Below are 72,089 nucleotides of genomic sequence, written 5' to 3'. Positions count from 1 at the left end.
TATTTTATTATGAATCAAGAGGATTTGTACTCACAACTAATCCCAATCGCTAGACAAAACATATACATTATAGTAAGCACAAAACTACAGTTCCAAAGAGAAATCCTTAGCTTATTTGGACAACAAAGATTAAATATCTTTAACTCATCCATTAACCCTTTTATCCTACCCATGATACGTTATGATCGTAATCTCGATGTTTTCATTTTTGTTTTTTTTTTACTATCTTTCATGAGTTCTCTCCATCACGTGTGTGTTTGTAAGGAAAAGTGAGCGGCTTCCTTGGCTACATTTCTTCTTTAGCTCTAGAAGCTATGTTATCTACATCTTAGCTCCTTATCATAACCCTTGAGCTTCCTCACAAACTCTCACAGCAAGAGGCCCGGTGCCTTCATGGCAAGACCGCCAACTTCTTGACACCGTTAGCTTGTGGATGATAGGGAGATGACTTCTTGTGAATTACCATGAATTTGTCCAATAGGAATTCGATCATTTCATTGACGAAGTGAGTCCCTCTATCACTCACTATCTCTGTTGGTAAGACATACCTGGTGAAAATGTACTCATACAAAAACTGTGCTATTGTTTTTGCATCATTTTTGGTTGTTTCTTTCGCTTCAACCCACTTTGTTAGATAATCTATTGCCACAATAATGTATTGAGCGTGTGTTTTATATCCAGGAGGCGCACTTGGTTCTACAAAATCTATTCCCCATTTTGCAAACGCTCTTGTCCCCATCATTGTCCTCAAGGGCATGTCATCTCGTGCTCTAGGAATCTTTGTCCTCTGGCAATCATCACATTGTTTCACAAACTCTTCGGCGTCCATGAATAGTGTAGGCCACCATATGCCAGCAATAAGAATTGCTTTGGCCATTTTGTCAGCTGAGAAATGTCCTCCTACTTTTCCACCATGTGCTTGCTTTAAGATAGGAACGTATTCCTCTTCCGTCGCACACATTATCAATTGATTGTCTTTTCCCCTCTTGTAAAGATTGTCCTCAATCAATACATCGTTTTCTGCCTCTTTTGTGATCGTTTTGATACGTGATCTACTCATCCCTTCAGGAAGTATTCCAGTGGTGAGGTATTCTACAATGTAGTTACTCCATCGGGGTGCTACAGATCATTTAAAAAGTGTCGCGTGTTCTATCGGCTTCTGAAAAGTGCAGATAACACATGATTTGATATGCATATGAACACTTTGTTTCATTTTTGGCCAATATACACCCATTCTCATCAATCTTTGATACGTCTATGCATGCCCGTTGTGAATCCCCGTTGTTTGTACATGAGCTTGGTTTAGATACATGTTTTGTTCACTTGATTCAACACAAATCCTAAGGATTTGATCCAATCCCTGTTTATATAGCCTTCAAGCAAGCATTACCCATGATCTAGATGCTACAATGGTAGATGGTTGTCTTGTCAAATTCAATGACCCAATAGTCAACAAAGGAATTACATCCTCGCTCCATCTTGGAACCATTTCTATGTTGAAGAGATATGCTGACGGGAGCAAAGCGGACCCCGAACCCCGACGGCCTCTAAAATTCCGAGGACTAAATGGCGCGCCTCAAGCTTGTCACGGTAAAGCCAACACAGGGCACCACCTAGCTTGAGCATCTAGGACGCAAACCACAATGATATGAACACCGCAAGCTTACACACACACACACACACACACACACACACACACACACACACACACAGAGAGAGAGAGAGAGAGAGAGAGAGAGAGAGAGGGAGAGAGATTTGCAAATGATGAAAACCATCGGGGATGTGAGGGAGAATTATTTCTATAGTATTTGCAAATGGCATGCCATGGTGGTAGAGAGGTAGGGAGAGGAGGTGGTGCAAAATACTTGGTGCGTTCTCTAAAACAACTTGATGATTGTGAAGCTTGCTACCAAGAGCGTGTATACGTGTGTGCATCGACCATTGGAGTCGAGAGATGGATGTGGTTCCCTTCGCATGGTGAAATTCCCAAGGCAAACCAAACACACAAGCCCCCTCCCCGTGATAGTGATAGTGTCAACTCTTCCCACTACTCTCTACCAAACGCTGACTTCTCATGGACTACCCCCTCCCCCCCCCCCCGATAGTGACCTCTCAGTGCCAATTTATAGGTGTTGGCTGCTTGGATTATGGTAATCCCAGTGTGATTAGGGTAAGCTCCATCGGAGAGACAAAGCAATTGGTGGGCCCGGTGTGGTTGAGCCTTGCTTTGTTTTGGGAGGTTTATTAAAAGATGAGAATCTCTTGGTGGGCCTTTGTGACCATCACCTAGAGATTGGAAATTTGCAAAGTGGGGTTTTACAATGGCTCGAGTGAAAAATTGAAGAAATGATAAAAATACCCTAAAAATTACTGAAGATGGCATCGTGGATGCGTGTTGCCGGAGAATGGTGTGTTGCCGGTGCGTCGGTGTAGAGTGTACTTCTTTTCGGTATCGCCAAGGGCATGCCTTCGGCGCATTTCCTCTTTTTGTTGTTGGCGGCGCATGCTTTGGGTCCTTTTTCTTTTTCGTGGTCGTCGTAGTCGTGGAGTCCTTCGTTTTCTTTGTATTTGTAGTGCGTATATGTGTGTGTGTAGGTATGTGCATGTGGGCGGATGTGTGTGTGTATATATATATATATATATATATATATATATATATATATATATATATATATATATATATATATATATATATATATATAGTAAAGAATGAGGATGCAAGAGAGCTACACAAGACAAGCACAAAGCACACAGAGATGGAAAGCTTCTTCTTCTTCGTACAAAAAAGAGAGTACAAAATGACTAAGTGCTAAAACTGAAAAGTAGCACATATGTACATGCGGTCACTAAGTGTGAACTCGCTAGAAGCGTACTAGGCTGGCACTATAAGTGTAGTCCAGCTGTATAATCACTGGCACAGATCCTCCGTGTCAGTCACCTAACGCGCCAGTGAGTAAATGTCGTAAGCGGCCAAGACCCGTAGTGGATGCCAGCTCAAGATGTAGAGCTCGATATCTCAACACTCCCCCTCGAGCTCTGCATGTCGTAGAGTCCAAGGGTAGTCCGGAAACATCAAAGCTTCTCAGCTCTGAGGGCCTTGGTAAAGATATCCTCTATCTGCTCCTCTGTGCTGACGTAGACCAAGTCGATGTCACCTGCCAACACTCGCTCTTCAACGTAGTGGTAATGGACCTCTATGTGCTTGGTCTTGGCATGGAACACTGGGTTCCTAGCCAACTGCATGCTACTGAGGTTTTCACAATGGATGACAATCTGTTGGTCCACCTGCACTCCCAAGTCCTCAAGTAATGCGCGTAGCCATGCTACCTCGCACGCCGCAACTGCTGCACCTCTGTACTCAGCCTCTGTGCTCGATAAAGCAACCGTAGGCTTCTTTTTGCTGCTCCAAGTAACAGCAGCACTCCCAAAAGAGAACATGAAGCCACTCGTAGATCTCCTATCAACAATGCTACGTGCCCAATCTGAATCTATATACCCATACAATGCTAATGGCGCATCTGCTGCATAGAACAATGCGTAGTCAAGAGTCCCTTGCACATACCGAAGTGTGTCGTACTCCATCCAAATGTGGCTTCCTCGGAAGCTGCATGAACTGACTCTCCAAGCCTACTATGTAGCTCAAGTCTGGCCTCGGATAGTCAAGTAGATTAGACTACCCACAATCTTCCTGTACATCTTGACATCCTCAACAACATCACCCTTCTCTGCACTCAACTTTGCATTCACATCCAAGGGAATAGAAATTGGCTTACAATCAGCCATACCATACTTTGACAACATGTCCAAAGCATACTATCTCTGTGATAGCCATACACCCTCTGGATTCCTGATCACCTCAATGCCAAGAAAGTAGCGCAACTCGCCCAAATATTTCATTTCAAACTCCTGTTTGAGAAGACCCTTCACATGGTCAATCTCCATAGCATTGTCACCCACAATAATAAGGTCATCTACATATATGGTAATGACCACAATCCCCACATCACTCTCACGTACATAGAGTGAATGATCAGCATGAGATCTCCTAAAACCAATACTGACAAGATACGTGGCAATCATGTCATACCATGCTCTAGAGCCCTGCTTCAAACCATACAAAGCTTTGAGAAGCCTGCATACATAATTTGGGTAACCTGGATCGACATAACCAGGTGGCTGATCCATATACACTTCCTCTTGCAACTCGCCATTCAAGAAGGCATTCTTTACATCCATTTGCTGCATAATCCATCCTCTAGATGCAGCCACTGCTATGACAGCTCTCACAGTCGTCATCTTTGCCACTGGAGCAAAGGTCTCCTCATAGTCTATGCCATACTTCTGTGCATAACCCTTTGCGACCAGCCTTGCCTTGTGATGCTCAATGTTACCATCAGCCTTATGCTTGGTTTTATACACCCATTTACATCTAATGGCTTTCTTGCCACTTGGCAATGGCACCAACTCCCATGTGTCGTTTGCTTCCAATGTATCCATCTCTTCATTCATTGCATCATCCCAATGCATATTTCCAACTGCATTCTCAAAACATGTGGGCTCCACATCCTGTATCACCTTAGCCATGTAGGCTTGGTGATGAGCTAGATACCCATCATAAGTCAATTTCTGAACTGGATTTCTGACTCTGTTAGATCTGCGTGGTCCTGGGTCACTCCTTTGCCCTCTAACATCTTCTTGTACTTTCCTTACACCAGGTGTCCTGATAGCCGAAATTCCAAAGTCCTCATCAAGACTTTGTTCAGAACTATCTGAATCCATGTCTACAGGTGAAAAACCTGATGATGCATCAGCCATAAGGGGAGGTTCATCAAACTTTTCCTTTCCTTTTCGTGATACATTCCCTGTACCTGCTGGTGGAGTAACCTGCGTACGTAGTCTACCATTCCATGGCTTCTCAATAGAGCCACGAGAAGAGGACTCTTGTGGTCCACTCAAAACCTGTGACTGTGGCCTCACATTTTGTAGAACCACATTATCTTTTACATCAGCCCCAATAGTGCCATGTGCATTACTGTACCAGCTACTCATCTCATCAAAGACTACATCTCTGCTCACTCATAATTCTCGTGTAGTAGGATTGTAGCATCTGTACCCCTTTTGTTCAAGGGAATATCCCACAAGAATACATTTCTCTGCTATAGGATCCAATTTCCTACGCATCTCATCTGGTACATGCATGTGAGCTATGCAGCCAAACACTTTCAAGTGTGCCAAATCAGGCTTTGTACCTGTAAACTTTTACTCAGGTGTTACATCATGCACCACAGCTGTAGGTGTCCTGTTCATAATGTACACATCTGTATTTATAGCTTCAGCCCAGAAATGATGAGGCATGTTCTTCTCATTCATCAATGCACGTGCAACCTCTGCAATGTGCCTGTTTTTCCTTTCTGCGACCCCATTCTGCTGTGGAGTATATCTGCATGTAAACTGCCTACGTATACCATGCATTCGCAGAAAATATGAAAAATCATTGGAGAAGTACTCTCCCCCTCCATCTGACCTCAATGTCTTGATTTGCATATCTGTCTCCTTCTCAATCATGACTTTGAAGTCTTGAAAGTGACCAAACACTTCCCTTTTGTTACGCATGAAGTAGACCCATACTTTCCTTGTATGGTCATCAATGAAAGAGACATAATACCTACAACCATGTATACTTGCAGTATTGGTTGGACCCCAAACATCTGTGTACACCATGTCAAGTGGCTTTTTACATACATTGTGCTCATGTGGAAATGAGCCCTTTGACTGTTTTCCAAACTGGCATGCTGCACACACTTTATGCATACCATCCACCTTGAATTTGGGCAAACCTTTTACAATCTGTTTTGATTGCATGCTGCGCAATCTCTGCTCATTGACATGGCCAATGCATTTGTGCCAAATGTCAACATCAGCCACAACACCTGTGCCCTGTGCATCTTGACATCCTCAACAACATCACCCTTCAGCGTAAACATTCTGCCCACAAATTTGCCCTCTGTGATCACCTTACAGCCATTCTGGAAATCTTCTAAATAACAGCCATTTGGATTGAATCGAACCTGCAAACCCTGCTCAACCATTTGTCCAACAGAAACAAGATTCTTTGTAATTTTTGGGACATGAAGTACATCCGCTAAGTACTTTGATTTCCCACTCTTCGTATTTAGAGGTATGTCCCCTACATGAGCAATGGGGTGAGCTATGTCATCTCCTGTCTGCACATAGCCTGACACATCTGGTTTGCGCATATCTCTAAACCACTCTCCATGAGACTTCATGTGATTAGAGGCACCTGAATCCACATACCAAACATCATCTTGTGTGGAATTCTCTGTAGTCATTGTATTCATAACATGCTGCATAACAAACATGCACTCGCTTTTGCTGTCATCTGCATCTCTGCTAGTAGATGCATAGTTGCCATGTTCTCTCTTTCCACTTGCTTTTCCCTTTGGACAGTCACGTGACATGTGACCTCTTTCACCACAAGTCCAACATTCTCTGCTATCTGGAGTATGTTGCTGTCTGCTTGATCCTGCACCACGACCTTTTTGACTCCCCCTGCCTTGAGACTGGTTTCCCCTGCCACCTGTATTGTTTTGATTTGATTGACCTTCTTGAAATTGGCCCCTGCAACCCCTTGGGCCTCGACCATGACCTCTACCTCTACCTCTGTTGGAGTTAGAATAGAAGTCCTGTTTAGAATTATTTATTCCATGAGAAGAAGATGTGTCAAGGTTCTTCTCCTCAAGAATAAGCATAGAAATCAAATCTTGGAACACGGGGATGTCGTCTCTTGTATTCATGGAAGACCTGAAATGTACATACTCATCTCCTAGACCATCCAAGCATGCACGGACAATGTCATCGTCTTCCACTGAGACTTTAATAGATCCAAGAGCCTCAATGATACTCTTGATCTTCAAGGCATAATCATTGATTGAGAGGTTGTTCCTCTTAACCTAATTTAGCTCCGACTTTAGTTGAAGCTTCCTGGCCTTGGTGTTCACCTCGAACACTCTGCCTAAGTTTTTCCATGCAATGGCGGGGGTTTCAACATCCTGTAGATAGCCCATCCTGCCATGTGTGATGCTCATAGAAAGCCAATACATCACTTTGCTCTGGCCTTGTTGCCAGTCCCTCAAGGATTTTCTTTGTTTTGCTGTAGCATTTTCCTCGGGAATCTCTGGTTCCTTTTCATTGTCTCCTTCTACATAGTCCCAATAACCTTTTCCTTTTAGGAAATTAGTTATTCTGAACTTCCATGTAGGGTAGTTATTTTTCACAAGATTCTCAGTAACAATCTGACTGAAACCGTCAGAAATCTTGAAGCACTAAGACAAAATAGCTGCAATCTTCAAAAACCTGCAAATCTGCTGAACCTGCTATCGTGGTACCTGTAACTCTTTCTACACTCAACGAGTCTCCACAATCAAGCGTACATACAACCACTATACTTGTACAGTAAATCTCTGTGTACTTCACTTTGGAGACCTGTTCAGAAACTTGTACGAAAAACGAACAAAGGGATTGTGATGCTCTTGCTCTCTTAGCCTCTCTTGCCTACACCAGGCTCTGATACCATGTAAAGAATGAGGATGCAAGAGAGCTACACAAGACAAGAACAAAGCACACAGAGATGGAAAGCTTCTTCTTCTTCGTACAGAAAAGAGAGTACAAAATGACTAAGTGCTAAAACTGAAAAGTAGCACATATGTACATGCGGTCACTAAGTGTGAACTCGCTAGAAACGTACTAGGCTAGCACTATAAGTGTAGTCCAGCTGTAGAATCACTGGCAGAGATCCTTCGTGTCGGTCACCTAACGCGCCAGTGAGTAAATGTCGTAAGCGGCCAAGACCCATAGTGGATGCCAGCTCAAGATGTAGAGATCGACATCTCAACATATATGTATATGGGTGTGTGTGCGTGAGTGCATGTATGTGTATTTTTATGTGTGCGCAAGCGTGCGGTGGGAACAGGAGCTTATCTATATATGATATATATATGTTTTTTTTTTCTCTATGTGTTGGCGGCCAGCGGCAGCTATACGTGCTTGGGGGTGTGGGGGGGGATGGTGTGTGTGCGTGAGTGAATGTGTGTGTATCATGGGGTGTGTGTGTGTGGTGTGTGTATAGAGAGAGAGAGGAAAGCTCTACACTGCGCCTTCGGGTCGAGAGGGAGAGAGAGAGAGATATGGCGGGTGGGCTACTGCCGAAACAGAGTGCGAGAGAGGGAGAGGGGATTGGGGGTGTGTGTGTGTGAGGGAGAGGGTGTGTGGTGTGGGAGAGCATGGGCCCCGGCTGCTTACGCTGCACCTTCGGGCTGAGAAGAACAAGAGAGAGGGATTGCGGGCATGAGGTGGCGCTAGAGGGAGAGTGGGCTCCATCGGGTGAGTGCCCACCTTCGGGTTGAAATGGAAGAGAGAGAGAGAGAAGGGGATGAGGAAATGAGAGGGGAGAGAGAGGGGGAATCCATGGGGCGGGTGCCCACCCTCGGGGGGGAGGAGTGAGTGTGTGAGGGGGGGGGGGGGGGGGGGGGGGGGGGGGGGGGGGGGGGGGGTCCTATTCTCTATCTTGCATGGCATCTAAAGGATGAGAGGAGGGGGAGAAGTCAATGGTGTGGGGGGGGGAGAAAAAGGGTGGGGATAGCGGGCCAAGGGGGGGTAATGAGGCCGAGGGGAGGGTGAGGCGAGCGGGTGGGGAAGAGGGGGGGGGGGGGGTAATGAGAGGAGGGAAAAAATAGTGTGAGAGAGGTAGAGGGTGTGTGTAAGAATACGGGAGAGCGGGAGTTCAGGTGTGGCTCGACACGGAGGGAGGGGGAGAGGGGGAGAGGGGTGAGTGCTCGAGGCTTGCGCCTGGCCGAGGGTGGCCAGTAAGGGGGGGGGGGAGAGAGAGAGAGAGAGAGAGAGAGAGAGAGAGAGAGAGAGAGAGAGAGAGAGAGAGAGAGAGAGAGAGAGAGAGAGAGAGAGAGAGAGAGAGAGAGAGAGATGAGAGAGAGAGGTGAGGGAATGAGGGGGGGGGGGGGGGGGGGGGGGGGGGGGGGGGATAAACTCAGCGGAAAGAGAGAAGGGGTACCTTAAACCGAGGGCGACCGGCTAGGCTGGTGTATAGACAAGCGGGGGCCTGAGGTGATAAGGCCGGCCAATCAAAGGGGGGGGGGTGTGTGCCATGCCCGTAGAGGTGTAGTGGGGTTTACCATGCCGTGCCAAGCCTTCCAATAGTGTCGCCAAGGCTCCAGCAGAGGAAAAATATTTTTTTTTTCTTTTTTTTCTTTGATTTTCAAAAATCGGCCATTATTAGCCGTCTCCCTTTGACTAGAGGCATTCATGCTTCTAGCCCTTGTTCTGCTTCTTTGGCTGTGGAGTTAGAGGGTTCTCCCTCTTCTGGAATTTCTAGCATGAATTCTGGATCAAACCTGAGAAAATACCTCTTCAGTCTCCATCCATTGACCCGACTCTTGTGAATTCTCCCATTTGGTTCCATCAGCTTATAGCTGCCGTTGTCATAGCGTTTCTTGAAGATGAATGGCCCTTCCCATCTGGGTTGAAATTTCTTATCCTTCCTGGTGTCAAATCTATTGTCGTATCTCAGCACTAACATACCTTTTTCCAGTCCCTTTTCTTTAAGCCCTTGATTGAAAGTGAGCCAGCGTCATTCTACCTGCGCTGCGTAGTGATTGATTGATTCTTCCCTATCTAGTTGGAGTCTCTCCAGATCCAAGATGTGGTTTCGAAGATTTACAATCGGACGATGTATCTGGCTAGCCAAAACTCGTAAGCTGGCTATCTGTACCTCAATGGGTAGAATATCCTCCTTCCCATAAACTAGATGGAAAGGGGTGAAACCTATGGATGTTCGGAACGTTGTTCTGTAGGCCCAAAGAGCTGCCATGAGATGTTTATCCCAGTCCCCTGTATGATTGTTCACCTGCTTTTTGATGATTTTGCAAATCATTCCATTTACCTTCTCTACCAGACCATTGCATTGTGGATAGTATGGTGTGGAATGCCGGCATGTGATGCCTAACTTCTTCACCAGTTCTCTCACCCAATCCCCTCTGAACCCTGGTCCTCTATCTGATATTATCTCAAGAGGATTGCCAAAATGGCAAACGATATGCTCAAAAATGAACTTTGCCACCTCTTGGGCTGTAATGTGGGTGGTGGTTGTTGCTTCTGCCCATCAAGTCATGTAGTCTACACCCACTATGATGTACAGTTTACCTGATTGGGCCCTTGGTAAAGGACCAATTGCATCTATTCCCCATTTCTCAAATAGACAATATGAGATGATAGGATTTTGTGGCTCGTAAGTTAATGTTCGATCACTGGCCACTTGACAGGCCTTACATGTTTTACACCAATGGTGTACATCTCTGTTCAAACTAGGCCAAGAGTATCCTGCTTGTAGAATCTTCCTACTGGTGATGTCTAGAGAAAAATGACCGCCACAGATGCCATCATGGCAGCTTGATATTACCTCTGTGATCTCAGTGGAGGTTGGCACCCACCTGAGAATTTGATCCTTGCCCTTACAATACACGTTTACAAGGTGGTACCTAGTAGCCTTCCTTACCAGCCACTATTTTTGGCCTTTGGTGTATCCTTCCGGACATTCTCCTGTATCTAGAAAGCTGATGACATCAGGCATATCATCACTACCTTGGAAGAGGGGTAGCTTTAGTTTGATTGATCCTACGGGAACGTCTTGTATTCTCTCTTTGGCTAGAGCATCTGCCCATTGATTTTCTGCTCTTGGAACATGAAATAGTTTCACTGCTTCAAAATTCTTTAGAAGGTCCTTAACTTGGCGGAGTTGACCAAGTAAAACCTGATTCTTCCAATCCCAGGTGCCATTTATCTGCCTTATCAAAAGCAAAGCATTGCCAAACACATTTAGGCGCTGAATTCCTTGACAAATACATTGTTCCAACCCAAGAATTAGGGCTGCATATTCTGCTTCATTGTTGGAGTGGGAGTGTAATAACTGCCCGATGGAGAATACTCTTTCTTGCTGTTCATTGAAAATGACTATGCCTACTGCAGACTGATCCATTGTTCTCTTTTGTGCTCCGTCAAAGAAAAGAGAGTGAGCTCTTCCTAGCCTAGGACTTTCTACCATTGGTGTTCCTTCCTTTGCTTCCGTGTTGACCTTCAGCTTCTTCTCATAATGGCGATGAGTGAGAATTCCCGCTAAACTAGCCCTGGTGGAGTTTTCTACTTGCATGGTGTAGTCAAACTCTTGTAATCTAATCAACCACTTTGAGATCCTAGATGAGACATCCATGTGTCGAATTACATATCGAAAAACCTCTTCCATTGTCAGGATTACAAAGGGTCTAGTCAGGAGATAGGAGCGGAACTTTGTGGTAGCAAACATCAGTGCCAGAACAATATGTTCTACTTTCGTAAATCCCTTTTCTGACGGGGTCATGACCCGACTAGAGAAGTAAATAGGACGCATGAAAGAAGTTTGGCAGTCCTTTTGCATTAGCACATCTCCGAGTGTATCACTTCCTACACTAGGGTTTACATAAAATGGCTCGTCCCACTTAGGAGGTGAAATAGTGGGAAGCTTAGCTAGGATTTGCTTTACCTCAGTAAACTGCTGCTCATTCTCTTTACTCCATGAGAAGACATCCCTCTGGGTGAGTTGTTGTAGGAGAAGGACCACTTGAGATAGAAGGTGAATGAACCTGCTTAAGTATCTTACCTTTTGAAGGAAAGAAACCAATTGCTTGGTGGTGGTGGGTGACGATAAAGATACTAGGGCCTGAATCTTGCTAGGGTCAGCCTCGATCTCTATTGCTGAAATTACATGACCAAGGAGAGTGACTTTGATTTCACCGATGTGGCACTTATCCACGTTGAGCTAGCCACCCAAGGTTTGCAGCTTGGTTAAGCCATCATAGACTTCGCTTAAATGAAGGGCTCGTATGCAAAAATCATCTATGAAAACCCGTATTGATGTTCCAAAGTAGGATTGGAAAACAAAAGTCACATAGTATTGAAATGTGGCCGGGGTGTTAGTGAGGCCAAACAGCATCACTCTGTAGGCAAAACATCCCCAAGGTGTGATGAAGGTTGTCTTCTTCTGATCTTCCTCCGCAATGCTAATCTGGAAGTATCCTCAGTAGCCATCGCACACTGTGTACCGCTTGTGACCTGCCACTTCATTGAGTATTTCATCCTGGAATGGGAGGGGAAAGTGGTCCCTCTTCGTGGCTGCATTGAGAGGTTTATAATCCACACAGACTCTCCACTTACCTTTTTTTTTTTTTGTGACTACTACCGGGGAGACCCATCCTGAGTCTTCGACACGGTAGATGAAACCTACTTGTAGCAAACTTCTCACTTCTTTAAGCAGTGCCTCTTGTTGGATTACTCCAAGTCTTCTGAGCTTTTGTACTACGGGTTTACTGCCTTTCTTGAGCTTTATGTGGTGTTGCACTACTATAATTCCTATGATCTTATCATAGCCATCAATGATTAAAGTAGTGAAGTTACCTAGCATGGAGACTTACTCCTTCCTTTCTTCATTGGTTAATTCATTTCAGAGCATTTTTTGTAACTTACCTGCGTTCTCCAAGGACTGCATTCCTGATGATCCCTCTTGGTTTGTCAAGGGTGTTTCAGTTTGTGTCAATCTGTTTGGGTCTTTAAGAATGACCCCCATCACTTCGATGCTACTGTCACTTTCGTTGGTGGTGGTCGTCTCTTCTCCTGAGGTAGACGAGTAGTCGCTGATGGACTCATCTTCTGAAGCCTCCAAGATCATGTTGTGTTGCTTTCTAGTCCTCATGTCATAGAATATGGACTTCCCTTTAGCGTCCTTCATCTGAATCATTCCGGTGCTCCAGTCTTGTTTAGCTTTCATAGTCATAAGCCAAGGCCTCGCAAGAATGATGGGGTAGCCATCCCCTTTGTGTGGCATGACGAAGATGTCTTCCTCCACTTCTGTATTGAATGTTTTTACTTTGACCGCATTTACAATGCCTACGCATTTCACTCTTACATTGTTTGCCATCTTGGCTCGGCAGGGTGCCGGCCTACTCACCTCTAGACCTAGATGGTGCATCATCTTTTCACTCATGACGCATATTTGCGCGTCACCATCTATGTAGATGTTTGAGATTCATTCGCCCTTGATGTGGGCGTCCATGGTTGATAGGATGTCATCGAGATCCCTTCCAGAGATAGCCCCAACTATCCTGGGCCTTGATTTCCTGGTACTTGCCATTTTTTTCCATTGCCTCCTCATTCTGGGTGCAAGGTGGAGTAATTGGGGCAAAGTTATCTTCGAGCCCTGCATTAACACATCCTGAACTAAGTCATAGGGTTTTGCATACTCACCTAGTAAGAAGTCCACAATGTCTATCTTCCATCGTGGTTTAGCTGCTTGCTTGCTAGACTCGGCCTTCTCATTCATCTTCTCTTCTCTTTGAGATGCTTCCTCGTTCCTCGCACGCTTCACTCCCATAGCATCCACTTCTTCTACCTTCGCTTTTCCTTTGTGCTTCTCTTGAACTGATTCTTCTACCTTTGCCTTCCCTTTAGCCTCCAAGCTAATAACACTCACCGCTTGGTTCACAGCAGGTGGTGGGGGTAGTGGCGGAATGAGAGGTTGGGGTGGTGGTTGCTATTGTACAGGTGGTCAAAGGATTTTGACCGGTGGGATCGGTCTTGGTTGCCTGGGTGGTGGTGGTCTTGCTCTTGGCGGAGAGATCTGATTCTATCTCCCTCCTCTATTGAAATTCTGCCTCCTTGGGTGTGGGCAGTAGTACATTCCATGGCCATATTCCCCGTAGTTGTAACAGTGGTACTCTTGGTTTTGCCTTCGTTTCCCTCTTCCTTGTTCTGGATTCCTTCCAGGTGCATGCCCTTGCTGCACCAGATGCACATATAAACTCTCTAGTTGGGTGGTGATGCGACTCCGCAGGTCTTACTGCTCTTTTGATGCCTCCTGCGATTGGACTCTATGATTGGTTGTTGCAGTCACTGGGGTTGGTCGAGCGAGCTTGTTTCCTCTTACTCGTTTACTCTTGCTTGCATGCGCAGCTTCTTGTCTTTAAGGCGGGCTACTTCAACTGCCAACTCATATGTTGTAGGAAACCTTCCCTTCACCTTCTCTCTAAGCGGCGACCATAGACCAGCAATGAAACGGTCCTTATTTAGGAAATTAGGTGTTGCTTTGCCTTCCTCCAGTGAGGAAACCCATCTCTCCCATAAGTCCACAAATTTGGACTCGTAGGTGGCATACTCCAGTAGACCTCCCTGCTTTAATTCTATCAGTAGCTACCATAGCTTCTCCGAGGTTGTGCCTCCACCAAACCTCTTTACAAAAGCATCCCTTAACACATCCCATCCATTCTTGTTAGCCTGGGGCAATGCATTATACCAGGAATTGGCCTTTACTTTCATCAGTAGAGGAAAAATCTAAGTCGTGAAGCGTCGTCATCTTTGTTAGAGACGACATAAGCAATGTCGAAATCATCCAAAAAGTCGGTGGTGAGATCCTCTCCCTTCTTTCCATTGAACATGGGGAAAAAAACACTTGCCATGGTAGTGACTCAGGAAATTACAAACCTTTTTTTTATCTTTTTTTTTTACATTAACAACAGTAGCAGCTCATAGCGGCTTTTACAAAGGTGGGTGGATAGGTTAAAACAAGATAAAGATAGAAACATTAAAGGAATGATGGTAATTCAATATGGGGAGAATGATAGGGTTCGGGGAATTGAGAATTTCTCCTAGTACCGCCGCACCGAATAGGTGTACGATCTTCTGTTGGTAGAAGACTTTCCTATCTACATAGATATTCACATGCATATGCTATAGGAATCTGAACGGGAATGCCATCGGCCCGTTTTCCATCATGCACAGAGGGTGGAATACTTACTTATACTCTTACCATGCCAATGTTGATGAGTCGGCACATCCATAAGAGGTCGTTGCCTTCCATGGGCTCTACCTTTCCTTTGTTGCTCAGCACGTACGGGGTGATGGCAAAGCGTCTGACCACTCCCATCCTCTTGGCTAAAAGCAATTGCACGTAATTTCCGTAGTCGGCGTGTTGCATGAATTCTACTCGATTCAGTTGCAACTCGTCCCCAGCCCACTGGGTTTCTCCCATGGTAGAGAGCTTCTTCAAGATAAGTTGTTCAAGGAGAGGAGGAAGATCCTCCACTTGCTTTCCAAAACAGCAAGAGCAATATCCGAATCACTCTCCTTTAGGGCATGGGAATCTTCTTACCACTTCTTCTTCGGGATTGTCCAAGTGGATTGGTAGCACTCGCATGCGTCATGCAAATCGGTAGGCGACATTCCATCGCTTAGCTTCGGATGACTTCCTCTTTGGCAAGCTAGGTACAACTCGGATTTTTGATCTTGAAGCATGAACTTCTCCTTCCAAGTCTTCTAAATAACGTTCAAGTAACCCAACGGTCCCCTAACTAGCCTAGAATTGCACTAATTTGCCATAATTGTGCGGCTTTCAAACCTATTTATCAATTTTCTAATTATGCGTTCGTATTTTCCTTACGTTACTATGCTTCGTAGTCCAACTCTCTAATATGCAAGATTACTCATGTATGCTCTCCGAATATGCTATTTATGGTTAAAATCTGAGTTCCCATATACCTTTTTAATGGAATTTTTAACCAAAATTCATCAGCATGCAATCATTTAGATATTTATTTTCCTGCTAGAGTTCAAAACTACACTTCAGAACTCACAAAACAAATCAATCACTTACTGGACTTCAAATTATTGAACATTGCAACTAGAATCATTGAACAGTTTTGCAAATTTTTCAATGAAAAACACCAAAATAATCTTGTAAAATGTAAATTTCTATTGAAATGCCAAAAACTGTCAATGATTCAATTCCCCTTTCCAAATGCCACTAACCATGCAAAAATATGCAGCATTTCATTTTTGAGTATGATTTCAATGCAGATACGTCTTCAAACAATCAGATTTGTGCTCAATTATGAAGCTAGCAATGCAAATAATGAAACTAGCAATACTTCTTTCTAGTTTTATGAATTTGTTTAGAAATCAAGAAAAAGACTAACCAGTGAATTTTAACTTTTGATTTTGGGTTTTTTGTTTTCCGTCGACGTCCGAATTCGAGCAGCGGCTCCTCTCACTTGAAAGTAAGTCACTCAGCAGCACGATTTTGAATTCGTTTACCAAATTCACTCTCTTTCTCTCACTCTCACTCTCACTCTCACTCAGCAAGGTATTTATTCTCTCTCTCCACTTAGAGCTACAAATAGGATTTTCTCTCTCTGACTCTCTTCACTCAGCACATACACACAGACTCAATCTCTAGAACTCCTCACCTCTCATGGCTCCCGTTGGCGACTCCTCTTGCTCTCAACTGCACTCGGCCTGGCCTGTAGCGCCTTCTCTATCTCTCTTACTAATTATGGATCACACACAGTCACAGTATATAGGGAAGCCTCCTCAACTCCCTCCTCCTCGGGCTCGCGACCTCACCAGGCAGCGCTTGCTTCAGGCAGCTCTCCGTACATTCTCCATGCAATCAACACACACACTCAAGAAATCACAAAACGGAATCTCTCTCTCTGTCTTTCTTTAGCGCTACCCATTTCTCTCTCTAATTTCTTTCTGTGTATTGCTATATTATGCAAGCAAGGATAACACACACACACACACAGAGACCTTCTCAAGCCGTTCAAAACACACAGCCAATCAACCAAAATCTCTCTCTCTCCTACTTTCTCTCTCTAAGCAACCAACGCTATACTCTCTCGCTCTAATCTCTGTCTGAAGCTCTCCCTTCAGGCTCCTTCTCTGGCCAGAACCGCTACCCAACCAACTCCTCTTACTTCTGGCGACTCTCCACTCCTCCAAGCGACCCCACCTACCAACTGCATCGTTGTTTTTTCAGATCAGCAAAAAACGTTTTTCAAATTCATCATTTTTTTTAATGACTTCTTACCTTAAAAGCCTATTCTCACCTTTGCTCTCGAACTCCTGTCCAGCAACCTTGACTCGGCTTCCTTCTTGACTCAGCCCCTCTTGGCGGTCCCCAAACTTTCTCGCTTCCCATGTTGCTCACAATTCTTGGCTATTTCCTAAACTACTGCACTCAGCCCCTCTCGACTTCTTCTCATCTTGAGTTCAACTCTCGTCCGCTAGATCTTTAAGGTCTCTTGGGATAGTTTCCTAGGACGTTAAAACTCTTTTCTTCTCTCACCTCGATTCACTGCAGAGCAGGGCTCACCTTTCCTCTAATTTTCAACCCACTCGGCAAAGAAACTTAAAACCCTTCTTCACGGCTCGTCTTTCTCTCTCATTATCTGCCCAAAACAAAGCTGGCTTCTTTCACTTTCTCTCTCCTTAAACTTCATATTCAGTAACCTTGCGGCCCACAGTCCTCTCTGTCAATATGGCGCTCACGCTTGGCACTTTAATTATAAGCTTCCCGCAAAACAATGACCAAGCATTCAAATTTCAATGACATCTATATGCAACAGTCATAAAATCATACTAAACAAGCATTATGATGCAGTGATTTACATGCATATGCTCCTAATATGCCCATGCAGGTTCCCAAATTAATGTCAAAAGTTTACAATTTTGGTGTAGATTGATGGGTCTACAAAGCACTTGCTTGGCCAGATGCTTCTCCCTTCGGGGTCATGTGTTTCCAAACTAGCTTAACTCCTCCTTACCTTTGGCTCTTTAGGCCACTTTGGAGTTATAACTTTGACTGCAGTTTCTTTAGGGAAAAGAGGCCTCACCGTTTTATTCCCTTCTTTGATGTGAATGACTTCTTCGCGATGAATGTCGATGTAGACGATTTTAGCCCTTTCGATGCCTTCATTGCTAGAACTCATTGACAGTGTGTCTTGGTTGACAACAGTGATGGCACTTCACCGACCTCCCACATGATGTCTCAACTTATGGTTAGAACGATCAAGACGAGATGGAGAATTTACCTCCTGAATACTGACGACGCTGCAGCCTGGCAGTAGCAATTCAATGAAGGTGGCTAGTGCCTCCTTTGTTTCCTCTTATTCCGTCCTCCAATTAGAAAACTCCTTCAGCCATTCCTCCATGATTGATAGTGGGCGTCACTTTCAACATTGTAAACTGAAGGGTCTTAGAAAGCCCTCCTCCATGGGGGCACCAAATGACGGGAGCAAAGCGGACCCCAAACCCCGACGGCCTCTAAAACGCCAGGGACCAAATGGCGCGCCTCGAGCCTGTCACAATAAAGCAAACAGGGGGCACCACCTAGGTTTGAGTGGCTAGGACGCAAACCACGATGATATGAACATCGCAAACTTACACACGGAGAGAGAGAGAGAGAGAGAGAGAGAGAGAGAGAGAGAGAGAGAGAGAGAGAGAGAGAGAGAGAGAGAGAGAGAGAGAGAGATTTGCAAATGATGAAAATCCTCGGGGGTGTGAGAGAGAATTATTTCTGCAGTATTTACAAATGGTACGCCGTGGTGGTAGAGAGGTAGGGAGAGGAGGTGGTGCAAACTACTTGGTGCGTTCTCTAAGACAACTTGATGATTGTGAAGCTTTCTACCAAGAGCGTGTATACGTGTGTGCATCGACCATTGGAGTCGAGAGATGGACGTGGTTCCCTTCGCATGGTGCAATTCCCAAGGCAAACCCAACACACAAGCCCCCTTCCCATGATGGTGATAGTGTCAACTCTTCCCACTACTCTCTACCAAATGCTGACTTCTCATGGACCACCCCCCCCCCCCCCCCCCCCCCCCCCCCCCCCCCCCCCCCCCCCCCCCCCCATAGTGACTCTCAGTGCCAATTATAGGTGTTGGCTCTGCTTTGGATTATGGTAATCCTAGTGTGATTAGGGTAAGCTTAATCGCGGAGATAAAGCAAGTGGTGGGCCCGGTGTGGTTGACCTTTGCTTTGTTTTGGGAGGTTTATTAAAAGATGAGAATCTCTAGGTGGGCCTTTGTGAGTCGTGACCATCACCTAGAGATTGGAAATTTACAAAGTGGGATTTTTACAATGGCTCGGGTGAAAACTAAAGAAATGATGAAAATACCCTATAAATTACTGAAGATGGCATCGTGGTTGCATGTTGCCGGTGCGTCGGTGTAGAGCATACTTCTTTTCGGGGTCGGCCGGGGCATGCCTTCGGTGCATTTCCTCTTTTTGTTGTTGGCGGCGCGTGCTTTGGGTCCTTCTTCTTTTTCGTGGTCGTCGTAGTCATGGAGTCCTTCATTTTCTTTGTATTTGTAGTGCGTATACGTGTGTGTGTGTGTACGTATGTGCATGTGGGCGGATGTGTATATATATATGTATATGGGTGTGTGTGCGTGAGTGCGTCTGTGTGTATTTTTATGTGTGCGCAAGCGTGCGGTGGGAACGGGGGCTTATCTATATATATTATATATATTTTTTTTTTTTTCTCTCTGTGTTGGCGGCCAGCGAAAGCTACGTGTGCTTGGAGGTGTGGGGGGGGATGGTGTGTGTGAGTGAGTGCGTCTGTTTGTATGAATGGGGTGTGTGTGTGTTTGTGGTGTGTGTATAGAGAGAGAGGAAAGATCTACGCTGCGTCTTCGGGCCGAGAGGGAGAGAGAGAGATATGGAGGGCGGGCTACTGCCGAAACAGAGCGTGAGAGACAGAGAGGGAATTGGGGGTGTGTGTGTGAGGGAGAGGATGAAGGAGAGGGTGTGTGGTGTGGGAGAGCATGGGCCCCGGCTGCTTACGCTGCGCCTTCGGGCTGAGAAGAACGAGAGAGAGAGAGAGACAGAGAGAGAGAGAGAGAGAGAGAGAGAGAGAAGAGAGAGAGAGAGAGAGAGAGAGAGAGGGAGAGAGAGAGAGGAGAGAGAGATTGTGGTCATAAGGTGGCGCTAGAGGGGAGAGTGGGCTCCATAGGGTGAGTGCCCACCTTCGAGCTGAAACGGAAGTGAGAGAGAGAAGGGGATGAGGGTGTGAGAGGGGAGAGAGAGGGGGAATCCATGGGGCGGGTGCCCATCGTGGGGGGGGAGGAGTGAGTGTGTGGGGGGGGGGGGGGGGGGGGCGTTGTCCTATTCTCTGTCTTGCATGGCGTCTCAAGGATGAGAGGAGGGGGAGAAGTCAATGGTGTGGGGGGGAGAAAGAGGGGTGGGGATAGCGGGCCAAGGGGGGGGTAATGAGTCCGAGGGGAGGGTGAGGCAAGCGCGGGTGGGGAAGAGGGGGGGGGGAAAGAGTGTGAGAGAGGGAGAGGGTGTGTGTAAGAATATGGGAGAGGGGGAGTTCACGTGCGGCTTGACACAAAGGGAGCGCGAGAGAGAGGGGTCGGGGTGAGTGCTCGAGGCTTGCGCCTGGCCGAGGGTGGCCAGTAAGGGGGGGGGGGGGGGGGGGGGGGGAGAGAGAGAGAGAGAGAGAGAGAGAGAGAGAGAGAGAGATGTGTGTAGGGAAAATGAGAGAGAGAGAGGGGGGGGGGGGGGGGGGGGGGGGGGGGGGGATAAACTGGGGGGAAGACATAAGGGGTATCTGAAACGAGGGCAGCCAGCTAGGCTGGTGTATAGACAAGCGGGGGGGCCTGAGGTGATAAGGCCGGCCAATCAAGGGGGGGGGGGGGGGGTGCCATGCCCGTAGAGGTGTCGTGGGATTTACCAGGCGGTGCTGAGCCTTCCAACAGTGTCGCCAAGGCTCCAGCAGAGGAAAAATAAATTTTTTTCTTTTTTTTCTTTGATTTTCAAAAATTCGCCATCAATGCATCTGGCAAATCATCATCAAATCCTACAGGGTTTTCTCCATGAACCATTCTACATAAATGATCCACTCTTTGGTGTGTAGCTGGTTCTTTGACTACAACTGTGAAGTCAAACTCAAGCAGTATGATGAACCATCGTACAATCCACCCCGTACTGCAAGGTTTGTTTACCAAGTACAGAAGTGCTTGGTGATCAACAAAAAATACAAATTTGTGGGAAAGTAGTTAATGTCTAAACCCTTTCAGCATAGATCATACCCAAACCCTCCCTTTCAGTTGTTGTGTAATTCTTCCCTGCACTGTTTAGTTGTCTACTGGAGTAACTGATTGGAAAATCCATGTTGTTTTCTCCATGTTGTGCAAGTATGCATCCTATAGCATATGATGATGCATCTACGTGGACGTGGAATATCTTTTCCCAATCCAGAGCCTTCAAAATTGGAGCGGATATCAATCTTTGCTTCAAATTTTGAAAAGAATTTTTGCATTCATCTATCCACTCAAATTTAGTTATCAACGCGTAAAGTGGTTTCGCAATTATAGCGTTGGAGTAGATAAATCTGCGATAATATCCACAATGGCCCATAAATGTCTGTACCTCCTTTACCTTTACTGATCGTTGTAGATCAATAATTACGCTGATCTTCTCTATGTCTGTCGAAATACCATTTTTGGACACTATATGTCCCAATATTTTGCCTTGTCTTACCATGAAGACACATTTCTCCGGATTCAGGCAAATCCAATACAGCCTGCATTTGTTGAACACTTTGGTCAAGTGCTCTATGTGCTCCAATCTTACGAGAGAGTGAACGCACAAGTCATCCATGTAAATTTCTAAGAACTGTCTTAGATATTCTTTAAAATCATGACCCATCAGCCTCTGAAATGTGGCTGGTGCATTCGTTAAGCCAAAAGACATTACCCTGAATGCAAAAATTCCCCACTCAGTTGCAAAAGCTATCTTGTGTTGATCCTCTGGCTTTATTGCGAGTTGGTTGTAGCCTGAAAAGCCATCTAAGAAACTGTAAGATTCTCTTCCTGCCACTCTATCTATCACATGATCAGTAATGGGGAGGGGATAGTTGTCCCGAACTGTAGCAGTGTTTACTTTCTTGAGATTGACGCACACTCTCAACTTTTCATTTTTCTTCGGGACCACCACAATCGGTGAAACCCAGTCAGTGTGCTCAATTTTGTAAATCAACTCCGCCTCTCTCAGCTTATCTATCTCCTCCTTGATCTTCCTTGCAAACGTCTCATTGTAAGTATAAGGACGTTGTTTGCTTGGTTTGGCGTCATTCTAAGGGGTAATGTGTGTTGAAAGATACTTGGTTCCACCCCCTTAAGATCTTTGTATGACCCTGCAAACACGTCTCTATACTGTTTAAGCGTAGCTATCAAAATCTCTTCCTCTTCTTCAGTAAGATCCATGGCAATATATGCAGGTTTTGGATCTTCTCCTAGCTCCGCTAGATCTATTTGTTTGGCATTTTCAGGACCGTCGTATGATGTACTAGGTTCCTTCAATTCCCTCATCGGTTGTTGCACTATGATTTTTCTATCTTGTACGGTATACTTCTTATAATGGGACGGCACATCCATCTTGTCAGAATCATGTGTCCTCATTTGTTTCCATTTCAGTAGTCCAGATGTCTTTGAGGGTCTGTTTGAGCTTATTGTACTCCACTTTCCTCTCTGTTTTGGTCATTCTAGACCCTGTTTCCCCCTCCTTATGTGTCTCAGTCATTTGCTTTTCGCACTTGTTCTTCTTGTTGTTTTTCCATGGTTTAGTTTTGATAAACCGGCCAGTGACCTTGTCTTTGACACAATCATCAGCTTTTACAAGCCTTAGATATCCCGTTTTGTCATTGACAAGAGCCATGGGTTTATGCTTATTCGCTCTTGATTTCCTTGTTCTCTTTGATCTATACCGCTCTTGTTGACTAGGTTTTTGGTTAGGAAACTCGTAAAACCTGTCGGATCTCAATATATACTTCCTATTTGTCTCTGATCCACTTGATCTTTCGTCATCAGTATCTATCATTTGGATTTCATCACCCAGTGATGGAAGGTCATCGCTTAGTGAGTCTGTGAATTCCTGCTCTGTTCGATTCCTATCGTCCAATACAGATATCTCATCAACTATTCTTTTACACTCAGTCTCACATAGTGGTTCTTCTTGTTCCTCGCTATCTGATCCTGACTCAAGGATGATGCTAGCCATTTGCAACGTTACTAGGTTGTATCCCTCATCGTCACAAAATTTCGTAGGCGTGCACTTGTTAACACATACATCCAAGGTTGACAATATTTGAGTCCACCCAAATGGCTCAAATAAATGTTCAGGGAAAGGTTCTAGGAGATAAGCCTCATCTTCTACTGACCTTTCCAACACACATTCCTCTTTGATTAAGTCTCCACATTCAGATGCTCCACACATCCAGACATGTGCTTTCATTTTTAACCACGCAGGTATTTCTTTTCTGTTCACGGTGGTTGAATCAAATTCTTGTACTGGTGTTTTTGCAACGTCTCTATAGCTGTGATCCTCCATGTTGATTTTTGTTATTAGCTCCTCATGCCTTAGGTAAATTTGGTGGTACCCCCAATCTTGTATCATTTTGAGTTGACGCATAAAAGGTCACCCCAAAATAATGTCAAAGTTGTTCGTTTTTCTGAAATCTAACATGGCAAAGGTGTGCTCATAGTTAATTCCACACAAAGTTACAACTATTTGGTCCAGGATTCCCAATGGTCTCTCTACATACCCATCTGCTAGTTGCAGTTTCATTCTCGTCTTTCTGAGAGCTAGATGGTCCCATTTCTCCCAGATTTGCTTTGTAGCAATTGCAACTCCCGCCCCACTGTTTAGAATAGCTATCGTCTTTATATCCTGATATTCAACAGGTAAGGTTGTATTACCTTCCTCACCTTCACAGTAATCTCCGACCTTGTTTATGGGCACAGGTTGGGCTTTGGGTTGACCTTCCCGTTTGTTTTCTTCTACCGTAGGGTTTGTCTGAAGAGGAATCTTTATTCCTTTGTTCTCCAAATGTTTTCCCATGTCTTCCCATAAGTGTGGTCTGACTCTCAAGAGTTTTGACAGTGTGATTGTGAATGTTACAGGTGTCGACAGCATCTCTTGAAGACTTTTTGAGTCAATCATTTGTGGAATAGCTCTCTTCTGGGATGGAACTAATCTTATCTCCGATTGTGCCTCGTGCTCACCTATAAATGAAGGCAGGGTTTTCAGGGATTGAGCTTTGCTTTCCATCGAAACCTCCGTTCCTACGTCTCCATACAGCGATTGTATATCTCCTGGATAAAATTCATTGTCCATGTTAACCTCAGGAATTGGTGCAGACTGCAACGTCGCGCTTCCATTCTTTCTATTTCTAGTGGTTTCCCATAAGTGTTGCGGCCATGGTTCTTCCACTTTTGGAATTTGCATTATAGTCATTGACTTAGCATCATCAGTGGTGTTCGGCACCACTCGGTGATCCAATGACAATATAGTGTCAGGTCTAGGTCCGTTTACTTGTTCTGATTCATCGATCTTCAATTTTTCTCACTCTTTGTGAATCAACACTTCTTGTTCTAGGGTTCTAATCACATTAGGTTCCATCAATGCCTGGGCTATTTCAAAAGGTGTTTACACATTTCCAAACGCTTCGTTTCCACTTGTGGTTGAGGATAAGTCAACCATCTCTGCTCTAAGGTTTGGTTTGTTTTTAGCCTTGCAGCTTCATACGCTTGTAATAGAGCATCTAGAGGCTCTAGCACTTTTTCCAAGCTTGATCTCCCTAAGGACGCTTTCCTCGGCTTGTTGTCCTCAGCAGTTTTACTATCTCTCTCTTGTTTCAGTTGCTCTTTTGTTTCATGTAATTCATTTTGCATGGCAATTTGGGTTTTTATCCTTCTTGTTTTCATTCTGTCTCGTTTCGCCTTCTAGGATTTCCGTTGTGTTCTCACAAATAAACTCTCGTTTTCTATGGGTATTGGCAACTCGACCTTTTCTTCCAATGGCTGGTTTTTCTCTAAGTTTTTGGCTTGGGCTCTGGTTACCGCATTGATCTGGATCATGGGTTTGGTTTTTGATCCACTGCTTGCACTTGGTAACACCCCCACAGTATTTATAGCTGCTTTTCCCTTGTTGTCCGGATTCCTTGGGCAATCTGGCAGTATGTGATTCACACCACACCCGTCACAAAACCCAAAAATTTTCACTCTTTCATCTTTGAAATGACAACTACGCTCCCAATGATCTGAACTTCTACAGTTATAGCACGGTCCAATTGGTGGCTGATTTTGAGGAGGTGGTCCCGTAGGTTGTCCCGCCCTATTTGGATATCCTCTTGGTTTGTAGTTCTGGTTTGCAATGAACATTAGCGTTCTTTCATCCACCACATATTAATCCCTCAAAGGTTGTGCTACATACTTTGGTTGTGCCATACCCTCATTATTTCCCCACGTTTGATAGGCTTCGTCTGCGTATATCTATGGTTCAGGTTCAGTTACGTAAGGATAATTCGATTCCTCATAATAAGAAATTTGAGGTGTATTATTTGTTCGTGGTGATGCTTCGTAAGGTTGAGCATACCTAATCATGGCCCTATTTTCCTGTGGTAAAGGAGGTTGATGACCCAACACAAGTTGAGGTCTATCTGCTCCTGCTACCATATTCACATTTGGCCCAACGTGATATCTTGGAGGAGGTGGCTGGGGTGGTCCTATTGGGGGTCCATACGGCCTTTACCTCACATATTTTTTGTTGTAAAAACACTCATCCGTGCCGTGGTTTGTCCATTTTTTCTCTATGGCGCACCATTTCAGTACTCGTCCATTCACAACCGTTGCTTTCGGCTATTGTGTGCACCACGGCGTCGGGTGATCCCCCCCACATATGTCACATTTCCTCATCTGAAACTGTCTCATCACCGGATTTGATCTCATATGGTGATGCATTCTCTTTGTTACTTCCTCTATCACTTGGTCAGCTATCGGCATCAAAGAAGCGTGAGCATCCTTCTTGGAAGAGGGTTCACTCTTAATCGATGAAGAGCCACCGGTTACTGAATCAATATCCTCTGACACTTCCACATATGATTTGCAGTTATCAACAAGATATAATGCTTCCCTTGTAACCTGTTCAAATGTGCTACAGGCTTTCAAGTGAAGGTCCTTTTTCAAGGTTTCGTTTCTAAGTCCTTTAATGAAGAGTACAAACAATCTCTCATCCTGTGGTAATTCTCTCCTTGGGCACCTCTCAATGTATTGCTTGAATGTCAAGGATGCTTCCTTCACATTTTCGTTCTCCTTTTGTTTAAAAGCATATATCTGTGATACGGTATTATGCTTTATACCCCGTTTTGAGAATTCTTCCGCGAACTCCCATAATACATGTTCAATATTCGGACAAGTTTTAGGGTTCAAAGGTTGAAACCACGTTAAGGCCGTCCCTTCCAAGGTCAGCCCGAATCCCTCATATTGAGTATGGAAATCAGTGATCTGCTCTGCTCTTAAGACTTGCTTAAAGAGCGACACATGGGCATATGGATCCCCTGATCCGCTATACTTTTTTGGCATGCACTTCGCTACTTGGGATGGCCTCATCCGTCTTTGGTCTGCGACCAATCTCAATGCTCCCGCGTCTCAATGCTCTCGGTGGCTCCCCTACCACATATCTACTACAAGGAGGCAAATGTGATGGTGTTGCTGCAAATGTCGGACCTATTGCGGTATGTGTAGAGATAGGAACCACACTACCCCAAGTCATAGCCATTGACTCTCTGGGATGCAATGTTGTTGGAATTAGGGTTGCAGAGAAACACACACACAGCTTGGAGAAGACGAAGGAAGCTCAAGGCACACAATACAGAGTGTGTTACTTAGTGTGCAATGGAAAGATAGATAGCCCTAGCGTGATGGGTGTATAACCAATGCACGGGGGAAAAAACCTCCTAAAGAGGGAAAAAATGCCCCGGCGGTCCTAGTGTGTTCACACACATCACTACCACATGTATATGGTAACAAATCCCCCCCTGGAGTGATGCTGTGAACGAGAGCTGGCACATGAGTAAAGGGAAGTGCCATGCCCTAAGGACCGGATCAGTCCACAAAGGGGAGTAAGCCCAAAGATTTACAGAAAGCTTCAAGCTTCTCACGAGACAATGCCTTTGTGAAAAGATCTGCAAGGTTGTCCTATGTTGGCACATAAGCCAAGCTGATCTCTCCTGCTGAGAACCTCTCCCTAACATAGTGGTAATGCACCTCAATGTGCTTTGTGGGAGCATGAAAAACTGGGTTCCTCGTAACTGCCAATGCGCTCTGACTGTCAGTGTAGATAGTGTTGGCAGTGTCCTGTCCAACACCCAAATCAGCCATAAGGCGTCTGAGTCATACACACTCAACCGTAGCTGCGAAGACTGCCCTCTACTCAGCCTCACAACTCGAAGTGGCCACAATAGGTTTCTTCTTGCTCAACCATGATATACATGAACTGCCAAGCATGAAAAAAAACCACTTGTGGACACTCGCGTGTCAAAACAACCAGCCCAATCTAAGTCCGAAAAAGCATGTAAGTCTGGCACCAAGATGTAAAGTGCCACTAAGGTAGCGGAAAATCCTCTTGACAGCCTGCCAATGCTTAGACCCTAGGCTATGCATAAATCTGTTGACCTGTGAGACTGCAAACTGAATATCCGGCCTCGTGTTGCATACATAAATGAGGCAGCCAACAGCAGTTTGGTAAAGAGTGACATCAGCAGGATTGCCAGCATTATGTAGACTCAACTTCAAACCTGTTTCCATGGGAGTGGCAATAGGTTTGCAATCCTCAAGTCTAAACTTACATAGCAATGTCTCTATGTAACTTTTCTGACACAACGCAATACCACCATCACACTGCTTAAACTGTATACCCAAGTAATGATGCAACAGCCCCAAATCTTTCATCTTGAAAGTAGCATTCAAATCAGCCTTAAATTCAGAAATATATCTCTCATTTGGTCTAGTGATCAGCAAATCATCAACATAAAGAACCACAATGAGAAATATGTTGAGATGTCGAGCTCTACACCTTGAGCTGGCATCCACTACGGGTCTTGGCCGCTTACGGCATTTACTCACTGGCGCGTTAGGTGACCGACACGGAGGATCTCTGCCAGTGATTCTACAGCTGGACTACACTTATAGTGCCAGCCTAGTACGCTTCTAGCGAGTTCACACTTAGTGACCGCATGTACATATGTGCTACTTTTCAGCTTTAGCACTTAGTCATTTTGTACTCTCTTTTCTGCGAAGAAGAAGAAGAAGCTTTCCATCTCTGTGTGCTTTGTGCTTGTCTTGTGTAGCTCTCTTGCATCCTCATTCTTTACATGGTATCAGAGCCTGGTGCAAGCAAGAGAGCAAGAGCATCACAATCCCTTCGTTCACAATATACAGAGATTTACTGTACAAGTACAGTGGTTGTATGTACGCTTGATTGTGGACACTCGTTGAGTGTAGAAAGCGTTACAAGAACCACGATAGCAGGTTCAGCAGATTTGCAGGTTTTTGCAAATTGCAGCTATTTTGTCTTAGTGCTTCAAGATGTCTGACGGTTTCAGTCAAATTGTTACTGAGAAGCTTGAGAAAAATAACTACCCTGCATGGAAGTTCAGAATAACAAATTTCCTAAAAGGAAAAGGTTATTGGGACTATGTAGAAGGAGACAATGAAAAGGAACCAGAGATTCCCGAGGCAAATGATACAGCAGAACAAAGGAAAGCTTTGAGGGACTGGCAACAAGGCCAGAGCAAAGTGATGTATTGGCTTTCTATGAGCATCACAGATGGCATGATGGGCTATCTACAGGATGCTGAAACCCCCGCCATTGCATGGAAAAACTTAGGCAGAGTGTTCGAGGTGAACACCAAGGCCAGGAAGCTTCAACTAAAGTCGGAGCTAAATCAGGTTAAGAGGAACAACCTCTCCATCAATGATTATGCTTTGAAGATCAAGAGTATCATTGAGGCTCTTGGATCTATTAAAGTCTCAGTGGAAGACGATGACATTGTCCGTGCATGCTTGGATGGTCTAGGAGATGAGTATGTACATTTTAGGTCTTCCATGAATACAAGAGACGACATCCCCGTGTTCCAAGATTTGATTTCTATGCTTATTCTTGAGGAGAAGAACCTTGACATATCTTGTTCTCATGGCAGAAATAATTCTGAACAGGCCTTCTATTCTAACTCCAACAGAGGTAGAGGTAGAGGTCGTGGTCGAGGCCCAAGCGGTTGCAGGGGCCAATTTCTGGAAGGTCAATCAAATCAAAATAATACAGGTGGCAGGGGAAACCAGTCTCAAGGCAGGGGGAGTCAAAGAGGTCATGGTGCAGGATCAAGCAGGCAGCAACATACTCCAGATAGTAGAGAATGTTGGACTTGTGGTGAAAGAGGTCACATGTCACGTGACTGTCCAAAGGGAAAAGCAAGTAGAAAGAGAGAACAGGGCAACTATGCATCTACTAGCAGAGATGCAGATGACAGCAAAAACGAGCGCATGTTTGTTATGCAACATGTAATGAATACAATGATTGCAGAGAATTCCACCCAAGATGATGTTTGGTATGTGGATTCAGGTGCCTCTAATCACATGACGTCTCGTGGAGAGTGGTTTAGAGATATGCGCAAACCAGATGTGTCAGGCTATGTGCAGACAGGAGATGACACAGCTCACCCCATTGCTCATGTAGGGGACATACCTCTAAATACGAAGCGTGGGAAATCAAAGTACTTAGCAGATGTACTTCATGTCCCAAACATTACAAAGAATCTTGTTTCTGTTGGACAACTGGTTGAGCAGGGTTTGCAGGTTCGCTTCAATCCAAATGGCTGTTATGTAGAAGATTTCCAGAATGGCTGTAAGCTGATCACAGAGGGCAAATGTGTGGGCAGAATGTTTACGCTGAATGTAGACATGCCTGAGGTAAAAGCTGCATTATTTGCACAGGGCACAGGTGTTGTGGATGATGTTGACATTTGGCACAAACGCATTGGCCATGTCAATGAGCAGAGATTGCGCAGCATGCAATCAAAACAGATTGTAAAAGGTTTGCCCAAATTCAAGGTGGATGGTATGCATAAAGTGTGTGCAGCATGCCAGTTTGGAAAACAGTCAAAGGGCTCATTTCCACATGAGCGCAATGTATGTAAAAAGCCACTTGAGGTGGTGCACACAGATGTTTGGGGTCCAACCGATACTGCAAGTATACATGGTTGCAGGTATTATGTCTCTTTCATTGATGACCATACAAGGAAAGTATGGGTCTACTTCATGCGTAACAAAAGTGAAGTGTTTGGTCACTTTCAAGACTTCAAAGTCATGATTGAGAAGGAGACAGATATGCAAATCAAGACATTGAGGTCAGATGGAGGGGGAGAGTACTTCTCCAATGATTTTTCAGATTTTCTGCGAATGCATGGTATACACAGGCAGTTTACATGCAGATATACTCCACAGCAGAATGGGGTCGCAGAAAGGAAAAAACAGGCACATTGCAGAGGTTGCACGTGCATTGATGAATGAGAAGAACATGCCTCATCATTTCTGGGCTGAAGCTGTAAATACAGCTGTGTACATTATGAACAGGACACCTACAGCTGCGGTGCATGATGTAACACCTGAGGAAATGTTTACAGGTACAAAGCCTGATTTGGCACACTTGAAAGTGTTTGGCTGCATAGCTTATGTGCATGTACCAGATGAGTTGCGTAGGAAATTGGATCCTAAAGCAGAGAAATGTATTCTTGTGGGATATTCCCTTGAACAAAAGGGGTACAGGTGCTACAATCCTACTACACGAGAATTACGAGTGAGCAGAGATGTAGTCTTTGATGAGATGAGCAGCTGGTACAGTAATGCACATGGCACTATTGGGGCTGATGTAAAAGATGATGTGGTTGTACAAAATGTGAGGCCACAGTCACAGGTTTTGAGTGGACCACAAGAGTCCTCTTCTCGTGGCTCTGTTGAGAAACCATGGAATGGTAGACTACGTACGCAGGTTACTCCACCAACAGGTACAGGGAATGTATCACGAAAAGGAAAGGAAAAGGTTGATGAACCTCCCTTTATGGTTGATGCATCATCAGGTTTTTCACATGTAGACATGGATTCAGATGGTTCTGAACAAAGTCTTGATGAGGAATTTGGAATTCCGGCTGTCAAGACACCTGGTGTAAGGAAAGTACAAGAAGATGCTAGAGGGCAAAGGAGTGACCCAGGACCGCGCAGATCTAATAGAGTCAGAAATCCAATTCAGAAATTGACTTATGATGGGTATCTAGCGCATCACCAAGCCTACATGGCTAAGGTGATACAGGATGTGGAGCCCACATGTTTTGAGGATGCAGTTGGAAATGTGCATTGGGATGATGCAATGAATGAAGAGATGGCTGCATTGGAAGCAAATGACACATGGGAGTTGGTGCCATTTCCAAGTGGCAAGAAAGCTATTGGCTGTAAATGGGTGTATAAAACCAAGCATAAGGCTGATGGTAACATTGAGAGTCACAAGGCAAGGCTGGTCGCAAAGGGTTATGCACAGACGTATGGCATAGACTATGAGGAGACCTTTGCTCCAGTGGTAAAGATGACGACAGTGAGAGCTGGCATAGCAGTGACTGCATCTAGAGGATGGATTATGCATCAAATGGATGTAAAGAATGCCTTCTTGAATGGTGAGTTGCAAGAGGAAGTGTATATGGATCAGCCACCTGGTTATGTCGATCCAGGTTACCCAGATTATGTATGCAGACTTCTCAAAGCTTTGTATGGTTTGAAGCAGGGCTCTAGAGCATGGTATGACAGGATTGCCAAGTATCTTGTCAGTATTGGTTTTAGGAGAGCTCATGCTGATCATTCACTCTATGTACGTGAGAGTGATGTGGGGATTGTGGTCATTACCATATATGTAGATGACCTTATTATTGTTGGTGACAATGCTATGGAGATTGACCATGTGAAGGGTCTTCTCAAACAGGAGTTTGAAATGAAAGATTTAGGCGAGTTGCGCTACTTTCTTGGCATTGAAGTGATCAGGACTCCAGAGGGTGTATGGCTATCACAGAGACAGTATGCTTTGGACATGTTGTCAAAGTATGGTATGGCTGATTGTAAGCCAATTTCTATTCCCTTGGATGTGAATGCAAAGCTGAGTGCAGAGAAGGGTGATGTTGTTAAGGATGTCAACATGTACAGGAAGATTGTGGGTAGTCTAATCTACTTGACTATCACGAGGCCAGACTTGAGCTACACAGTAGGCTTGGAGAGTCAGTTCATGCAACTTCCGAGGAAGCCACATTTGGATGGAGTACGACGCACACTTAGGTATGTGCAAGGTACTCTTGACTACGCATTGTTCTATGCAGCAGATGAACCATTAGCATTGTATGTGTATACAGATGCAGATTGGGCAGGTAGCATTGTTGATAGGAGATCTACGAGTGGCTTCATGTTCTCTTTTGGGAGTGCTGCTGTTACTTGGAGCAACAAAAAGCAGCCTACGGTTGCTTTATCGAGCACAGAGGCCGAGTACAGAGGTGCAGCAGTTGCGGCGTGCGAGGTAGCTTGGCTACGCACATTACTTGAGGACTTGGGAGTGCAGGTGGACCAGCAGATTTTCATCCATTGTGACAACCTCAGCAGCATGCAGTTGGCTAGGAACCCAGTGTTCCATGCCAGGACCAAACACATAGAGGTCCATTACCACTACGTTCGAGAGGAGTGTTGGCGGGCGACATCGACTTGGTCTACGTCAGCACAGAGGAGCAGATAGCGGATATCTTTACCAAGGCCCTCGGAGATGAGAAGCTTCAACATTTCCGGACTATGCTTGGACTCTGCGACATGCAGAGCTCGAGGGGGAGTGTTGAGATGTCGAGCTCTACACCTTGAGCTGGCATCCACTACGGGTCTTGGCCGCTTACGGCATTTACTCACTGGCGCGTTAGGTGACCGACACGGAGGATCTCTGCCAGTGATTCTACAGCTGGACTACACTTATAGTGCCAGCCTAGTACGCTTCTAGCGAGTTCACACTTAGTGACCGCATGTACATATGTGCTACTTTTCAGCTTTAGCACTTAGTCATTTTGTACTCTCTTTTCTGCGAAGAAGAAGAAGAAGCTTTCCATCTCTGTGTGCTTTGTGCTTGTCTTGTGTAGCTCTCTTGCATCCTCATTCTTTACAAAATACATCACCCTCACGCTTTACATACAATGTGCTTTCTGTTGGAATGTTACGAAAGCCTTGTTTGACCAAATGAGTGTCAGCTTTCTCATACCAAGCACGAGGAGATTGCTTCAACCCATACAAAGCCTTGTTACATTTGCACACTTTGTCCTCTTGTCCTTTTATGACAAAATCGCGAGGTTGCGTTACATAAACTTCCTCAAATATGTCACCATTCAAGAAAGCAGTAACAATGTCTGATTGATGTACATCCCAACCAAAATGAGCTGCCAATGCACATAGAAAACGCACAGTAGTCATACGACAAGTGGGAGAAAAAGTATCTTCATAATCTATGCCTTTTTGCTGTGCATAACCCTTTGCAACAAGTCGAGCCTTATGGCGATCGATCTCACCATCCGGTTTGCGTTTCAACTTGTAAACCCACTTTGTACCAATGACCTTTTTGCCAGGAGGCAAATCACATAAAGTCCATGTGTCATTTTCTATAAGTGCAATGATATTCTGATTGCATGGCAGCCATCCAATTTTCTGAATTATGTGCTTCATCAAAAGACAAAGGCTCCTCAACATCATGTAAACTAGACACATCCAAAGCATAAAAATCTGATGCATAAGATGCATGGCGAGAGCCTGAACGAGTACGACTAGACAAAGGTGCATCCAATTTACTATCACGCAAAGTGTGCACCAGCCATTTTGGCATACCTCTAGCCTGCTCATTTTCAGCCCTTTCCTCATCAAGTACATCATGTACATCTGCATTAGTAATAGGCTGATCTAAAACATTTTCAGAAACCCCCATAGGCTGTACATTTGCCTCATTGGAACTTACATTCGTATTTCCACCACTAAAAAGAGGCAACAAAGTGTCATAAATGTCCTGTGAGCTTACATTACTGTCTCTAGTACATGACAGCAAGGGCTGAACAGAATCTTCCACAAACACTACATCCCAAGAAACCAGAATACGTTTCGTTTGCGGATGATACAACCTGTAACCTTTGCTTTCAGCAATATAAACAACAAAAATACATTGGACAGCCTTATCATCCAATTTTCTGCGCTGCACTTGTGGCACCAAAGCATATGCCAAACAGCCAAAAACACGCATGTGCTCAATAGAAGGTTTTCTATCATGCCATGCTTCATATGGAGTAATAGACTGCAAAGCTTTCGTAGGACACCTGTTAAGTACATAAGTGGCACACATGATGTCCTCAAGTAAAAAAGAATGCTGCAAAGCTTGACTTTTGACCATACATCGTGCCATTTCCGTCATGACCTATTTTTCCTCTCAGTAACACCATTTTTTTGAGGTGTATAAGGCACTGTACATTGGTGTTTTATCCCACGACTAGCCAGAAATGCATTAAATTCATGAGACATATACTCCCCCCCTCGATCTGAACGGAGGGTGCCCATAGTACATTTCGAGACATTTTCAGCCATAGGCAGAAATTGTTTGAAGCACATAAAGACTTCGGACTTTGCTTTAAGCGGAAATACCCATGCATGCCTGGAGTAATCATCAATGAAAGTCACGAAGTATAGGTAATTTCCCAAGGACGGAGTTTGCATGGGCCCACAAACATCACTATGCACAAGCTGCAACCTGCATGTGGCCCGAACTGAACCATCCTTTGGAAACTTAGAACGCTGCATCTTACCCAAAATACAGCCTTCACAAACATGTTTGACAGGTGCTTCAAGAGGCGGCAAAGAAGAAACCATATCAGATTTCTGCAAACGCAGCAAACTGGCAAAATTCAGATGACCAAAACGTGCATGCCAAAGTTTTGCATTTGAAATAGCCCTTGAATTTGCAACAGCATTTGCAAAATTTTGTCCACACTTGTCATACAAAGTGAGCTTATACAACCCATGGCACAGAAGCCCAGATGCAACAATTTCATCACCAAAACTGAGATCATGAACTGTACATCTGTCATCCACAAATTTGACTACAAGTACAAGTCTAGCAAGTGCGGATACAGATAAGAGATTCTTCTTGATCCCACGTACATAAAGTGCATCAACAAGTGTGAAGGAACTGCCATTAGGAGCAGTGAGCACAATCTTTCCAACTCCCTAAACTGGATAAGAGGGGTTGTTGGCACAGGTGACTGAATTCCCATGAGGGACAGACTCGAGAGAGGTAAACAATTCACGATGTGAGGTAATGTGCTTTGTAGCACCACTTTCGAAATACCACACATGTGAATCTACAGCAACTGACAAGCATGCATCATAGACAGCAGGATTGTAAGTGCACTCTGCGCTAAAATCCCATTCTGCATCAACATCAGCAACATAGTCTCCTTTCACAGAAGACTCAACAATGGCTGCATTTGTAGTGGAACCAGCATTTGCAGTGGAACCACCCTCTTTCTTCTTAGCCTCTTTGGCCTTCAACTTAGGACACAACTTGATCAAGTGATCATTGTCTTTACAATAATGGCAACGCATCTTCTTTTTGCCCTTATCACCAGAATTGCCAGACAAAGTACTGCCACCAGAAGCATTAGGAACATAATTTTTGCCACTCGCAGCAGAACCATAAGAAGTGGCTGAATTATTGTTACCACCCTTTCTTTGAGAAGCAATAAAGGCCTGTTCAACTGCACGCTGCCTAGTCCTGTTTTTTCTAGAAAGTGACTCTTGCAACAGCAATGTGCATAATGCATCAAACTTGACAACTTCAGGATTTCCTTGGGTCATCAGTCTCCAAGTACTAGCAAATGTCTGGTAGGAATCTGGTAAGGCATCAAGAACCATCTGCACAAGGGAACTGTCTGAAATGACTTCACCTGCAGAAATAAGCTGCTCATTGATATCCTTGACACTAGCAAGGAAAGTGTCCATATCATCTTCCTCATGCATAATCTTCGACTCCAGCTCTTTACGCAGCAAAGAAATTTTAGCCTCATTGTGGCTTGCATAAAGACCTGCTAGAATATCCCAAGCTTGTTTTGCAGATTTTGCAGAACGGATGTGAGGAACAATGGTGCGCTTCACAGAGAACGCAATCAATGCATGAGACTGCGCATCCTTAACATCCCAACGAGCTTGTTCTGCCGTAGGCAAAACAACTCTAACAGCTGCAATCCTTGCAGCAAGACCTACAACATCCTCAGAACCAGGACGAACATCAATGCCCTGCACAATGTTCCAGACACCCTTTGACACAAGAACATGTTGCATCATATAAGCCCACATAGGGTAGTTGTCCCCATCCAACCTGTCCTCAGCAGCAAACATCTTGAACACATCTGTGTTGTTGTTGTCAGCCATGGTAAATGTTGCACCTAATGTGAAAACTGCCCGAAAATAGGAGAAACGGAGCGGGAACAACCTGTGCTATATAGCACAAACCGTAGAAGACTGTAAGGCACCTGTTATGCAGAAAACGACACTGACAGAAATTATGCACAAAATGACGAAATAGCCTGTGCAGTACTGCCTATAGTGGAAACGGATGCCGAAATGAGCCCAAATCAAAATTCTGAGCAAACCGAGCTCTTTGAGTTCTCCCAAAATTTTTGTCGACCTGCGAACACTCGCCAAAGCTCACTGAAATCGGAGAAGGTGAGCAGGCGTGTGCTGGAGCAGCTGGCGACTAAGCCCGGGAGGACGTGACCTGCTCTGATACCAATTGTTGGAATTAGGGTTGCAGAGAAACACACACAGCTTGGAGAAGATGAAGGAAGCTCAAGGCACACAATAGAGAGTGTGTTACTTAGTGTGAAATGGAAAGATAGATAGCCCTAGAGTGATGGGCGTATATACAATGCACGGGGGGGAAAACCTCCTAAAGAGGTAAAAAATGCCCCGGCGGTCCTAGTGTGTTCACACACATCACTACCACATGTATATGGTAACAAATGTTTCCATGGGGTTCGGCATAGAATACTGAGGTCGACTAAAAGAATCACCTACAGTCCTCTCTCCACCTATTGCCATTGAGTCTGGCATGACATTTGTAGGTGTTGGTATCCGTGGGCTTGGAGTGACATAATAATGGTGGAGTGGTCCCCCAAAGTACGTATATCCTTCCAAATCCTTTTTATCGATTGTTGCGTATTGTCTTCCATATTTGTCATATGCGGCGATTTTTGTTTCTGATCTCTCTGTGTAGGTGAAGACATAAAGTCTTTTCCGCTCCGTCAACTCTCCGATGTAGGGTTCCTTGCATCTATAATAGAGATCTTCCTCTCCATTATTATACTTGTAATAACCCCACGTAGAAATTGTCTGTGTTGACTCTCAAAGTTTTGTTTCTCGCCTTAACCTCGCATTAGGGAAGCTCATTGTTGGTTCTTTCTCCTCAGGTTCCTCATCTACTTTGTCTTTCGTGCCCATCAATACCCACTTGTCCACAATGTTAGGATTCATGACTACCAAGTACATGATACCTTCATCATCTAGGTACCTATCTCCGCTATAGCTCACAGTCACTAAGTCCTTGAACTCACTTGGTCTATCTTCTATTTTCACACAGTAGTGGTCCATACCATCTTTGTAGATCTTGGCCCCTTGCTTGTTGTCATACTGATAGTTGATGAACAATAGCTTCATTGTAGCCGAAGGGTTTGATGGTCCTGCTGCCATGTTTTCACTCTTGTTTAGGTTTAAATGTCCCAAGTTTTTTGTGAAATACTCGTAAGATCTCTTTGAAGAAGTATCGGAAATACTTCCTTCAGGGATTGGCTCTAACGGTCGTACTATATCTTGGTTTACACTCTCCTCCATTGATAAAAAACTTGCTTGATCCGCTAACCTTCGGTGTTGGTTGTTGATTTGTTTTCCCGATCTCAAAAACATGAAGAAAGTGGAATTTACCGATTGAATCCAAACCTCTTACCTGGAGATGGAGTGATCTTCCAAACCTCACGACTGCATGGATTGTTACTTGATCGGTCTCTGCAAATGAATACACTTGATGGCTATGAGATCACTATATCATTCCAACTGTTAGCAGATTCAACAATTTCACAATGACTTCAACACAATTTTGCTTGCAGATTATTGACAGTATGTCCAATTTGGGTTTTGACAACTCCTGATATCTAAAATAGTCTAGGTCTATGAAAAATTCAAAAATGAGTCAAATCTGGCACAAAGGTACACCGATCCCGATCGTAGTACAGTGCCCAAATTTGATGAAGCTTCACCAGCTTGTTCACTAGGCTATTTTAAGGCTAACCACCAAATACTTTTGTATTCAAACCCCAAAAATTCAAGCTTTTACCAGTTCTTGGTTGAATGTGTCTCTTTTTGTGGATCTGTCAGTTTGACTTGATTTTGGTGTTTGTTTTGGGATTTCAGAGATACCTAGGCTTGTCTTATGCACAATCCCTCTGCATGGTTTCTTCCCAATTTTGATGTGTTTTGGTCTACTGAAAGTCAGTTTCTATTCCAATTTAGCAGTTTTTGACTTGGTTCTGTATTCAGATGCTTTGACAGGTATTTTGAGGTTTCTGGCTCTAGGTCCTTTAGAATTTTATGTTTTTATACACCTGAGGATCCCATAGGTGAAATCTGGTCAAAGTTTGGCACTTAGGTACACCGATCGCGATCGTAGTTTGGAGCCCAAATTAGACCAAATTTGGCATGCTTGTAGACACTGATGTTTTAAGGCTATCCCCCAAGTCTTTTTGCATTTGGATCACCAAAAGTCAAGATTTTACAGTTTCTGGGTCTGTCAGGCTAGTTTTACCCAAGTGGCCTGATTTCCTTGATTTTTGATGTTTCTGGGTGTAGTTGCTTTAGACAAACTTGTTTAGAATCTTATCAGAAAGGCACATGTCAAATCTTGTATAATTCTGACACTGAGGTACACCGATCGCGATCGTAGTACCAAAGCCAAATCTGATGAAATTTTATAGGATCTCTCTGACAAGTATTTCCCAGTGTTTGGTGCTACCACTTTGTGATATGAATCAATTTCAGCTCTGTTTGGTCAGATTTTCTAAATTTCAGAGTCTTATGGCCTTTTTTGCCAAAGTTACGATTTCCTAGTTTCTCGACTCTAACTTTTGCCCCAAATCTAACTGGAATGTGATTTACTTATCCTACTCCTAAGTACAGAAATGAAAGAACATCAAGAAATGAATCAAACAAAACAAACAAGACGGATTCCGGGTGATATTTCAGTACTCAATCGAATTAGAGAAATTGAAGAGCAAAAATGCTTTGAACACTCTCACTCACAGCTCCCTAAATCTCCTAAGAGAGGATCTAGCCGGTCCACTGACTCTAGACTCCACTAAGCTCTAAACCCCTTTCTAGCAGCCTAACTAAGGTGTAAAATGGATTTGTGGATTGATCTTCTTTTAAGGAAGCTAAATGCGCACTCGTTCACTCATCACCTAAGATGCATTCCTCGACAGCGGCACCAATGTTTGCGGGTCGCCAGGACGGACGTCCATAGCATAGCTCTCACGCATCAACATAAAATATCAATACAAGGGAAGCGACCAAGATGAGGCATGGAAACTCACTAGGGTGTCCATCCTAATGAATTGAACTTGATGAGATGCAACTACTAACTCTGCAAGCAAATCAAACGCACTAAAGCCAAGTAATCTTCCTATATCCTTCTACACAGGTCTACAATCATCACGCCCGTTTACCATGCAAATCATGTCCAATTCGCACGAAACTTGAAGGGTAGCTACAGGGGACTATCAGGAGCATATCCTATCATAGTCAGAGCATTTTGGAGAGGTACAAATATCGCGATCGTTCATCACAAAGTCAGCAAAAACAGTGAACAGGTGATCCCAAAGGGTTGTTTTAGGGTCCCTAAAGCCTCTCCTAAGGTCAAAACAACATAAAATACGTGTTTAAATACTCAAAACAGCAATTTAAGGCTCAAAACACGTAGTTAAAAACCTACACCGAATCTTGAATAATTACACTTGAATGGAAGAGCAAAGTAAGAGGAACACAATGCAATAAACGAATCTGAATTCGGATTACCATAGTCACAGTAGCGAAGATTACAAGTTGGAGCAAGATAGAGCTCTCAAAGTACGCTGTCTTCTCATTTTTTGATAAATGAAGATGATGTTCAAACTTACAGAATTGACCTTTATAGTTTAGGTCTTTACAAATGGCTTGTCCAGCCAAAAGCTCCTAAACTTCTAACTGGCTCTCTAATATACAATTTCTCCCAGAAAAATAATCATAAATTCTTACATGTTCTCGGCTTAGAGATGCTCTCTTACCAAAGAATTTTACAAGGGTTTCCCACAAAAATGTGACTCCTTCTCTGGAAACCGCAACTTCGTCCGCCAAACAGTTATGCAAAACAGACTCCACATCAAGAACGAGTGTTGCTAATGAGGACGGAGGAGAGTTGCATTCATAGAAACTAAAGGATGCCTTGCGGAGTCACTTGTGGAGATGCATGAGGAAAAGAGTGATCTAGTGTCAGATTGGGGACGAAAGGAGTCACACTTGAACAAAATGTCACAACAGCAGCATAGGATGTAAGAGACCCATGCTTATAGCTAGATGAACACCACAACCACTGAGGGAAGCTTCCTTCCAGCCTCAAGAGTGCCGACAGAAGAGTGTGTTAGACAATTAGATCTAAGTTGAAACTTAACACGTAGCTACTATAGTATAGAGTCAAGCATTGGCCGGTGTCATTTGTTGAAGCACGCGACGTCCTTGCAAGTCCTCACGCATGGTAGCAATGAGAGACAACACTATTGATGCATGTCTTGCATTAGTGTATGTAGCGCATGTCAAGAGAGGCTTTGATGGATGCAGCTAGGGCATCATCATCAACGTCAATGTGTAGGTCGATAGGCTGGTTGGAAGAGAGTAATCCGAGAGCAATGCACTGGAGAGAGAGAGAGAGAGAGAGAGAGAGAGAGAGAGAGAGAAAGAGAGAGAGAGAGAGAGAGAGAGAGAGAGAGAGAGAGAGAGAGAAAGAATGTAAAATAAAATGAAGTAAATTAAAAGAATGTAAAGCATCACATCTGATTAAGTCTTGCAGGGGTTGTTGTCGAGTGTCGGCAATGCACGCCACTGTAAGCAGTCATCATGGAGGAGATAGAGGGAGAGAAAGCTTGAGAGAGATGCTCCTGCTTGTAAGTTGAGCGAGAGCACAGTAGCTCCTCTAAGTGTGTGTGTGTCTGTGTGTGTGTGTGTGTGTGTGTGTGTGTGTGTGTGTGTGTGTGTGTGTGTGTGTGAGAGAGAGAGAGAGAGAGAGAGAGAGAGAGAGAGCCACTCCTTCATGCCACATTCTTGCACTCGCAGGTAGTGAGGTACCATGCATCATCTTCAGACACATGGCCAGTGCCTCTCCGTAGTCGTGGTGACTCTATCCTGCGCCACTTTGGGCACCTCTTGCCCCCAAAGGGCAGCGTTTCTATATTTCAATCCTCACAACCCCATCATTAAAATCCTTCCGCGGGTACGATTTCGCTCTAACATGAGGTGAGCTTGCACCATCATTGTTGTTGGAAGCCATGTTCTATCCCTAGCTACATGTAATTCTATGAGAGAGAGTCAGACGGCGCGTTTCTCGCACATGGAGGGAGAAAGAGTTGGTATGGAACTATAGAGATCAGGGTTGGTGGTAAGTGTTGATGGTGCCACCAAACAATGTGTGATAATGGGCAATTGGGTAGGTGACCAGGGGCGACTGATTGTGATCAGTACCTTGAGAGGCTATGATATGTGCACGCAAGCCGTAGAACCGCATGCAGTTGGAGAGAGAAAGTAAAAGAGAGAGAGAAAGAGAGAGAGAGAGAGAGAGAGAGAGAGAAACATTGGCGTTAGTATTTTTGACAAGAAGGGGAGAGAGATAGCCACTTGCTGTTGTTTCATAAGGTGGCTAGTTGTGAAAGCTTTCAGTTGTGCGAGTAAGAGGCAGAGAAATAGATTCACGAAGATGGTCGTGGTTGGTAAGAGAGGATGGAGAGAAACACATGTTATGTGTGTGTGTGGGTGGGCGACACCATGCACACTGTTACAGGCAGTGATGCTTCAAAATTTGAGTATTTACCTATAGAGAGGTTGTATCTTTAAGCGTGTATTTACACCAATACTTTGGAAGTTGTAACTAGACAGTCATGTGAAGGTAGAAAGGCTCTTCTTAGTTATTGACAGTGTCTTGTAGTTTGGCAGCTTGCTTTTCTCTTATGTAGTTGCACTACTCTCGATGCTGGGTCGTTGTAAGTGCTTTTGGATTGATGAACATTGAGTAATGCAGTGCCTTCTCTTCTCTAGTCATTGTGTTATTCAGTATTCTCTCATGTAGTAGTGTAGTGTAATATGCAGTTCTATTTTGTAACTGTATTGAAATACTGCTAGGGCGGTTAGCCCCTAACACTTTGGTGATCCTGCTTTCGGTTCGAGTTTAGCGTGAACCATATGGAAGTCGGGAATAAAGCAGGGTGTTGATATGCAAGTGGACATAGACCACCTAAGGGAATTCTAATATTTGGTAACCCCGCAAGAAGAGTTTGAGGAATATGCAACCAGATTTTTGGAGGAAGTCTTCCCAAATCTTCCAGGGGAAGTCAAAATTGCAATAGCTGACAAGGTGTTTACTTCATTTTTACCTTTTGGGTCATCAATTTACCTTTATGCTACAGTCTGTATGAAAGGAAGGTGTTGGTACAGTATTTAAGACATAAAAGAAGAAACCATGCAAGAGTGGGTCAAGGCAAGGTTCCAATTTACCACAACACTCATATGGCACAAGGTCTAGACTAAGGAGAGAGTTTTCTGCAAGAGGAATACAAGAAGAAGAGTCGAGTAGTGATGACCAAGAAGAACCATTAAGGGGGATTTCTAAAGGGAAGAAATTGTTGGGGTAGGGACTGAATTGCAAGAACCTGAACACAGGCTACAGGAGACCCCGCCTGCAAAACAAGGAGGCGAACAAGCAACTCCTCCCACAACAAACCCACTTTTGGGACAATTGGTTAACGTACTGCTCACTCAGACATTCTTAAGGACAAGAAGACAATTGCAGTTTGTACCAGTAGGAACAGTTACTTTACCTTTAATCCACTCTTGATAAGAGTACTCAAGACACTTTCGATATCTCCAATGGCTGCACCAAATCTCAAAGTGGACGTGGCAAAGTTCATTGGAAAAAAGTCCCAAGATATTGATAGCCGTGTTGGTCAGTTTCAAACAAGGTGGTCTGCAAGTGGTTATGAGGTGCTACATCCTGATGTAGTGAAAAAAGAGAACTTTGCAACACTCTCCTAGTTCGTGGCTCTCTCTCTTCTGACTTCTTTGCTTGTCCCTTTGGACCTACACCTTGAGGCAGAGATTTTTATTAAGGTTCAGGGAGGATAAAACACATGAAGACATTTTAAAGAAGTTGAGGGAATTAAATCAGAAAGATTTGTTAGTTGAAGATTATGCACATAAGTTCAAAAATAATAGATTGAAAGCAACACAACAACCGTTTATGGAGCAATTGGGAGATTCTTTTTGTAAGGGACTCAAAAAGAAGTTTAGAAGGGCAATGGCAGGGAGATCCCCATTAGCAAATGCACAGGATTTTACTGATTTGGTGGAAGCAGCTGAAAGACCAGAAAGAAGATGTGGAGGTAAGTCAGAACTTAAGGAGAAGAAGAAGAAAAAAAATGAGGACTCAGACTCAGAGTTAGAAGAGTCAAAGTCAGATACTGATGATTCATATCAGGATACTGAAGTTGATACTACTAGTGATGAGGAGGAAGATTGGTCAAAAAAGAAGAAGAAAAAGAAAAAGAAGTAAGAAAAGAAGAAGCAGAAGAAAGATAAGGGTAAGCATAAGAATGAAAGGAAGCAAGGAAAGGAAGCAGTAAACTGCAGATTCAGTTAGCAAAATAATTTAGGAGAAATTACAGACAATTGAAATGAATCAATTTGGAATGTCAGCAAAACCATATTGCTAGGTTTGTCAAAGGTTTGGTCACGAATATGAAAACTATTATTATAATCCAGATTTCACAGGAAGAAGACCTAAGTATACTACTCAAAAAATGAGGGAGGTAGCTGCAAATGTGGTAGCTCCGTAAGGTGCTAATAGGAGATATCAAGGACCTGCACCTCAAAGAAGGTTTCAAAATCCCAATAATTGGGGATATCAAAATAGGAATCAAAACAATATGCAACAGTCACCATGCAATTATTGTGGGGTCATGGGACACAGGTAAGGAACTGATTGTGAACTCTGGTGTAGACATTGAAATGATAGGGGAATCCCTACAATAACAATAGCAATCTACCTCCATAACAAAATCAGCCACTTCCACCACAACAACAACAGAGACCTCTAGGTCAGACTAATTTAGTGTTTGGAAGACTGGGTTGAAGAAGCATGGACTGAGGAAGAATGGATTGAGAAAAAATCAGAGTTTCCCAAATCAAAGGAAAAATTACCAAAATACCCCTCTAATTTGTGGAAATTCCCAAAATACCCCTCAAATTTCAAAAATTCCCAAAATACCCTTGTATGTATTTTGGTTGAAGTATTCAAGCTTATCATTCCTTTATTCTTTTTTGACAATCAAGATCTGTTTTTGAGTGCTTAGCATGTAATTTGTCACAAATTACCTCGCAAAAAAGGGCAATTATATCTAAAAATAATGAAGCAATTCATCTCCAAAGCCTACATAACCTACTCAAATTCTAGTTTTAGTATCTTGTATTGATAGACGATCAGTCTTCTTATGAAAGGTACAAATTTTTTAATGTTTGGAAAAATTTAATCTCACAACCAGGGGTATTTTGGAAAATTTGAGGGGTATTTTGGAAAATTATGAGAAAATATTGGGGTATTTTGGGAATTTTTGAAATTTGAGGCGTATTTTTGGAATTTCCACAAACTAGAGGGGTATTTTGGTAATTTTTCCCAAGGAAAAACAGAAAATTGATCAGCAGGTGTAGGAGAGCAACGTGACTTAGGAAGCACCTAGGAATTATAATTGTGACTGCACGGCTTGTATCCTAATTGAGGATATTCGAGAACCCTTTGGATGTACTGATGCCATGGTGGTCACTAGGGCAAAGGCCAAGGTTGGAAAACCCATCTTGGAAGAAGTGGACAACGTAGACAATTTGAACTAGAAAGAGCAAAAAGCAGTAAGGACAGGGGTACTCAAGGAAGTGCAGGACTCTCAGAGAGGAGGTGTACCACCTGAGGAAGATAATTTTGTTATAAGATCATGGGGTGATCAGGGAAGAAGGACTTCAAATCATAGTACAACTGTACTGCAAGAACAGGTTTGTGATGATGAATTTTATGAAGCGTTGTTATCAGTTCCATTAGCTATGATAGTGAAGCAAATGTTGAGGCTGGTACCTGCATTTTCACAACAATTGTTATAGAGACTTACTAAAGAAGTAGCAGGGAAGAATTAAGAAACAGGAATGTATACTGAGGAAACTATTTGTGGGGAAGCTTGTGAAGTTGAACCTTTGGATGTTGATTATAAGGTACCAGTAGTTGGGTCTTCCATTGGAAAAGTGTTTTTCCCTGGTGTACTCTTGGATGGGGGCTCAGGAGTTAATATCCTCCTGGAGTCAACCTGCAAACATTTGAATCTTTTGAAGTGGGATCCAACTCCTTTTCAAGTGAAAATTGCAGACCAAAGGCAGGTTCAACCTTTTGGAATTTTGAGAAATTTGCAGTTCTCAGTTGGGGGACTGCAGTTTGTAGCCAACTTTGTAGTACTAAGGTTGGAAAAATCTGTTCGTTCTTATCCAATAATGTTGGGAAGACCATGCTGAAGAGCAGAAAGAGTAAGACATCTATGGGGTGCAGACTCCATTGTGATCAAAAGAGGTAAGAAAAAAGTCAGAACGCAAATGGATGCTAGAAAGATAATACCACCAGGTTTTAGGGCACTACATGTAGAGGGACTGAATATGGTAGAAGAAATTGGAGAGGATGTAGAGGAAGAGTTTTTGAGAACCAATTCATCAGCTATACCTATTTTTGAAGTGGATGTGCAAAAGATAGTGAGGCGGTCTGGGGCGGGCAACAAGAAGAGTGGCCTCTAGACACCCTTCAATGCTCCCGTGCTGCTCAATGGGGCTGGGGCACAACACAACACAAACCAAAACAACAAACCCACAGCCAAATCCCAACTACACAAGGGGCACCACCTAGTTTAAGAGCGAACTAGGACGCAAAAGAGGAGAATCGTTAGAGCAACCCATAAACAAGCAAGGAATTTACACTAACCCTAACACCAATGGAATACTCTCACACCCTAAAACACGAGAGAGAGAGAGAGAGATAGTGCTCGGGCTGCTTTGAAACGTGTCGGCAATGATCAAGCAAACACAACTATATATTTAAGAAAGAGAGAGAAAGGGGGAGGGGGTGCTTGTTGCATTAATACCTTCTTACAAATCTGTCATGACAAATCAAAGTGAAATTAGTATTTGTTCAACATAGCTTGCGTAAATTTCACCACAACACATCACAAGAAAAGCCACCCCAATCACTGTCTTAAAGCCAGGGGAGTCCTCTCCACCCTGTCGCCCTCTTACAGTATGTGGGATTTATGGCTAGGTTGATGACAACACCAGAGAACAAGCTATCAAGAACTTAACAAAAAACACCAAGACACTTACGCATCATTGTTGTCCATTACTTCACGTTGGAAGGGAGACAAAATATCCAAGCTTAGTCCAAATCCACCCTCCTTGATTCAGCAAATGTTGGGCTTACACTAGTAGGAGAAATGATAGATTTCCTACTCTCAATTGAATGATCACTCTCTCTCTTACAATGGCATAGAGTTCCCTTGCTAATCCCCTATTACAACACATGCACATGCATAAGACAATGAGCTTCCACTCAAGAGCTCCTTCTAGAGAGGTTGAGCTTGGCTTCTCAAGCTATAGCATAGTGCTCTTGCTTATGGCTCCCCCTTTGTGCTAGCTACACCCTCCTTTTATAGCAATTTTGAAGGCTAGGGTTACTCCTCTAACCATGGTTGGGTTAGATTTTCAGCAATTTATCTAATTTCTTTTGCTTGGAATTATCAAGAAGTTGGTGAGGAAAGAGAGAGGAGAGAAAATGGAGGTGATAGGACTTTTCATAGTGGGTTAGTGTTAGTAGAGTTAGTATTAATTTACAAATGGAATTGGATATTTACAATGGGAGTATCCATATAGGATACAAATAAGGAAGAAAAAAACTCTTAAGAGGTAAGAAAAGGTGGCTTTCTTACAAGGTTGATGCTCCAAGTGTCTTGAGTAGGGCCGATTTTGACGCTTGTTGACGGTCCACTAGCTTTGACGGTACATTTCTTCTCCACTCTTGACCTTCCTTGAGAGACAAGGTAATTGAAGCTGAGTAATCAACCACCATGATGCTGTCTTTAAGAGAAGAGGATGAATTTTGTGTTTTTTTTTATAGATATGGGTAAATTGGAGGAGGAAAAATGAGACTAGGTGGTCAATTTTTGAATGGAATTGTGTGTGGGAGGTAATGAGTTCACCATGGTTTCTCTTATTCTTCAAGGTTGAGGAGAAGGTGAGTAGTGTGCAGAGAGGAGTGGTGAGAAAGATGGGGATGATGAGTGGAGAAGTGTGTGAAAAAGAGGAAATGATAAAGTGGAAGAGAGAGTGTGGCTGCATAGCATGGGAAAACTGGGGCACTAAAAAAATCATAGCTCACAGCTCGTTGCTCAAAAAAATATGAAAAAATTTGAGGCAAAAGTTCAGCCCACGAGCTACAACTTTTGTTTGTATCACCTTTTCAAATTGGGAGAGCAAGTGAACTTTAAAAATTCAGCAAAACTGACCGTTTTTTTCCACTGCACAAGGTCTTTGTGGGGTCCTTCTTTGGATGATTCTTTTGAATACCTCCAAGAGTGAGCCCTCCATAGTGCATGTATGCATGCCACCTACCCTTGACCTTATTTGGTAGGTCTATAATTGAAGATATTGTTGAGATTAGGATATAAGTGAATAGTACAACTAAGAAAATCAAATATTGAGGGGTCTAAAAAATATGTACATGTCAAATAATATAGGTGGAAAAATATAAAGGGGTCAAAAATAAATCTCTCTCATTATAAGTCTACCATAAAAAGATGAATATTTTTGGTGGTCTAATTTATGAGAGTAATAGAGAATATATGTAGGAAGAAAGAAATCACAATAGTGAAAAAAATATACACATAAATAGAACTAGTTTTTTGGATTTTTGTTGGGATGGAGTTACACAAAATATAAGAGAAGCTTACATGAAAATATTTCTATATGGAATAAAGAGTATGAAAAATGGTAAGAAAAAATTGTGGTAATGGTGAGGCAATGTACAGAGCATAAATAACACACACCTAGGTAGAAATATTTAAATAAATACCAAAATAATTATGAAAAAATCTTTTATTTAGGCCCTATATACAAAGAAATATTTACATATGCATGGGCCATAATATACTTATATTTTTTATTTTTTTAATTTATTTTTATTTTTTTGGCTCAACTAGCCCAATGACTAGCTAATTGAGGGTTTTTGAAGAAGATATGGGAAAAGTCCCGTGACTCACGCACGCCTATGTACAGTGAAATGGTAGGGATAGCCACAGTGTTTGGGTGATTTTGGTAGGGTGAGGTAACTCATTGTGGCAATTACAAAGAGCCGAAAAACGGCTATCAATAGCCCTCCCCCTGGATGATGGTATATTCATGTACCATCGTAGAGCATCTTTTCCAAAGAGAGTGCTTCAGAGTCCTTGACGAGAACTTTATTGTTTGGCCCCTCAGAATTTTGGCTGGAGTTACACTCATGCTTCATGTAGCAATACTTACATGAGACAGCGGCCTTTGGACAGATCTTTGGTAGATCCTTTGGTAGAAGGCGACTCAAATAGGGCTTCAAGCGATACCCGTTTACTTTCCTGGAGTGCTCTTTACCATTCAAGTCCATAAGCTCATAGTAACTTGAATTGAAAGCCTTCTTGACTATGTATGGCCCTTGCCATCTTGTTTCAAACTTGGCATCAAAACGATTGTCAAGTCGATTGTCATACCTTAGCACAAGCTCTCCTTCCTTGATGCCTTTGTCCTTCAGTTTCTTGTCGTGCGTTTCTTTCGCTTGTGTGGCTTTCCTCTTGTAGCACTCATATGCTGCTTCTCTTTTCCACTCAAGCTCCACTAACGTAAGAAGTCGATCCATCCATACCTCTTGATCATCTTGTGCTCCTTTGCCATGAAGTCGCATTGTTGGAATGTTGAGCTCGATAGGCTGCAAAGCCTCTTGACCATAGACCAAGTGAAATGGTGTAAACTCCGTGGCTTCCCTAAATGTGGTTCGATATGCCCACAAGGCACCATCCAAGAAGTCATCCCATAATTTTGTCTTGTTTTGCACCATCTTTCTAATGATTCCTGCAATGACACCATTAGCCTTCTCCACCAAACCATTTGATTGTGGGTAGTATGGTGTGCTATGACGATGTAGAATGTGAAGCTCTTCACAAACTTCTGTGAGCAATCCTTTTCTAAACCCTGGACCATTATCAGAAACAATCTCCAAAGGTGTGCCAAATCTACAACAAATGTGAGTGTAGACGAATTTGCTCACTGTCTTCTCATTTACCTTTGCCACACTTTGTGCTTCCACCCACCTAGTCATATAGTCTACAGCCACCATAATGTAGAGTTTACCATTTTTTGTCCTAGGCAGAGGACCCATAGCATCAATGCCCCACTTTTCAAACGGTCCATTTGCAAGCACGATTTGCCTTGGACCATAAACCAATCTTCTATTCCCATTTACCTGACAATTGTGACAACTTTTACACCAATGTTGGACATCCACATGCAGACTTGGCCAAACATACCCCGCAAGCAAAATCTTCTTCACAGTTAATTCTTGGGCAAAATGACCACCACATGCTTCTTCATGCAAACCTTTTAGAATGGCTGGAATTTCCTCAATAGTTGGTACTCTTCTGCATACTTGATCCCTCCCTCTTTGATAGAGGGAGCCTTCTAGGAAGAGATATACGCTTGCCTTCTTCATGAGTCTCCTCTTCTGAGACTTCGTGAAGTCTTGTGGAAACTCGCCCTCCAAAATGTAGCTAATAATGGGAGTCAATGACTCCAATCCCTGGTATCTCGGTTGCTTGACGGTTGCTGCCACCATGATGACCTGCACTTCTTTATTTACACATGCAACGGCTTGTTGTGCAAGTAAATCAGCATCTTCATTTTGTTTCCTAGGAATATGATATAATTGCACCTCCTCAAATTGATTAAATAGCCTACGAATGGCATGAACTTTTGTCCTTAAGCTTTCATTCTTGCATGCCCAAATGCCTAAAATCTGTTTAACAATGAGAAGTGCATCTCCTTTTACCATGAGACGTTGTATCCCTTGGCCAATGCACATCTTCAAACCATGAAGTAGAGCGTCATATTCTGCTTCATTGTTGCTAGCTGAACTTGGTAGATTGAACTTCTCTTTCATGACCACCTCTCCACTTGGGTTGAGCAACACTAGCCCTCCCCCTGCTTTTCTTGTGGCTCGACGAAAAGCTCCATCAAAGAACAAGGTAAAAGCATTAGGAATACTTTTTGGTGGTGGCAATGGTAGGGTCTTTACTTCAGGCACCTTAATCTCCTTTTCGTGCACCCTATAAGTGAGAATCCCTGCCAATTGTGCACGCACACTATCTTCTACCTTGAAAGAGTATTGAAACTCTTGCAACTCCATAATCCACTTTGAGATCCTAGTACTAAGATTCATTTGAGATGACACCCAAGGGAACAAATTTTCTGCAGTGAGAATTACAAAAGGTTTTGGTAGCAGGTAGGATCTAAACTTTCTCACCGCAAACATGAGAGAAAGCATCATGAGTTCTGCTTCTGTGTAGTCTCTCTCCAAAGCATTCATGACCCTACTAGCAAGTAGATGGGTCGCATCCTTGTACTGTGGGGATCTTGTTGTAGCAACACAGCACCAATTGTTTCCCTTCCAACACTAGAGCTAACAAAGAATGTGTACTCCCAACAAGGAGGCATGAGTGTTGGTAGCTCTGACAAAATGACTTTAATGTTACAAAAATACTCTTCAATCTCATCAGACCATGCAAATTCTACTTGTTGTGTTAACTTTTGCAAAGGATGAAGCAACTCCGAGGCTAAGTGAATGAAGCGTGACATATACTTCACCTTCTGAATGAAAGAGATGACCTCCTTAAGACTCTTGGGTGATGGTAGCTCAATAAGAGCCTTTGCCTTTGAAGGATCCACCTCAATGCCTTTATAGGAAACCTTGTGACCAAGCAAGATCACTTCATCCTCAGCTATGTGACACTTGTCGGGGTTGAGTTGACCTCCCATGTCATAGAGCTTCTTTAAACCTTCTTCTACCCTTTGTAGATGCAATGATTTTGAGCTATAAATGCAAAAATCATCAATAAAAACCCTAATGGACTTTCCAAAGAATGCTTGAAACACCCTGTTCATGAAGCGTTGGAAAGTTGCAGGAGCATTTGTCAGGCCAAATGGCATGACTCTAAAAGCATAACAGCCCCAAGGAGTGATAAAGGTTGTTTTCAATTGATCCTCCAATGCGATACCTATTTGAAAGTAACCCGAGTAGCCATCACACACAGTGTACTTCTCATGACCAGCTACTTCATTTAGTATCTCATCCTGAAATGGGAGGGGAAAGTGATCTCTTTTTGTTGCCTCATTAAGTGGACGATAATCCACACACACCCTCCACTTGCCGTTTTTCTTAGGAGTGACAACAACGGGAGAGACCCACTCTGAATTCTCCACTGGATAAATGAAACCTGCTGCTAGAAGCTTCCTTACCTCCTTGAGTAGAGCCTGCTCCTTAATGACTCCTAGCCTTCGTAGCTTTTGAGCCTTAGGTGTGGCCTCTGGCTTCAACTCAATCTTGTGTTGAACAACATCTACTCCACGCACATCGGTGTAGTCTTTAGCAAAAAGCTTCGGAAATTTCCTTAGCACACATTTGAACTCCTCTCTTTCATTCTTTGTAAGTGTTGTAGACAACATACCTTCTAACATTCCTTCATCTTCCACCTTTTGGTTCTCTTGGGAACCTACCTCTTCCAAACCTCGAGAAGAGGTCTCCTGGTTGTTTGGCTTAAACCTTACCCCCATGACTTCAATGGAGGACTCCTCTTCAGTAATGCTGCCGCTACTTTCTTCTTCTGAAGTGTTCTCAGTCCAATCTTCTTCCGTCTCACTTCGAGATGATTCTTCATGGAGCTCCTCTTGGCGTTGCTCCTTCATGTCAAAGACAACCTTCTTGTGATTGTCATTCCTGCAAATTAGCTTTCCACTCTCCCAATCCTGCAAAGCTCGCATTTTCATTAGCCATGGTCTTCCTAGGATAAATGGATAACCACTTCCCTTGGTCGACATAACATAAAAATCCACCGCTTTCTTAATGCCAAAGGCCTCTACAAAGACATTTTTACAAATCCCTACACACCTAGCCTTGCTATTGTTTGCCATCTTGACTTTGATTTCAGGTGTCTCATGGATGTGCATGCCTAGTCTTTGCATGAGTCCCTCTGTCATGATGCAAATTTGTGCACCCCCATCCACTAGACCTTTCCTAACCAATCTTCCTTTGATGTAACAGTCTAGCACCGGTGTAATGTCCTCATTCATTTCAGCTTGTGCAATTTTTACAACAGGTACACTCTCTTTTACCTTTCTCCTAGTGCTAACTGCCCTTGTTAAATCCCTCCTTACTTGTGGACATAATGCAAGAAATTGAGGCCATGAAATATCAGGACCCTTACCTCTCATGTCTTCCAACAAGTTGTACGGAGCCATACCATGTCCAAGAGGGAAGTCTTGGAGGTTGATACGACGTCGAGTCCTCTTGGTTTCCTTGGTTTCCTTTGCCTTCTTGCCTTGTCCATGGTCACTCTGTGATGTGACTCCTTCTTTCTCTTTACCTTTTCGTCGGCCACGCTTAATGCCATTGGCTTCCATGTCAACCTCATTTGAATTTGTCACCTCTACCACATGCACATTTGGATCTGGCAAAGGTGGAACTCCTTCTACCCCTTGTGGAGGTGGTCTTGGTCCATTTGGCCTTTGTAGAAGCCTTGGTTGTTGACCAGCTCCTTCTCCTGCATTCATCACTGGGTAATTCAAGTTAGGTCTCCCTGGCTCTCCACGGGGCCAAGGACAATTATACATCCCATGTCCAGACTCTCCGCAATTCCAACATTGCAAGACTCTCCTAGTTCGTGGCTCTCTCTCTTCTGACTTCTTTGCTTGTCCCTTTGGACCTACAGCTTGTGCAAGGTGAATTGACAGGCTACTTAAAGATTCATTTAGCTTCTCAATCACTTCAGCCGTTACATCAGGAAGCTCCCTAGATGTTGATGCTTGTGACTTACCTTTGGGTCTAAGAACTTCTATTGGAACCTCTCCCCTTAAGCACTTGAGTTTCCTATACTTCTCAGCAGCCCTAGTTTCCGCTGCATCAAAAGTAGCAGGTGCACCCGCCTCAACTTTTACCTTAAGGTCAGGAAAGAGTCCGGCTATGAACCTCTCCTTCTTTAAAAATTCTGCACCATCACTAGGGTTAGCAACATTTCGTATCCATAGAGCCCAAAGACGTAGAAACTCTTGCTTGTACAAGTAGTAGTCATCTAAGTCTTTTTGCTTATGAGAAACAATGTCTTGCCATAGTTTTTGAGAGTTTTGGGGATCAAAGAAGTATCTCTTAAAACGATTCAACACTTCTGTGTAATTCCCCTTAACTTCCTCAGGCAAAGAGTCAAACCAAGTACTAGCATCTTTCCTAAGGACCACCTCAAACATTTCTACACGTTCTTGATCGGTTACTATCCTCTTGATACGGCAAGACATCTTGAAATTTGCTAAAAATAATTCTGCATCCTCTCCAGGCTCTCCAAAGAAAAGAGGATATCCAGACATTTGGCGTTGGCTCTCCATTATTATGAAAGATTACAACACGAGTTACAATAAGGGATACAATAGAGATTTAGAACCACTCGCCTGCAAATGAAGAAGTGAGAAAATACCACTCTAGGTTTTCTTCTTCAGCTATCCAAGCTTCAATAAGGTCTCGATTTGTTTGATCAAAACAAAAAGGTAGACTATTGATGAGCTCTAAGAAGGGTTGAAATTCTTCAAAGCTAAGGCGATAAACAGAAATCTCTAGAACTTCATTTTCTGGATCCAAAAGAGCAACCACGTCCCAAGTGATAAATTGCACTTGCTCTACAATTCCCAACGCACAAGCGGTTTGTATAAAAACTAGATCTTCATGCTCGTCGAAGGCCGTGAGAAAGTAGCAATTGACTAGGAGCTCCTTTCCTTCGAGTTCCACACAGTCGGAGTGAGGCAACCTTCTCACAATTTCATAAAGAACATCCTCATCAAGTCCAATCAAGTTTGCAAGATTTAAAGACTCCACTTGTGCTACAAAATTCCTGGACAAAAACTCCTTAGGATTATGGTTAAATCATTCAAAAGCATAAAGAGATTTACAATGTCTCTATGAACAAAGTGTCATAGAAAGTAGAGAAGGATGAGAATTTATACAAATTTGCAATCTTCTCTATGCTCTCTTTATTAAGACAAGCTCTAAATAGCTCCCTATCTCCTTTGTTGAAAGCGAAAGGAAGACTATTAATAAGACGCAAATGAGGGAAAAATTCACCAAATGTGAGTCTATGAAGCGTGAACTCTGGCCGCAAGTTTCCTGAAGAGTCTTCCTCAATGGTGAAATGCACTCGCCAAACGCCAAATTTCACTCTATTTACCAATCTTAGGGCACACACTAGTTGGATGAATGCACGGTCTTCCTTAGTGCCCAACGACAAGAGGAAAATGGAATCCACGCGTAGGACCTTCCGTCTTAACTTCACCACCCTCTTGTTATGAGGGAGACGCCTTACTACTTGCTCCTGCAACTCAATTGGTAATAGAGCTAGATCTCTAAGGATTGAACTTTCACTGCACACACATTCCCAATTAGAACAAATGATCGTTTTTTTTGTTTCTTGTAACAACTTGGACAAAGAAAAAAACAAACATACACACTATTTTGCCGGGCTGCACTTCATTTTAAAATAAAATGAACACATGTACATCAAAAGAAGTGTGGTAGTTGATGAGAGGTAGAATGACAGGGTTTGGTGATGCAAGAATTTCTCCTGCTCTTTGGGCACCAAACATGAACACCATTCGTTGTTGAAAATGGATCTTTCTACTAATTGCAACGTTTATTCTAATGTGTGGAGTAAAATGAAAGGGAAAAACCTCTATTCCTGGGCCATTATCCATGGCCTATGCATGTCCTAATGCTTAAAACAAAATAAAAATATAGACGTCCAAACTAAGGTCGTACCTAATGAGAGGCAAAATAAAAGGATTTACTGAAGCGTTTATCTCGGCCAATCTAAGAGGACCTAAAATTCTACGAATGACACGTTGAAATTGCAACTTAGTACTAACAATTATGTGTACCTTTTGCCTTGCAATGGGAATGAAGGGATCATACAAATTCTCGTGATTCATGCAAGCTACTTGATTATGCTGAAGGTTGAACATACACAAGCCTGTTCCTCAGTGGGGGCACCAATTTGAGGCGGTCTGGGGCGGGCAACAAGAAGAGTGGCCTCTAGACACCCTTCAAGGCTCCCGTGCTGCTCAATGGGGCTGGGGCACAACACAACACAAACCAAAACAACAAACCCACAGCCAAATCCCAACTACACAAGGGGCACCACCTAGTTTAAGAGCGAACTAGGACGCAAAAGAGGAGAATCGTTAGAGCAACCCATAAACAAGCAAGGAATTTACACTAACCCTAACACCAATGGAATACTCTCACACCCTAAAACACGAGAGAGAGAGAGAGAGAGAGAGAGAGAGATAGTGCTCGGGCTGCTTTGAAACGTGTCGGCAATGATCAAGCAAACACAACTATATATTTAAGAAAGAGAGAGAAAGGGGGAGGGGGTGCTTGTTGCATTAATACCTTCTTACAAATCTGTCATGACAAATCAAAGTGAAATTAGTATTTGTTCAACATAGCTTGCGTAAATTTCACCACAACACATCACAAGAAAAGCCACCCCAATCACTGTCTTAAAGCCAGGGGAGTCCTCTCCACCCTGTCGCCCTCTTACAGTATGTGGGATTTATGGCTAGGTTGATGACAACACCAGAGAACAAGCTATCAAGAACTTAACAAAAAACACCAAGACACTTACGCATCATTGTTGTCCATTACTTCACGTTGGAAGGGAGACAAAATATCCAAGCTTAGTCCAAATCCACCCTCCTTGATTCAGCAAATGTTGGGCTTACACTAGTAGGAGAAATGATAGATTTCCTACTCTCAATTGAATGATCACTCTCTCTCTTACAATGGCATAGAGTTCCCTTGCTAATCCCCTATTACAACACATGCACATGCATAAGACAATGAGCTTCCACTCAAGAGCTCCTTCTAGAGAGGTTGAGCTTGGCTTCTCAAGCTATAGCATAGTGCTCTTGCTTATGGCTCCCCCTTTGTGCTAGCTACACCCTCCTTTTATAGCAATTTTGAAGGCTAGGGTTACTCCTCTAACCATGGTTGGGTTAGATTTTCAGCAATTTATCTAATTTCTTTTGCTTGGAATTATCAAGAAGTTGGTGAGGAAAGAGAGAGGAGAGAAATGGAGGTGATAGGACTTTTCATAGTGGGTTAGTGTTAGTAGAGTTAGTATTAATTTACAAATGGAATTGGATATTTACAATGGGAGTATCCATATAGGATACAAATAAGGAAGAAAAAAACTCTTAAGAGGTAAGAAAAGGTGGCTTTCTTACAAGGTTGATGCTCCAAGTGTCTTGAGTAGGGCCGATTTTGACGCTTGTTGACGGTCCACTAGCTTTGACGGTACATTTCTTCTCCACTCTTGACCTTCCTTGAGAGACAAGGTAATTGAAGCTGAGTAATCAACCACCATGATGCTGTCTTTTAAGAGAAGAGGATGAATTTTGTGGTTTTTTTTATAGATATGGGTAAATTGGAGGAGGAAAAATGAGACTAGGTGGTCAATTTTTGAATGGAATTGTGTGTGGGAGGTATGAGTTCACCATGGTTTCTCTTATTCTTCAAGGTTGAGGAGAAGGTGAGTAGTGTGCAGAGAGGAGTGGTGAGAAAGATGGGGATGATGAGTGGAGAAGTGTGTGAAAAAGAGGAAAATGATAAAGTGGAAGAGAGAGTGTGGCTGCATAGCATGGGAAAACTGGGGTCCACTAAAAAAATCATAGCTCACAGCTCGTAGCTCAAAAAAATATGAAAAAATTTGAGGCAAAAGTTCAGCCCACGAGCTACAACTTTTGTTTGTATCACCTTTTCAAATTCGGAGAGCAAGTGAACTTTAAAAATTCAGCAAAACTGACCGTTTTTTTCCACTGCACAAGGTCTTTGTGGGGTCCTTCTTTGGATGATTCTTTTGAATACCTCCAAGAGTGAGCCCTCCATAGTGCATGTATGCATGCCACCTACCCTTGACCTTATTTGGTAGGTCTATAATTGAAGATATTGTTGAGATTAGGATATAAGTGAATAGTACAACTAAGAAAATCAAATATTGAGGGGTCTAAAAAATATGTACATGTCAAATAATATAGGTGGAAAAATATAAAGGGGTCAAAAATAAATCTCTCTCATTACAAGTCTACCATAAAAAGATGAATATTTTTGGTGGTCTAATTTATGAGAGTAATAGAGAATATATGTAGGAAGAAAGAAATCACAATAGTGAAAAAAATATACACATAAATAGAACTAGTTTTTTGGATTTTTGTTGGGATGGAGTTACACAAAATATAAGAGAAGCTTACATGAAAATATTTCTATATGGAATAAAGAGTATGAAAAATGGTAAGAAAAAATTGTGGTAATGGTGAGGCAATGTACAGAGCATAAATAACACACACCTAGGTAGAAATATTTAAATAAATACCAAAATAATTATGAAAAAATCTTTTATTTAGGCCCTATATACAAAGAAATATTTACATATGCATGGGCCATAATATACTTATATTTTTTATTTGTTTTATTTATTTTTATTTTTTTGGCTCAACTAGCCCAATGACTAGCTAATTGAGGGTTTTTGAAGAAGATATGGGAAAAGTACCGTGACTCACGCACGCCTATGTACAGTGAAATGGTAGGGATAGCCACAGTGTTTGGGTGATTTTGGTAGGGTGAGGTAACTCATTGTGGCAATTACAAAGAGCCGAAAAACGGCTATCAATAGCAACTAAGTATGTTTTACAACATCAAGATGATGGGTTGAAGTCTTTGAATCAAGAAGCATTGATTGCTCAAGATAAGCAGTCATCTACCAAGCTAGGCAATGAGTTGTTGAAGAATTTGCAGATTGGAAACAAAGAAGAATTGGAAGCTATTGAAGCAGTAAAGCAGGAAGAAAGAGATTTTCAACATCAGATGGAAAGAACTGCTAGGGTCACTCAGGATGAACTGTAGGAACTAAGCCTGGACACTCAGGAGGAACCACAAACAGTCAAGGTGTCAGTCTCAGGGAGAAACTGAAGGAGTTGTTTATAGAATTTAAAGATGTTTTTGCATGGAAATATACATATATGAAGGGATTAGATGCCAGCTTTTTCAACACAAAATTAATTCCAAAACAAATACAGTTCCAGTGATACAATAAAGATACAGGATGAATCCTAACTATCCCAAACAAGTTAAAGAGGAGATTGATAAATTGTTGGCTATGGGTTTCATTTACCCATTGGAGAAGGTCACTTGGTTGTCACCAGCTGTTGTTGTTCCCAAGAAGAATGGAAAGATCAGGGTGTTTGTAGATTATAGGAAACTAAATGTTGCTACAGTGATGACTGATCCATTTCCATTACCTTTTGTGATACACTATTGGATGCAGTCGCTGGACATGAACTTTATAGTTTCCTGGATGGTTTTAGTGGATACAAATAGATTTTAATGGAATCCATGTAGATCATCAGGCACTTGTTGATTTGGTGAACAAACCACACCTATCAAGAAGATTGGCCAGATGGATACTGCTTTTGCACGAATTTCAATATGTGGTAATACATACTCCTGGTAGACTTCATGTTTTGGTTGACTATCTTAGTAGATTGGAAACGGGTGAGATTGATCCTTCATGTGTACCTGATCAATTATGAGATTTAGAATTTTTTTTAGTTCAGGTGACTGACCAATCAGGGGATTTGTATGATGACATGTTTCAGTTTTTGACTGAAGAGGTATTACCTGGTACAATGACCAAAGATCATACGAAGAGAATGGCATTGAAGAGTAAACCATTTACAGTTATTGTAGGACTCTTTTATAAGAGAGTAATTGAGCAAGTGATAGGAAGATGTGTTCCTTAGTTTGAGCAAAAGGTAGTACTAGGGCAAAGGCTCATGCCGGTAATGCAGTGGGACATTTTTCAAGAGAGGTAACTACAAGAAAATTATTCCAAGCAGGACTTTGGTGGAAAACAGTAATTAAGGATGCTCACGAGTTCAGTAAGAACTATTTGTTGTGCCAAAGAGAGGGCACGCCACTGAATGTGGATAGAATGTCATTGCAACCTATTTTGCCGTTGGAACCATTCGAGAAGTGGGGGTTGTATTTTGTGGGTCCAATCAAACCACCTGCAAGATTTATAGAGAACATATATATATTGGTTGCAACTGACTATTCAAACAAAGTGGTGTTAAAGCAGTGGCTTTGAGAGATAATAAAGCAAAAAGTGTAGTCAAATTTTTGTACAAAAACATCATGACCAGGTTTGGCTGTCCCATTGAGCTAGTTTCTAATCAGGGAGGACATTTTATCAACAAGGTGATTAATAAATTGATTGAACTGCATATGTTATTATATAAGAAGTCAACAATGTACGATCTCGAGGCCAATGGATAGGATTGGGATGTGAAATTGGACTCAGCACTATGGGCTTTTAGAACATCATATGTGTGCGTCTGTAGCATGTGTCAATGCAAGGGACTTGCCAATACACTATGTGCAAGTCACAAATGGCTGCAAGCACACAACCAAACTAATCTAGTAAGTTCAAGAGAGCAAGGGTATGTCACTCACCACCCTATGCTCGCCTTCGTGGAGGATTCCTTGCCGCGAAGAAGAAGGAGCCGCCACTGTGTTGCGTTCAACCTCTTCAACGCTGCCGTGCCATCATCACAATGCTCGATCACTCTGTGTGTGTGTGTGTGTGTGTGTGTGTGTGTGTGTGTGTGTGTGTGTGTGTGTGTGTGTGTGTGTGTGTGTGTGTGTGTGTGTGTGTGTGTGTGTCTCACACATACACACACACACAAGGAGATGAAGAAGAAGAAGATGGAGATGGAGGAAGAGCACTCTTCAATTGCACAAATGAAAGAAGGAATGATTTTTAGGTTTAGTTGAATTTTATATGAGCTCACCCATTCACACTTGGACGCCCATGCTTAGTCAACTAACCCTTGAATGTTCCAATTAGAGTGCACCTCTCATCGGCGATCACTCTACCCTTTTTCTATTGGACCGACAAGCCTGGTCCTTGACTCTACCAAATAAATAATACGGCATCTATTGTAGGTGATAGGGTGTCCGTGAGCCGTAAGAGTTAACATGCCCCCCTTCCTGATGTAGATTCCATCCTCGGAAGCTATTGAGTTGAAGCTCCTTCGTTGAGGTGGAAGAGCATTTGAGATGAATATCCTTACCCTTGTTCAGTCACTGCAAAATTAAACAACATTCGCACAGTAATTGCATTCTCATATACAATTAAAAAGCATATGCAGTTGTAGTCAGACAAATTGATTGATAACAAAATTTTAAACCATTTGTCAGCAATAAACATTGAATTATAATATAATCAAATGTATAAACAGTTTTGAATGTCAAAAAATAAACAAGTTTGGGGTCGCTAATTTAATGATCGAAAGGCACTAGAGATCAACTATTAATACCAGGGGCAAGCTTCTCAATTTTCCCTGGTTGATTAATTTGTTTAATAGCCAAGTATGTCATGTCCGAGGGCTGACTAGAGGCTATACCTAGAAGACCTTGTATTTAAGCTACGATAAAAGGAATTCTCATGAAATCATCAACTGAATTATTTCCTTTTCTTTGACCCCCCCAAGTCTTTTCATATTGATTCAATTTTGATGTGTGTGCTTATTTTGTATGCCTTGGATTTTTTGCTTTTCAAGGAAAAGCGCCCACACTAGGAACCTCTAGGGCTCTAGTACCATAGGCATTACATGTGAGTGAAGAACCAAATCAAGCTGAGATTTTGCTTCCAGCTTAATATTTTACATTGTGGCACTTTGATTTTTTTTGTTTTGTTTGTTCATTTTCAGCATTTTAATTTTGTAACTTTGGGGAGTCATATAACACCGTTATTCTCCCAGGCTCATCACATTAGTAAACTCCCTTTATAATACTTAAGCTAAAGGTCAATAGGGACTAAGCCCACTAGAAAGCCCTAGTACAATGCACACAATGTTGCGTAAATCGGATTAAGAACCTAAGTAACCATTGATTATTAGGAAGGCATTCCCTATGGTATTAAGAGAAGATCTCTAACACCTAGCTTGGTCACACTGCTTGCTTTTTAAACCTAGACAAGTGATTATTAAAAAGAAATTACATTGAATTTAATGTTTGGTACTAAGCAAATGCGCTGAATATTATGTTACCAATCACAATTAGAGCAGACAAACATAGATGCAAAAAAGATAAGGGACAATGCTAATGGACAAGAAACACCTGTTTATGTTGATGATCGCGCTTGGTTTGAAAAGTGAACTAGAGAAAGATTCCATGAAGGTCCAAATTCTAACCATAGAAACACGTTCTTGTACACTATGAAACACAATAATACCTCTAGGAGGCACATCAGTGGGAACGAAGAGCTTTGCTAATCACTAAACTCTAAAAGAGAAACACTCCTATTGTACTAATCCTACCTACCCTCCATCACTCGAGTGATGAGGATCAAAGGTGTTTGATGACATAGGTTTTTGTTTCCATGTACCGGATGTGAATGTGTAGATCTGGGTCAATGTTTTAACTTTTCTTGTGCACACTTGTTTGCTAATTGCTCTTGCTCTTTACTATTTTTTGTTTTTTGTGCGTATAAGGCTTTATATAATCTTTCCCTAAGATCGAAAAGCTCAAGGGTCAGGGAAAGAAGGGTAAGAGGGAAATAAATCAATAGGATGACGTGAATGAAAACTACCTCCTTCCTTGGGTAGATCATACTTTAAAAGGATGTCAACACCTTTTGGAACCAATTATTCCAATTGGTAATAGGTGAGGATTTTTTCCAATAGTTCTCTTTTACCTTGGGTGCCTCATTGAGTTGCAAGGTTGGTAAGGTACTCTCCCATGAACAAACTTGAAGTAGTGCATCAATTAATAATTGAACAATGGGAGGTGTCAAATCTTTTGTAACTTCATGGAGGTTGCCTATGGTAGGTGGAGGTTTTGTAGAAGCGTTTACCTCTATGGATGCATTACATGAGGAGCTAGAAGCTTTATTTATTTTTTCTATGGTTGAGTTGAGCAAAACAAACCTTTCTTGCTTGGGAACCCATACTAGCTTCGGATCTGGTGTATAGTGTTCTGTGATTTTTCCTTTCCCACGATCTTTCATCGGCTTTGTCGTCATAGGGTTTGACTCACATGGGTCAGGTGATAAGTAAGAACACAATCTACGATTTGGCACCCAGATTTGATCATTTCCTTGATAGTAGCCTTGGGCACCTCCTTGAGCTAAGGGGCTGATCAACAAGCCTTGCGCTCACCAATCACACATCACAACTCAAGAGAGAAGTGTGCAATAGCCCGCAAACTAAGGGAAGAGGAGAAGTATGAGAGAGAGAAGCATTTGTAACCATGTGGATGCTTACTCCTCTCTTTTTAATATATAAGTAAATAATTAGATATAGATATATAGATAGATAGAAAGTAGATAGATATAGATTGGCACCTCCAACAATCGACCACATCTCTTTAATTTATCAATAATTATGATCAAGTGCCTAAGGATTTATTTGTCAACTTAGGATTTCAAGAGCAAAGATAGTATCCAAACTTGCTCTCTTGGTCCTTAAAACTCATTGATGTAATCTACTATAATATGAATATTGTTGTATTGCATACCACGGAGTTTGCATAAGTTATGAATCAATTGTTCAATGCCACTAAACCCATTTCCAAGAGCACTCACAATGTCTCACATCTCTCTTGCTCTCTATCTGACAATATTGGCATGCTTTTCATAATATGGTAGGTTTAGAAATACGAAACGATCAAAAGCAAGAAATGTTACTTTAGTGACACAAAGAAATGTAATATAGCCTTGATTACATGAGGTTTTTTCTCTCATGTTATTGTATATCTATTGTAGTATAAATTTGTTATATAATAGTACCAAAGAGACTTCCAACTATTGAGGCATCCAAAAGCATGCCACCAGCTATCCTGAAGGTGCATTCACAAATTATTGCATAAGCAACGGGGCAATGTAAGTGAGGGCTACTCTAAGTGGATCAAAATCTAGTAGTGGTGTGCTTTGGCCCATTGACATGGTTGGATATTGCTATGAGGAAGCATCTTTAAGATAAGAGAATTCATTGAAACAAAACTAGAGGGCCAACATAACCCAATGTGCTCAATGATGATGAATGCTCCTCTTAACCTACAAGCTTGACCTATCAGCTAGTAAGCTTGCTCCAAATTGCAGCACCACAGATAAAGTTGTAACATGGTTGCAACACTCCATGCACAAAAAGAAAGAGAGAGAGAGAGAGAGAGAGAGAGAGAGAGAGAGAGAGAGAGACATGATTTGGAAAACTAATGTATTCCATCAAACAATGAAAATGAACTAGCTGTGGAGAGTACAAGGAGGCCATGCCGAGAAGGTATCTTAGAGCTAGCTTTTGGAGGTGCATCTAGCTCTGCCTTCGTAGAAGCTACATGGGTAGCAACAAGTGAAGGTGCTATTAATTAAAGAAAGCATCAGTGATTGAGATATCATCTAATCGTAGAAGAGGACCTTGTGGAGGAGTATTAGGGACTCAAGGAATCCAACTGGACAATCTTGTTGGTGTGTGTGTGTGTGTGTATATATATATATATATATATATATATATATATATATGTATATGTATATATATATTGGTGTGTGTGTGTGTGTGTGTGTATATATATATATATATATATATACCAACAACAGTATTCAATTGCCCTATATAGTGTGCTCCTTTAGAAGCGTGCTTGCATTAGCATAGGCACAATGCTTGATGCATGGGTTGGATCCAGCCCACCCCATCCAAGGCCATCATCAAGTTATTTGTAGCTTGATCACGTTTATGCAAGTGATGATCGGTAACTACCTCAACTTGTTCGTCACCTTCTGAAATCCACTGTTGCTTCCCTTCAATGCACCACAACTAATTCGTCTTTGCAATCCTCCCACCTGACTGCCTACTATATTGTTACTATTTACAGATTACTCAACTTGGCTCTCTCTCTCTCTCTCTCTCTCTCTCTCTCTCTCTCTCTCTCTCTCTCTCTCTCTCTCTCTCTCTCTCTCTCTCTCTCTCTCTCTCTCTCTCTCTCTCTCTCTCTCTCTCTCTCTCTCTCTCTCTCTCTCTCTCTCTCCATGAGCGGGTTTTTTTCCCTCATGAAACTACGGGTTTTCTGAGGTGTTTCCTCAAGATGCAAGTACAATGTGTGCTCCCTCAAGCTACTAGTGGATTGCAGGGGAATTCTCAGCCAATAGGTCCCTTAATGCTCTTCTCCCTCTCGGTCGTGCAACCAAACTCCATAAAGAAAAGGGACAAGCCAGTGCACAACTCATGATCATTGCATGCCAATGTGGTTGTGGCACTTCCCTTCCTATTCCCTGCGCTTTTGTAACGACCAATTGTCTTCCTAATCTGGGTTTGTGGACCATGCCTGATGTTTGAGAGTGCTATGCTGGTAGCCCATAATGGAAGAGGATGTAGTGGCCACGTCGAAAGGAAGCTAAAGACAAGATGGTGAGAGGAGCACCATCCATTGTGGCTACAAGCATTTACAACCACATTGATGACACTCCTTTCATTTTTATATATAGTATAGATGAGTGCTCTAGAAAAAAACATTTTGCTAATTCAAACCACACATAGTAAGGTGTTTTCTATATAAAAGAGTTTGTGCATTAGTAAGAGCATGGGGTCTAGGAGGGCCTCTTTGTTTTCCATAAGCTTATGGAGGTGATTAACATTTTGACAAATAGGTGTATGCCATGTGTGCAAGAATGGTGGGTGTGTAAGAGATGTGTAAGAGTGGTCAAAGGATGCACTTTTCCCCCCAAAAAGGAGATGGATAATTTTATGATTTTTGGCCTTCCATAAATCCCACATATGATCTCTGATTTGAGCGGAGACCATAGATCCAAAATCTACACATCAAGCTCTTTCCATAGATATGCTACATGATATGGTTTTACCCGCTAGATTTTAAATTTCATTTTGGGGGGAAAATTTGAATTCAAATAAACTAGCCGTTTTGCCTGTTTGAATTCAAAAGTTGTCCTTTGATTACATTTTTTAATACTAAAGGTTTGAATTCCTTAAAATACCAAATAAAGAGGCCCTCCTATACCCCATTCTCTTCCTAATGGAATGCTTTGATCATTATTCAAGATTCACCCAAATAGTAAGAGAAAGAAAGGAACTGATGTCTCCATTGGTAAAAGAAAGAGCTCAGATGATTGGGATTAGGCCCTTAACCCCGTTCTAACAAGATAGATCTGACCTATTGTTGATTCCCTTGTAGAGTAGCATGGCTATTATCCATTGTAATCAGTTAGCCCTCAAGGCTCATCTTATGAGCTTGAGGTATCTTTGTACATTATTTTGGTTAATACAATTCATACACTCAATGCTGTGAGTTTGGAGAAAAGAAGAGTATATGAATGCATGTTCTTTTTTTGGCCTCCTGAAGGCCTTAGTACCCAAGGGGTGAAGGTCCTTCAATTTTCATTGTTAGAAAAGTGTCACAAGGGGGCCTTAAAAGTCTTGTGAGTAGGAAGACATTATGGCCTAGGGCTAAGAATCTCAAGTCCGCCTTGCTGCACAGGTGTTAGCACTCTCAAATCAAGGCCAGAATTGTGCTATTATGGCTGAGGCCATAATGGATATCTCCAAATTATGCTAACAAGGTGGCCAATGGAAAGGGCTCAAGGTGCACAACAAGGTGCTCGCCCCTCTATGGTCACGGGTCCTAAAACTTGGGGTTCTAGAGGTGAGATCACTTAAAAATGCAACATATCAATGGAGTCCTTGGAATGGAGAGAGCTATCAAAGTATTCTCACAATTCTACAACTCACTAGTTCCCTTTGTTATAAGGCTAGAAGAATCCTTCTAACCCCTTTTTGAGGGAAGTTTCCAAAAATATAAATAAGAAAGGTATCGGATGTCTAGGCCAACTGTGGGATTACAAGAGTTGTAGTTGGAAAGGTATGGACCAATTGGATTTCCAACTTAACCTTAGTGGGACTGAAAGATTACTGACCAGTAGAGCCCTAGAATGACTTAATTGGTGGGGTCTTTTGAACTACAAATCCAAGTTCAAGTGGAAAGCATGGCCGTGGCCTAAAAACCAAAAATTCTTGAAATTGGAAACCAAGGATGTGTACCTCTCTTTTATGGTTTCAAAAGATTGGTTATCTCTGCTTAACAAACAATGGGGCAAGGAGTGGTCGGAGTCAAGATAGGAGATAGTCATGAAGAACACCTAGCATCCACAATGGCCACATGGGGTGAAGGTCTTCTTATGGAAGGTAGTATGGGGATCCATTTCAATTGGGATAAAGTTTCTCATTAGGAAATTAGTCCGGATAGATGCTCGCAATGCAAAACGTCTAGTAAAGACCTTCCTCACCTTTTCAAGGAGTGTGCGATGATATTTGGCCTAGCAGGGAATATTTGCAAATGGGTTCAAGAAACCTAGAAAATAGGGTTGTTCAAGAACAATTTCTTATTGGGAGGGAAGGTGTTCAAAGCCCAAGTTGTTAGTGACTAACCACAATGGACGTCTGCAGCATAGCTTTTTTGGTACTAACATAATGTCAATACTCAAAGAAGTGACTCGGATGGGGCACAAAGACTCTTTAAGATCGTCAATCTCAAGAAGTGAACTTTAACAAGATAACACACCATCTCAACAAACAAACCAACACTCAATAACCAAGGAAATCTGCCTATGTCCTTTCTGACAGCTCTAGGTCATCACGCTATTTTGGTACTCGAATGGATTCGAAGTGCCACGAAACTTTAGGAGGAGGTCTAAGAAACCTAGGGGCACTATCCTACCATGTATGGAAGCAATCCAACAAGGTACCAAAATCACAATCCATCATGTAAAAGGTCCTAAAAACTGCAAGAGAACTATCGAGAAAGGTTGTTCTATGGTCTGGGAACACTCTCCTATGGTACAAATGACTAAAAACAATGATCTAAGTACACAAATATCCAATTAAGACTCACTAACACGTAGTCACGAACCACAACAAAACTAACAATGCTTACACTTAAATGAAAGATCAATGGGAGAGGAACATAATGCAAGTTACAAAAGTGCAAATGGATTACCTAATCATTAGATGCGATGATTGCAAGTTGGAGCAGCTTCGCAGCTTGAGCGTACGTACAACAGATCTCTTCCTTCTCTAAAGATAAGCCTCCTTTTTACATTAAAGCTATTGACCTTTATACCTAGGGCTTTCTAAATGGCCAATGGCTAGCTCACATTGACTTTTAGAAATTTCATGACATCATTACAACTCAGGGAATTGACCTGCTACTCGAAAAGGAGGATTTACACAAAGTATCACTAGTCCGACCAGGCGAGTGCCCCTTCGTTTTGTCCTCAAACATTCCCCCTTCCTAAACCGTGTCATCCCTTGACACAACCTTGTGTAGTCTCGTCATAGGGTTGTCTTCAGCTTTGTCTTCAAGGTTGGTTTTTAGCTTTGGAAGTGCTTTGTTGTTGATGACGCTCCCCCCTTCCATGAGTGATTCATATCTTCCATGTTGTTGATACGTTATTTGATCTTTGATTTTTGAGGAAACGTTTCTTCTTGTTGTGCATTCGCCTCTTTGTTACCAATCTTAGCCACGCCGTAAAGATGGATGTGATATGTGTGCCAGATGTGGCACTTAACCGGTCAAGCGATGATTTTGGGCCTCTAATGATCGAGATGTTTGCAGGTACATGAAATATAGTCATCGTTTACTCTATGGCTTGTTTTTTTTGGCTTGTTATTCGGAGTTCTTTTGGAGATCCATTCCAAACCAGATCTTGAATGTGGCCATCTATCATGGTTGCATTGGGATTCGGAGCGGCCAATGTTTGTTGCAATAGCCATTATCGGCAAGTATCAAAGCATTCGGGGATTTGATTCTTGTGGGTCAATTATGTTTACTTAAAGCCGTGAAGGCCTTGGTTCCAAAGCAAGGTCTCAGGTTATGGTAAGAGATGCAAAGCTATTGGTTGCGGGTTGCGTTTGGTGGGAACACCCGCTAAGTCGCAAGTTAAGGTTTTTTTAAAGATTGCCATGCTATAAAAAAAAATGAAAGCAAGCTGCATTCCATAATGAAGATAAGACGCTTAGACCACAGAGAATATTACATGAAGGTTTGGGACTAACGCCTTGCTCATTTAGTGGCTTAGCTGTCCGACACTACAAGTGGTTATGTGCACTTGTGACGGCTCTAGTGAGATGGAATTACAATGGGTTTTTTTATCCCCTGGCATCGCTAAAACCGTCGCTAAAAGCGTCGAAATGGGAATTTCACTATAGGTGTCGCTATTAGAGCCTTTAAATAATGACACTTATAGAGATGCCTCTAGCGATGCAGCTAGTCCTTATTTAGCGACAATAATAGCGACACTGCAAAACCTTATATAGAGACACCTATAGCGACGCCTGAGAATAATTTTTTTGGGTGGCAAGGCACTTAATGCCCTGCCACCCATCAAACATATTAAACATTGTTTCCAAAATAAAGATGCAAAACTAACAGACACAATTATTTCGACGAAAGTAATACAATGACGAAATTATACACATCATAGGCAAAATCATTTGATATAATAGTTACAACACAATTGTCATGATTGAGAAAATACATCATTGAGCAATAGTTACGAAAATGACATGCATACGTCATCATATATACATGCTATGACAAAAGAAAACTAGTGCTATCTGGCTATCGCTAGATTGACGTCGTCTAATCAGACGTCTCATCGCGTCCAAGCGACGTACCTATCGCATTCTGCACCAAAAAAAAATCTTTCTGTAAGTATAAACATATAATTACAAAACAATCTATTTTCTTAGCTTATCATTAAAATACAAATGTAAGAGAGTAAAGTGAAATACTAACCATGCCGGTGCGAGAACAGAGAATTTCCAGAAGGGCGTATAAGCCCTTTCTGCCTGCATACTTGCGCTTGTACGGTGTGGGGTCACGTCCTGTCATCGCCCACTGTTCAAAACATACAAAGAATATGCTATGTTAGAATTTAAAAGTACAATTATCCATAACTACCAAACCTAAAGGGAAATGCAAAAACACTTACAAAATTGGCCTCAAATGATGCCCACTCGTTGCTCCCCAAGTGGTGCGAGTTCCCTGCTTCTACTCGCGCTTTCGATGCCTCCTTTTGTTGCTTCCACTTGTTAGGAATCTCGCACGCTGCTCCCTTTGCATTCTTCCAATCTTCTTTGGCTAGACAATCTGACATGTTCCACCCATGCTTTAGTTATTTTTGCACTTCAGAACACTTGTGCGTGAAGTATTCGTGCATCCGCACCTTCATCAGGTCTTCATTGAAGCGCTCATCCCAACTTGACATGGCAAACTCATCATGTAGTATGCTGACGACTCTCTCTTTTAGTTCATTTGTCACTTCACTCCAAATTTTTAGTATGAAGTGTCAAAACACCTGAGAGCAAAGGCCGTGCATGCACGAGATCAACTTCTTATTGTCCTCATCCATGATGATGCCACCGCTAATGTCGACCGAGTACGATAAGCCCTCTTCTACGTGACGTGTGAAATTGGGTGTCTCAGTAAGGGTCTTGAGTGACGTACCGAGTGGCATCTCGGTGCGGGTACGGACGACAGGTGTTTCCACTGGAGTCTGGCCCCCGAAGCTGGGAGTGTCAACTGAGGTGACTCCCGGAGGAGTAGGGAGTGGTGTGTAGCCAGGAATGGCCGATAGCCGCACAAAACCTAGAGTAGATGGCGATGTCGTGGCTGCTGTGGGGGCGGGCAAAGAAGGGGAAGGTAAGGAACCTCGTCGACTACGAGGCGGTGTCAAAGTATCAGCGGTGGCATCTCCAGAGCAACCGTCTTCGCCACCACTAGAGCGTCGATGCCTAGAAGAGTGTGTAGATCGTCTCGTTAACACTGAACTCTTGGAGTCCACTGAATGCTCCAAAATAGAGGGAGACGCTGAAGGAGTGGAACGACGTACCGACGCTCTAGAGAGATGACGCTCCTCATACCACCTCCTCTATTGGGGTGACAAGGAAGAAAGAAACTGATCATCATCCATACCTACATTAAACACACGAACAATAAATCTTAATGATGAATGGAGAAGAAAATCTTATCAAGTTATAATTTGATTAAACACAATTTAAATTTCTTAAGTATAGCATACAGGCAAGAATGGACAAAACTCCACGTGAATACAATATATATTATAAAAATGAGAAAAAAATGCTCAAATACAATGTTTATGGCTTTAAGAGTCTCTCTCTCATCATGGCATAACTCAACATAACTCCATATGTCTATATATAGTTCTCCGTTTAGGCAGATGTCATCCGTTTCATTTTGTAGATTCTTTGCATGCATCCCATAGAGACTAGCGGAGCCAAGCTTGTCTTGTACCACCTCAGTGGCTTCCGACCCAGCATCCTCTCCAATCTCCTCTATTGATGCCGCTGTGATTGGCACATGGTAGCCCTCATACGTTCGTTCACTACAAGGGGCTACGTATATGATATTCCACCAGTTTGATGTAGACTTTGTAGGATAAAATACCACCTGCAAGAGACATATAACTTACATGAGTGCTTCCAAACCACCGGTCCTCTAAAATTGGATATTCACAGACTTACTTGTCCACAATGCTCGGGTAATACGAAACTGTCTCTTAGGTCGGTCCATTTTTTAGTTGAATCCACCTCAAGGAAACTTGAATCTCCTCTCTGCACTATAGCATTGCGACTCTACATGTTTATCTTGAACCATTACACGTCCAGCAAATTCACAAAAAATCCTCTGTAATTGATCCTCAAAATCTCTTGTAGCATGCCGAAGTAAGTGAGTTCGTCCACCACAGGATCTGCATCAGAGGACCGTCGTCGACTAGACTGTTCAAATTTTTCCATGATTCCACAAGCTTGTGTAAAATTTTTTCTGTCAATCCATTCCACCCTAAAATGTCGACCTTTACACCATGCTGCTGGGTATGACTTATATACAGTCAACAAAGATTATGAGTGGCCGTCCAAACATCTAGAAATCCATGAGTCCTACATTGCAAACTTACCTTGGTCGCGCAACCCCGAGAGTACTCCCACTCCTCCTCAGTCGCTTGTTCACCGCACTTTTGTGCGTTTTTCAATTGGTTGTGCAACCATCTTAAGCTCATGAATGTTGGTAGGCTCTCAAGACCTGCCGAATAATGCATTGGTGGTCGTCTTTCCCGTCTCCACTTGATTTGTGTCCTTTGTCGCTCTTGCTTTACATCCTCGTATTGTGAAATTCACTTTTACATCATTAGATTGTGAAGCATGCAAAATCAATTGATTTCAGTCTCTAAATCTTTCGTCATTTTTTCACAACACCAAGATTGCACATGACTATCCCAGATATGTGCTCATCATCTATGATTCACCATAGTGTGGCTTGGGCTTTATCAAATTTGTCTAGCCACTCTTCAAATGTAAGCTAGGGACTTTGATACTAGCCAACCTTCTGCCATGCTACCCTCTGGACATGCCTTTTGACACACG

This window comes from Adiantum capillus-veneris, chromosome 30 (assembly GCF_014529385.1).
Source record: "Adiantum capillus-veneris isolate H3 chromosome 30, ASM1452938v2, whole genome shotgun sequence".
NCBI classification, from domain to species: domain Eukaryota; kingdom Viridiplantae; phylum Streptophyta; class Polypodiopsida; order Polypodiales; family Pteridaceae; genus Adiantum; species Adiantum capillus-veneris.
Note: the sequence above shows the minus strand (reverse complement) of the source record.